The sequence below is a fragment of the Eriocheir sinensis genome, chromosome 11 (assembly GCF_024679095.1).
Source record: "Eriocheir sinensis breed Jianghai 21 chromosome 11, ASM2467909v1, whole genome shotgun sequence".
Classification (NCBI taxonomy): Eukaryota; Metazoa; Arthropoda; class Malacostraca; order Decapoda; family Varunidae; genus Eriocheir; species Eriocheir sinensis.
Window position 1 is genome coordinate 17,318,938 of NC_066519.1, and position 72,089 is coordinate 17,391,026.

Genomic DNA, 72,089 nt, shown 5'->3' on the forward strand with positions numbered 1-72,089 from the left:
GCGAAATGGAGATAAGAGAAGGGAAGGAAAGAGAAATGGAGATAAAAGAAGGGAAGGAAAGAGAAATATAGATAAAAGAAGGGAAGACAAGAGAAATGGAGATAAAAGAAGGGAAGAAAAGAGAAATGGAGATAAAAGAAGAGAAGAAAAGAGAAATGGAGATAAGAGAAGGGAAGAAAAGGAATGTGAAGGAAAAGCAAGGCAAGGCAAATAAGGAAAATAATAAAGGGAAAACGAAGAAAATTAAGGGAAAACGAGAAGAGGGAAGAGAATCAAGGGAAGGAAAGAGATAGGAAAATAAGAGAAAGGGAAGGAAAGGAAAGGGAAGGATACGAAAATCAAAGGACAGGTAGCATGCATGGGAGGATAGGGAAGGGAAGGGAGGAGAAAAGGGCACGGGTGGAGAACCAAACGAATCGGATACAACCAAAACCTGCGTGAATGGGCGGGAACAACAACAACAGCAACACGCTCAAGGGCAAGGCGAAGGACGGGAGCAAGGCAAGGCAAGGCGGATCAAGGCAGCTAGGGCAAGGTTAAAGGGCTATTACACTGGGCAAATTTTCCGTGGATCCTCATTCAAACCACGATTTCCGCTAGCGTGGTTCTCAATTGTTTGTTGTTATTGCTGCTGATGATGATGGTGAGTAATACCGTCGTCCTTTGGTGAAATCTGCAGTAGCCTTGGAAGATCATGGACACGTCAGAAAACCACGGAAATATGAGAACCACGCCAGCGGAAATCGTGGTTTGACTGAAGATCCACGGAAAATTTGCCCAGTGTAATAGCCCCTTAAGACTACCCACATGCTGCCCTGAAGACCACATATCAGCCCTGACTCTAGCGAAACTCTCTCAGGAGGATCAAGTGAAGCTCCGGGGAATAGCATGAGCAAAACGTGTATCCAGTGTAATAACCCCTTAAGAAATTTGCCCAGTGTAATAGCCCCTTTAGGCAAGCACGCACGCACACAGGCAGGCAGGGAGACGGACGAGCGGGCAGGTGGCAAGTTCACCCAGCCGTCAGTGGCCCGTGTTGCACCTCTACGCGGAACAGCCCGGGCCGCGGCGCCAAGTAGGCAAGGCTCCAAATCGGTCATCGCCACGACCAACACGAGGGAGTTCGCGGAAGGCTAAGAGTGGCACGAGAGGGTGACGGGCAAGGACAAGGACGGGGAGACGCGGCGACACGGACAGCCAGATGCAGAGATGAGATAATAAACAAAAATAAAACAAACTGATAGAGTGACATTGAGACCGAGACGAGTGCAGGGAGGTATAGAAATGACATGATACAGCAATAGAACGATGATTAATAACGGACAAGGATGAAAAGACATAGTTATAAGGAGAGACAGATGTAGGAATGAGACAAGAAACAAGAATAACATGGAAGAAATCGGAAAGAGGGACAATGAGACAGAAATAAGGCCAAGAATATGTAGACATGGCAATACTGCAACAGAGAACGAGGAGACATGTTGATAGAGACAGCCAGATGTAGCAATGAGATAATGGACAAGAAAATCATGAAACAAATCTGGAAGTGACATGGTGACGGAAGTGAGGACATGGATGTATGAAAATGGCAATGCTACAACAGACAACGAAGAGACATGTTGATATAGATGTTGATATTGCTGTAGAGATGATATACTAGACAAGAATACCATGAAACAAATTGGGAAGCGTGACATGCAGAAAGAATTAAAGAGAGGGATATGTAGAAACGGCGATACTTTTTTTTTTTTACAACAAAGGAGACGGCTATATAACTACAACAACTACAACAAGTTCAACAGCTACAACAGACAGGGGCTCGGATATATGGTGATAGGGACAGCCCGATGTAGAATGATATAATAGACAAGTATACCATAAAAACATCAGGAAGAGTAACATATGGCGAGTGAGTGACGGAGACAAAAAAAAAAAAAAAATGACGGGCAGATGTTACAATGAGATCAAACGCAAGAATATCATAAACCAAATCGAGAAGAGTGACATGACACATAGATAAGGATAGGCAGATAGAGAAATTACATAATACAACTAAAAACGAGACGAGGAGAGCAACAGGCATGCAAGAACGGGAAGACTAGGAGATAAAGAAAGCCAGATAAGTAAAACAATATACAAGAATACGAGAAACATGGCTGAGTGTCACAAGGCAAAACTGACGGACAAGGAAAGTGAAAGAATGGCAAGAGGAGGAAGACTTACCCGTCCGCTGCGATTGGCACGGATCTGACTTTCATTGGTAGCCTGGCAACATACACTCCCAAGCCTTTCTCTGCCTCTGTGGTGGGTAGTGTATAGCGTTTCCCATGTGGTATTGGTGTGCTGGATATTCCCTCCCAAGGTACAGGACTTTACATTTTTCTTCATCGAATTGTAGCAGCCTCTTTTTGATCCATTCCTGTAGCTTGGGAATGTCGTCTTGTAGGATATCCGCATCCAAGAGGTTAAGTTGAGATAATGGGACGTGGATGCTGTAGAGACAAACATAAGAAGTGAGCAAGAATAGTATAGATGAGGCTGAGTGGCGCAAGGCAGGGGAGTCTCAGGCAGGAACAGTGGCGTAGAGATGAGACAGTGAGACAAATACTTCACATGAGGCGACAGGAAGGAACACGAAGTCAATACGAGGAATCAGACTAGGAGTAGATGAAGGCGGAGGGAGTGACGAGCAAGAACAGGGAAACACAACGACATGAAGAGCTAGAAAGGAGTTAGTGAGATAGAAATACAACGGGAAGACTAGGAGATAAAGAAAGCCAGATGAGCAAGTAAAATAATATACAAGAATACGAGAAACATGGCTGACGGAACAGAGAAACACAACGACATGAAGAGTTAGAAAGGAGTTAGTGAGGTAGAAATACAATAGATGAGCTGGCAAGAGAAAGGAACTACGAGGTTTTTAGACTCAAATATAGCCTGGCAAACTCATACACACTAATCACATGGAGTAGATGATTGAATTAGTAAATAGAGTGAACCATATATGACTAACTAAACCGATTTTAAGCACGCAAATACAGACACATCCCTTCTCCTATAATTCCTTCCCCCTTCTGTCTCTCTCCGGCATATGACCACAGATGTTGCGCCGACTAAACGAAACTTTCCAACTTTTCCTAAACACACTGAGCAGATGAATAAATAAACCTAGAATGAGCACTGCATGATTAGGTAAAGGGATTCTAAGCAGGCAAACGTCATCATCTGCTCTCACTTGGCACTCCATTCTATAATCTTTCATAGGAGTTGTTCTAAATGCACCTCCCTTTTTCCCTCCCAATTCATTTTCTTCCTTTCTGTATCGTTTTTTCACTTTCTTATCTCCTTTTCATTCCCTTCGCATCTATTTCTCTTTCCCCACTCTCCTTCTGTCTCTTCTACTTTTTTTTTTATTTCCCTCTAAGTCCTTCCCTTTATTCTACCGACAGGAAAAACACAACCTGCTTTCTCTCTTTTTTTTACTTTATTGCTTTCTGTCCCTTTACCCTCCTTTCTGTCCCTTTTCTCTTCTTTTATTCTTTTTCACTCCAATATTCCACCCACATTTAAATCCACCTCCCTCCCTCTCTCTCTCTCCCTCCTCTCTTCCTCCCCTCCCTTAACCGTCTCCTTTCCCTCCTTCAACTTCCTCCTCTACATTTGTCTGGTAATCTTTCACACCGTGTATTCCTCTCTCCCTCCCTCTCCCTTCCCACTCCCTCCTTCCTATCCTCTCCTCCCATTTGCCTCCTTCACCCTTCTCCTCCTCCACTTCTTTCACTCTCAGTATTCCACCCTTGCTTAAAATCCCCTTCGTCTCTCCCTTTTTCTCCTCCTTCAATCTCCTCCTCCACTTCTTTGTATTCGTTTTTGTCCCTTAGCTGCTTTCTGTGTCGTAAAATAAACTGTTCAGCACACGGAGGAAAGTAAGCGAGTCGGCCAGTCAGTCACTCAGCCGACCCACACGCCAGAAAGGGTCGAACCACCGATGCCAGATTGTCGTACTCAGAGCAAAGTATTTACCCGTTTCTGGCGACTAACAATTGCCAAGAAACATCAGGATCTAACTCTTTTAACGATAACTATAAATGAGTTTCGTAATTGGAGCCCAGAAGATAGTTTTGGGGTAGGAAGTCGGGAAATATAAGCGGCTGAGTACAACAATCTAGCAACGTTGGGTTAAACAGAGGAAACAGAGCAAACACCTAAAATACACGATGGAGAGTAAGCGAGTCGGCCAGTCAGTCAGTCATCCAACCGACACGCCAGAAAGGGTCAAACAGAGCAAACACCTAAAATACACGATGGAGAGTAAGAGAGTCGGCCAGTCAGTCAGTCAGCCAACCGACACGCCAGAAAGGGTCAAACAGAGCAAACACCTAAAACACACGATGGAGAGTAAGCGAGGCGGCCAACCAGCTAGACCACACGGCAGAAAGAGTCGGTGTAAATGTTGAACTCATTATGCTAAAACGTTGATGTGGAGTTGTTTCGACAGAATCATTAGTTTGTGATTTATGTGCGGGTTTGCCAATCAGCCAGTTCATTAGTAAGTCAATTACACGAACGCCTCTCCGCCCCTCCCGCCGCTGCGTCCCTCTAGTGGCTGAATACGGAACTACGCCGACTGTAAACGTTTTGTGTGCTTTTATGACAGGATCTGGCAGCCTCTGTTTATCTCTTTTTCCATAATTTACTTTCTGAAGAGCTTTTTTTTTTTTTTTACATAAAAGTGGGCAGCTTAAGGGCCACTCCCTGTTTTGTAAGATCACAGCCTAACGAGCTTTTTTTTTTAGGTTTTTGCCTTTGAGTTATTTCCTTTAATGTCACAAAAGGATTAAAAAGAGGCCCGCCAGCGATGTTCCTGCATATATAGAGAATAATAAAAATAGCCAGAAAAAGGGTCAGATTCAAATAAGCTAATCTAACTTAACCTAACAAACCACAAGAACACCATCAAAGGTCTTTAATATGAAGAAAGAATCAAAGAATATCTCGGGATAGGATTTGTCTGGCTGTGTGTGTGTGTGTGTGTGTGTGTGTGTGTGTGTGTGTGTGTGTGTGTACTCCCGCCGGTGTTTAATATATACTCTTTCTCATCTTAGTATTCATGTATTCATCACGTTTCCATATCACGTTACGCGCTGTCATTCCCACGAAAAAAAAGAATAATTGCCTTCTGTATTTTTGCCCGAAGGAGACTCGTCACACTTCCCCCAGACAAGCGGCATCGTTCAGGCAGTCAGTCTCCCCATAATTCAGCGCGCAATCAAGGTGTGCGCCGCCGTAAAAGTGCGAATACCCGTTTCAATCATCAGGTGGAGAGATTGACGGGGAGTTATTTTAATTAAAGGGATTGGCGAGAGAGAGAGAGAGTGAGAGAGAGAGAGAGAGAGAGAGAGAGAGCGTTCCACATATACCCAGTCTATTATACGCCAGAAAAAATGATGTTTGTTGCAAGAGGACAATATAGACAGTCGAAGCAATAGAATAACAAACTGATTGCCATGACCTATAAACACACACACACACACACACACACACACACACACACACACACACACGCACCTAACGGATATATTTTAGCCTTCTGACGGAGCGGTGACTTTGATAAACTCCTCTCGGCCCAACGCTTGCATAGAAAACGAGATTCACAGTTCACTGGTAAGAGGGATTTTTTTTTTCTCCATCCTCTTCTAGTTCCACAAAAGAATACGTAATGGCTTCCTTTTCCTCGCCTTTCAATCCGTCACATAAATATTTCTCTTCCCCCGTCGGTCACGTGTGATTTTAAACGAAGTGGAATTGATTTTTTTTTTTTTTTTTTTTTTTTTTTTGGTTGGAGCGCAGTTCTTTTTCAGTGTGTTAGTTTTTTTTTTTTTTTTTCGCTTCTGCAGTGTTCTTTTGTCTTTCATTTCTATACATCTTTTTTACCTTCGCCCTCGAGTAAAATTGAGCTCTCCCTCCATCCCTTTTCACTCTTCCTTTCTGTTCCCTTTCCCATTTTTCCCATTCACTTCCTCTCCCTTCATATTCCACATACTCACAAAATGCACCTCCCTTTTTCCCTCCCATTTCATTTGCCTCCTTTCTGTTCCTTTTTCCCTTTCTTATTTCCTTTTCATTCCCTTCGCATCTATCTCTCTTTCCCCAATCTCCTTCTTTCTGTCTCTTTTCCACTTTTTTTTATATTTCCTTTTCAATCCTTCCCTTTATTCTACTTACACGAAAAATACAACCTGCTGTCTCCCTCTTTTACTCTACTGCTTTCTGTTCCTTTTCTCTTCTTTTTTTCTCTTCTTTTTCGCTCCAATATTCCACCCACATTTAAGTCCACCTCCCTCCCTCTCTCTCTCTCCCTCCTTTCTTTCTCCTCTCCCTACACGGTCTCCTTTTCCTCCTTCAACTTCCTCCTCCACATTTGTCTGATAATATCTCACTCCCTGTATTTCATCCACAAGAAAAATCCACTCCCTCCTTCCTTTCCTCTCCTCTCATTTCCCTCCTTCACCCTTCTCCTCCTCCACTTCTTTCACTCTCAGTATTCCACCCTTGCTCAAAATCCCCTCCCTCTCTCTCCCTTTTTCTCCTAACCCAGACTCCCTCCTTCTTTCCCTTCCCTCCTCATTTTCCTCCTTCACCCTCCTGTTCCACCTCGTCGTCTGCCGGGTAATGAGATCATACCCTCCCGCGGCGCAGATTGGAATAGTCTTGACATACAGCGAGGAATTACAGTCCCTAATTAAACTACAGCTTCCCTCTCTTCATTTTGTCCCGCCCGCCGCTTGACAAGGCTCCGGGGAACGCGAACACGGCTGTCAGAGCGGTGATTATTAATTAGTTACCCACCTGCCGTGTCTTACCTGGCTTTTTATTGTTAAGTGCGTTGTCTGTCTGCAGGAGTCTGAATGGAATCTCGTAAGGGGTGCTGGATTCTCTGAAGGGGTGTTGTTGATCCTGTTTTGATGTCCTATTGTTTTGTGAGGTTTTTTTTACCGTTATTGGTATTGTTTGATGTTGGACTCTGGATTGCCTTAGAGGGGTTATTTGAAAGGGTGTTGTTGTTGTTGTTGTGATGTTTGAAAGGTTTGTTTTTGTTATGGTATTGATGTTGGACTCTGATTGTCTTGGAGGGGTTATTTGAAAGGGTGTTGTTGTTGTTGTTGTGATGTTTGAAAGGTTTGGTTTTGTTATGATACTGATGTTGGTTTAGGTGACTTTCGATTTTCTTAAGAGGGTCGACTGAAGCGGTATTGTCCTTGTTATTTTGATGTTTTTATGTTTTAAGAGTAGAATAGTTGATGTTGTTGTTCTCGTTAGTTATTATATTGTTTTTTGTTAGACTGTTGAGTGTTGGTTCTCTTAATTAAGGGAGTTACTTGAATGTGTTGTGGTAATAATATTGTTATGTTGTGTTAAGGGGAGTAGTGTTGTTTTTGTTGTTACGTGTTTATGAGTGACAAGTTAGAAAGGCTTTTAAATCCTCCCCCGAAATTGACCTCTCTTTTTGGCCACTCCTATGTACTCTATTCGGGAGCAGTAAGTAACGGGCTTTTTCATCATTATTGTTTTCTTTTTTTTTTCACGCCCTAGAACTGTCTCCTTTTCTTTAAATAAAAATGAAGAACGTAAGTAGAAAATAACTGAAAATCAACAAGTACAGATCACGTATAGATCCACCTTTTGTCTCCTTTAATCCGTATGTATCTTTATGTATCCTCGTGTACTTATCTTTATTTCCTTGTTCATCCTTTCTTATATCCCTGCGTATCCTTGCTTATTTTTTCTTATATCCTCGTGTGTATCTTTTCCTATTACCTTTTCATTCATTTCCATCGCTTTTCCCACTTCGACATCTATTTCTCGGTTCCAGCAACGTTTTTTTTTTCATCCCTTGCTAATCTTTTCTTATATTTGTTTGTATATATTCTCCCATTAACTTCTCATTCATTTCCATCGCTTTTCCCACTTCGACATTTTTTTCGCTCGGTTTTGGTAACTTTTATCTTCATCCCTTGGTAATCTTTTCTTATAACCGTTTGTATCTTTTCCACCATTAACTTTTCATTCATTTCCATCGCTTTTCCCACTTCGACATTTTTTCAACTTATTCCTTCATCCCTTGCTTATCTTTTCTCATCGTTTCCGCCATTAACTGTCCATTCATTTCCATCGCTTTTTTCACTTCGGCATTTTTTCAACTTACTCCTTCATCCCTTGCTCATCTTTTCTCATCGTTTCCGCCATTAACCTTCCATTCATTTCCATCGCTTTTTTCACCTCGACATTTTTTTTCTCCCGGTTCCGGTTCAACGTATTTCTTCGTTTTCTCGACGTGGCGATACAAAATTCAGGGCGTCGCCTCGCCTGTAAATGTTTCAGGCGAGTCAAGTGCCCTGCCGGATCGCCTGAGATATGCAGTGGCCTTCTATGACCGTTTTTTTAGACACAGAGAAGTTCCCTCGTGCGATCTTTGTAAGTGGAGGAGGTGAGGATGAAGGGGAACGACGCCTTCTCTTCGTCTTCTTTGCCTCTTTACTTTCCTCTCTTCTGCTTCTTCTATTCACTCTCCTTTACCTCCATACTTTCCTATTTTTTTTGCACTTTTTTTCTTTTGTCTCATCTTTCTCTCTTTTTCTGCACTTTTTTTTTTTTTGTCTCTATACTCCCCTCTTCTTTTCCTTTCCCTATTCTTCACTTTTGTTTTGTTTTTGTCTTTATGCTTCCCTCTTCTTTGCCTCTCCATTTCTCGCTCTCACTTGTCTCTGCAGTTCCTCTTTCTTTTCCCTCTCTCTTTTTCCTCCCTCTTTTCCCTCCTTACTCCCTTTTCTTTTCTCTCTACATTTCCTTTTGTCTCTTCATTTACCTTCTTTTTTTCCTTTACACTTTCCTTCTCTTCTTCCCCTTCCACATTTTCCTTTATTTTGCATTCACATTTCCCTCTTTGTCTCCACACTTCCCTATCCTTTGCGGCTGTCCTTCCCTCCCTTTCCCTTCTCTCTCTTCTATCTCCTCACTCCCTATCTTTTGCCCTTTTACTTCCCTCCTTTTCCTCTCTTTTACCTCAACTCTTCCCTCTCCGTTGCCTCCTCACCGTCCTTTCCTTCCTCCCCGTTCAGGATATAAAGCATTGATGTTTGATGGTTTTATTTTTATGGCAAAGGAGGTTGACCAAGAGCTAACAGAAAAAAACTCCTATGGTGCTTCTATAGAGAGATTTGGATACGTAAAAAACAGGAGAATCAAGTTAATGTCCAGAGGCGTCTTGATGGTGGTCTCTTGAAAGTTTTTGTGACATAATAAAGTGGACGTTATTTAAGTTATTACCGTTTATAGAGGGAGTGAATCAGCTTACCCGCTACGGACGTGTCTGTTTACCTGCTTTAATTGTAACTTATTCACGACGCACCTGGGAGCGCCGCGTAAAGTAAACTCATCTCTATCATAATTCACAGAAAATTCACTAGTTCTGCCACGCACGGACGCGATTCACTCCCCAGCTCCTATTTGCGCGAGGATATATTCACGGTACATTTTCGCATTAAATATAAATTCTAATATTTTGCCTGATGCAGTTTTAATATGCGTGATAAATATCTCACGGCGGTCTTTTCCACTCTAAACCTTGAGGAAAAATAAATAAAAATGATGAATGAGATTATCAGGAAATCGTAATTGCTTCCCTCAAACGTTGGAAATATTCCATCAACGAGGTCGTGATGGCGATGGTGATGGTGGTGGGGATGGTGGTGGTGATGATGATAGTTGTTGTGTACGTAGTTGGTGTTGGTAGCAGTGATGGTGGTGATGGAGGTGAAAATAGCAGTGACAGTAGTGGAGGAAATGGAGGTTTAACATATAGATAGCCATGGTGATAGTGGTGATGATGGTGTTGGCGAAGGTAGTGACGGTAGCAGGAATGGTGTACGTAGTTGGAGGTGATCGTAGTGGTGTAAGAGCTAGCAAGGAAGGGTGAGAAAGGAGTGGTGGTGGTGGAAGATAATAGAGTAAGGAACAGTCGCTTTCGCACCTGTGTAAAATCAATCAAGAGGGCAAGGTGTGATAGGGGAGCTCAGGTAAGGGACGGACAGGTGAGAGGGAGGAGTGAAAGGAAAATGAGAAAGTAAAAGTACGAGGCGATATAAAGGGCGAGGTGTAACATGTAAATCAAGGTAAAAATGTAAAAATGTAAAAGATAAAAAGAAGAAAAGGAAAAGTGTGAGAAAATCTTAATTGAAGGAAGAGAAAGGAAGGAGCGAGTGAAAATAAGGAAGAGGGGAAAGCCAGTGCGATTAGGATTAAGGAGGATAAAAATTGAACCAGGAAGAGAGAAAAAAACGAGGAAGTAAGGGAAAGTGAAAGTAGCTGAGGGGAGGGAAAGAAAAGTTAGGAAACGAAAACGGAGGAAAAGTAAAAAAAAAAAAATAAAGTTTGAGCATAAAAGTAAAAATAAAAGTATGATAAAGTAACACACACACACACACACACACACACACACACACACACACACACACACACACACACACACACACACACACACACACACACACACACACACACACATATATCATTTAGTAGTCTGGCCAGGAATCACTCAATCCCTAATCAGCTTTGTCCGTCGTCCGCGAGGTGGCGTGAGGGAAAACTTTCTTTCGCCCTTGTTATTCTTTTCCTCCAATCCCTGGCAGCTTACTGGAGTCTTTTTCCCCTCTTTCTTCCGCCTTGTTTTGTCTTCCTTTTCCCCCAATATCTTCTTTCCTCTTTCAGTGTTTATTTTTTTATGATTTACTTACTCTCATCTTTCCTCTTTCTCTTCTTTTCTCCTTCAGTCTTTATTTATTTCTGATTTTCTTATCCTCATCTTTCCTCTCTCCCTTCTTTCCTCTTTCAATTTTTTTTCTGATTTTCTTACTCGCATCTTTCCTCTCTCCCTTCTCTTTTGCTTCAATCTTTATTCTTTTTTATTTCCTTACTCTCATCTTTCCTCTCCCCCTCCTTTCCTCTTTTAGTTTTTTTTCTGAGTTTCTTACCCTCATCTTTCCTCTCACTCTTCTCTTTTGTTTCAATCTTTATTCTTTTTTTTATTTCCTTACTCATCTCTCCTCTTTCCCTTCTTTTCTCTTTGTCTTTTTTTCTGATTTTCTACCTTTTCTATTTTCTCTCCTTTTTTTCTTTCCAGTTTTCTTCACGCATTACATTTTTTCTTTTTTTTGCTCTTCTTTCTCTACGACTTTTTTTATTCATCTTTTTTTTTTTTTCCTTGAACTCTTGAGACGAAACCTTAACAACGAAAGCGCAAATAATCACAGCGTTTTTTGATTTTGAAACAATTTGAAGCTCTTGGCCTTGAAACATTTTAATAACAACTGACATAAAGAGATAGTTTGAAAATACATCTATTATTTATTATTTTCTTTATTCTTTATTTTTTCTTTAACTCCGAGACGATAAATTAACAAAGAAAGCACAAAAATTCACAGCGTTCACACATTTTGCAACGATTTTTAGCTCGTGACCTTAAACCAACAGCTAACAAAAAAAATGGGAGATTGAAAATACATCTTCACTCTCTTTCTTGACGTTTGCGACGAAAATTATTAACAAAGATTTACAGCGTTTATAGATTTCCCAAAGATCTGAGCCACCCGACCTTGAAACATAAACAAGTTACATTAAGAAAAAAATAAAGTGCCTCAAAATTTCACGTTCACTTTTCCGCGCGTTATTTGCCGCGCGTAATGAAGCACCTCCAGAGAGCAACTAATAAAAGGATCTGAAGACGCTCCCCAAGACTCTCGATCCGATGAAGAGGCGCTCGAACTCGCTTTGCACAAGGACTGAAGGATCTCTCGCGCGTCTTGTCCCTTCTTTTTCTCGTTCTGACGCATTTTCATTTGCGTCCTACGTCTCGCAAGCAGGAACGAGAGGTGTTTTTTTTTCAGTTAGTGTGTGCGTCCTTGCTACATATTACTCTATTTTGTCTATGCTTTTACGTTCTTCTTCCGAGTAAATATAGAAGGTTTCCTCAAAGCTGCTAAAAGGTCGTGGGAAATTTGGATACAGTCTTTTACCTTGTATTCGTGTATAGTGTATTCAAGCAGGTATACGGGAATAGAAATTAAAGAAAGTGTTGGTAGAGGAACTAAAACGACCCAGAACAGATATGGTAACGAGAGTAAAGGAAAACGAATCGTGGTGTAGATATATTTAAAGGAAGGTGGATAGACCAAGTGTGGGGGGTGATGGGGGGGGGGGTGGACGGATAATACTAGAAGAAATGGGGTGAAACTGTGCTTAATAGTGTGATAATGGAGACAAAGGCTAGCTGAGTAAATGTTAATAGGAACACACTGAAGATAAATAGTAGTGAGAATCTGATAAATGGGAAACAGAAGGTGTAGAAAGCAAGGTGTAATGGGGAAAGGTGTCATTAATAGCAGGTATACAGGTAGAGAAATACACCTGTGATGAGACTATATTAAAGGTAAAGTCAGGTGAGGACGCGGGTAATAGGTTCCAAAGGTGAGCTGATGGCTGGGATGATGTGATTAATGGCAGGTGTGGCGCGCAGGTGTGGCTCCGGAAGGCAGGTACGAGGAATTGGTGTGGCTGCGGGCGACAGGGTGGGGTGCAGGGGTGTGGCTGGGTCTGACACGGCTTCCAGCATTCTCACCTTCTCTGTTATCCCGGTGCGACAACCAATTAGGACCAGGTGACAGGAGAGTAATTAGTGCCGCCGTGAGAAGTCGCCCAGATACCCAGGTGAGGCGCAGGTGAAAAGGGAAGGTGTGCCGGGATGGGGTGCAATGGAGAGTGTTATACTTGGTTTCTTCTTCTTCTCCTCTTCCTCATTTTCCTTCTCCTTTTCTTCCTGTTCTCTTATCTTTCATACTTCTACGCATTTCTGCTTCGACTCCCACTTTCCTTCTCTTTCTCCTTTCCTCCTCCTCCTCCTCCTCCTCGTCTTTCTCGTTCTCATCCTCGTCCTCCTCCTCCTCTTTCTCCTGCTTCTCTTTCTCCTTCTGCTTCTAACTTCCTTCCCTTCTTCCTCCTCCTCTTCCTTCTGTTCCTATTCCTACTCCTACTCACCCTTTCTTCTCTTCTTCCTTCTTCTCCTCCTCCGTCTCCACCACCTCCTCCTCCTCCTCTTCCTTCTGCACCAGTCTCTAAGATTTTCTGATGTGCCTGACATTACTTCGAGGCTCAGTTGGTATGCCTGACGCCCTGTTTAACTTCTTTAGGCAGTAAGAGGATGCAGACCGTGACAAGGGGAGGAATATATCGTAATGGCTTGTGTAGATTTCTTAAGGAGTCCAGTACTGCATGGAATATTACTTTAGGTACATACCCAACGGAGGAGATAACAGACAGTGAATGCGTAAATGATTTCCTTGTTTTTGTACCCAAGAGAAAATGAAGACAGAGCAAGACAGCGAAACATTTGAAGGTAGCAATATGATTAGTAAAAAGTAAATAAGTAATAAATAAGTAGTAGTAAATGCTGGTAAATCGAAGGAAATAGTAATGAGTAAAGAGTAAAAAGGTAGTGAGATAAGAAGAGAGAGGGAAACATTTTTTTTTTCAAGGAGAATGTTAAGTCATGTTTTCTTTTAGTGCCCTTTAAGCGGTTTTTTGTGCCCTTTGAGCGGTAAATTCTGCACACGTGTCGCATATCTTACACGTGTCTCCTTTTTTCCTTACATGGTGTTAGACGGTACTGGAAAAAGACGTCTTCTGCCAGGCTTCGCGGTGTGGCAGGCGGAGGTTCGAGCCGTATTCAGGTCGTGATTATTCCGCTGACAAGGAGCGGTTACTCTGCGCCGTTGAGGAAGGAGATGGGGCGTATGGTGTGTGGATATCCCGTCATTACCCAGATATCGACTATAATGACCCTTGCTCTGTTCTGAAGGTTGCTTGCTGGCGATTGTGAGTCCAGCACGTGATGAGGTAGTGGTGAGTTAGCGCCCCCTACCCCCCCCACCCCACCCCACACACACACACCACCACCACCACCACCACACACACACACACACCACCACCACCACCACCACCACACACACGTAGCACACAACCTGATACACACCCGTTATTGCCGCGTCTCTTTCTCCTCTTTCTTGATATTTTCTGAGCCTGGAAACTCCTCGTCGCCTCGCGGGATCGCTTTATTATATTTGACGTAAGAGCCTTTTCATCCCCGCGGCAATTTCCTCAGAGCCGTGATGCATTATTTTTGTTGTTTTTATTGTTTATTTTATTATTATTTTTTGTCGTCGTGAGTTAGTTTTGCATTACCAGAAGGAGAGTAATCGTATCTGCCTTTTACGTCATGACATTGGACCTTTTTTTGCTCTAATATGTTCCAGTCTTTTGTTTTTGTCTTCGTATATTAGTTTGCCATAACCAGAAAGATTGTAAATATATATACCTTTTATTACCAGAAGGAGAGTAATCGTATCTGCCTTTTACGTCATAACATTGGACCTTTTTTTGCTCTAATATTTCCAGTCTTTTCTTTTTGTCTTCGTGTATTAGTTTGCCATAATCAGAAAGATGGCAAATATATCTACCTTTTATTACCAGAAGGAGAGTAATCGTATCTGCCTTTTACTGTCATAACATTGGACATTTTTTGCTCTAATATGTTCCAGTCTTTTCTTTTTGTCTTCATGTATTAGTTTGCCATAATCAGAAAGATGGCAAATATATCTACCTTTTATTATGATTTGTGGCTTGGGTTGAAGTCATGATATAGAACCGTTTTGGCTTTCCTATCTTTCACTCTCATTTTTGTCTTTGTGAATTAGTTTTGCATAACCAGAAAGAGAATAAATATGCACTTTTATGATGATTTGTGTCCTGTATTGAAATTATATTAAACAACCTTTCTGGCTTCTTCTATTCCTCAGTCATATATCATCACAGTGTATCAATTTTGCCCAACCAGAGAGAGAATGGAGATACTATTGACATCACAGAGCCGTTTTTCCTCATATCTAGCATTCTATCCTTCTTCACTCCCTTTATTTTTTTGCATTGTAGTTATCCTAAAGAAAAAAATAATAATGTAGAAATAGAGGATAATATATAGAGAGGATGAAAAGCTAACACTCTTTCCTTCATTTTCTTTCCTCCTTATCTTATCTCATCTTATCTGAAAGGGGTGAATTGAAGGGTAAGAAAAAGAAAACAATATAGGGGAAACTAAGGGTAAAAAGAGGAAAGGGAGAGAAAGAGGATGACTTGAGAAGACGAAGAATAGTGAAGAAAAGAAAACACTAAAGGGGAGAAGACGAAGAGTAGTGAAGAAAAGAAAACAATAAAGGGGAAACTGAGGGTGAAAAGAGGAAAGGGAGAGATAAAGGATAACTGGAGAAGACGAAGAAAAGTGAAGAAAAGAAAACAATAAAGGGAAAAGTTAGAGTGAAAAAAGGAAAGGGAGAGAAAGAGGATGACTTGAGAAGACGAAGAATAGTGAAGAAAAGAAAACAAGAAATAGGAAACTGAGGGTGAAAAGAGGAAAGGGAGAGAAAGAGGATAACTGGAGTAGACAAAGAGTAGTGAATAGGTAGACTAGAAAATAGGAAAGAAGGGATAGACGGAGGGATAGAAGAAAAAGGGAGAAAACATGGAAAGCTAAAAACAAATGAGAAGGGAAACAGTAAAGGGAAAAAAATTATCTATGGTTTAAAATGAAACAACCCTTTGCACTTTTATTCGTCTTCCTCCTCTTCCTCTTCCTCCTCTCCCTTTTAACTTTTTTTCTTCATTTCCGTTTCATTTCACATTCACGCGTTTTCATTTCCCCGTCACATAGTTTCATCTTTCATCTCTTGACCTTGGTTTTCAGGTTATTCTTCTATTTTCCTCTTTTTTCTAGTATTTTCCACTTCATTTAAAATCTTGGTAACTATTTCCACTTCCTTTTTTTTTATTTCTTTAACTTTTTTTCTCTCCTGTTGCATTCCATTTTTTTTCTTTTATTTTTTTTCTCTTGTGATTTTTTTCTTCATTTTTTTTCCCTTCCCATGTTTTTTTTTTTATATTTCTTTAACTTTTTCTCTCCTGTTGCATTCCTTTTTTTTCTTTTATATATGTTTCTCGTGATTTTTTCCTAGTTTCTTTTCTCCCTTGCCATGTCTTTTATGCTATTCATTAACTTTCATCCTTTCTTCTGTATATTATCATCCATTTCTACATTACTTTTTTATCCTCCCTCCTCACTTTCTGCCCTCCTTATCTTAATTTTCTCTAATCAGCCTCCCATTCTTTTTTTTCTCGCTTTCCACCTTCTTTTTTCATCTCTATTGTGTATTTTTTTCTAATTTTTCCATTTATTCCTATTTTCTAGTTCCTTTTTCACTTCATTATTCCATCTTTTTCATCCTCCCTGCTTCTCTTCTCGCGTTCTCCGGCTTTATGATTTTCTTTTTATCGTATATATGATCTTGTCATTCAGTCTTTTTCCTTTTCCTTTTTCATGTATTTTAGTATCGCTTGTTTTATTCTTCCTCTTCTATTTCCTTTTTCTCTTTCCCTCCCTTCTCTGCTTCTTCCTCTAGCTTCGTCCTACATCGTTTATTTTCTATTATCCTTTCCATTCACCTCCTTCTCTTTACCCTATTTCCTCGTCTCCCTCTTCGCTACACTTCCTTTTCCCTTGTCATCACTTTCTCTATTGTTTCCTCGTTTAGTTTCTCTCTCCATTGTTCATTTTCTCATATTTCCATTTTGCTCTTCTCCCTTTTCCCCTATTTCCTCGTCTCCCTCTTCGCTACACTTCCTTTTCCCTTGTCATCACTTCCTCTATTGTTTCCTCGTTTAGTTTCTCTCTCCATTGTTCATTTTCTCATATTTCCATTTAGCTCTTCTCCCTTTTCCCCTATTTCCTCGTCTCCCTCTTCATTCCATTCCTACTCTTCCTTTTCCTATGTCATTCTTCTTTTCCCTCCCTTGCCGCTCCCTTCTCCCTTCTCTTCTTCTCCCTTCTCCCTTGTTTCCTCGTCTCCCTTTTCACGCCACTCCTACTCTTCCTTTTCCTATGTCATCCTCCCTTTCCCTCCCTTGCCTCTCCCCGCCCTCAGTCTCGCCCTATATTGTCTCCCTCCTAAAAGGCATTCCCCCTTTTCCTGTTGTCATTCATTCTTTTACCAATTCCCTAATCCTTTACTGTTCCGAATCTTTATTTTCGGCTCCACTGACGCCTGCTGGAGTGAGGGGAAGGAAGGGAAGGGAGAGAAGGGAAGAGGAGGAGGAGGAGACAGACCGACAGACACAGTGGAAAAAGACAGCTCAAAGGTCTTTTCACGTAATTGCCAACAGGATATTTATACGTGAACTCGTGTGATGCAGAGAGAAAATTTAGCGTTGAGGGAAGAGGAAGGGAAAAGGATTAAATATGTTGGCTTTCTTTCCGAGTGTTCTTTGGAGGGCAGCGTCCAGGAAACAGGGAGGTTGTTATTGCAGGTTAAGGCAGCTTTTGACGGGTATGCGGGGCGCGGATGGACTCAGGTAAAGGTGTATTGCTCCTGTGTGACAATTTTCCAGCTCACTGTGAAATTGGTCGCCGCTGAGGGATGGGTGAAGGCGGGGAAAGAGAGAGTGGGAAGTTAAGAGACGGATGGTGAAAGATAGAGATAGAAATAGACTGAGAAAAGGGGGCAGTAGGAGAGGCAGATACGAAATAGTGAGATAAAGTGGAGAGTTTAAGATGACATAGAAACGGAGAGACAGAGAAAAAAGAAAAGAAAACAGTTATAGAGGTAGAGAAGAAGGGAGAGAAAGAGAGAGTAGAGAGGCAGATAAGGACAGAGAGAAACAGAGAGACAGAGAAAGAAAGAAAAGAAAACAGTTATAGAGGTAGAGAAGAAGGGAGAGAAAGAGAGAGTAGAGAGGCAGATAAGGACAGAGAGAAACAGAGAGACAGAGAAAGAAAGAAAAGAAAACAGTTATTGAGTTAAAGAAGAAGGAAGAGAAAGAGAGAGAGTAGAGAGGCAGATAAGGACAGAGGGAAACAAAGATAAAAGAATGCAGTTATGAAGGCTGAGGAAGAGTAGAGAGTTAGTTAAAAGATAAATGGGAACAGATATAAACTGAAAAACAGAGATAAAGAATAGGAAGCAATTGTAGATACAGAGAAAACTAGAAAGAGGAAAAGAAACCGCTATACGTAATATGCTTTTACAGGAACAGAAAACAGAACAGGAATAGAAAGATAAAGTGAAGAGTAGAGAAACAGAAGACAAAGAGAGGCAGGCAGTTTAAAGATTGATATAGAGAATGAGATTGATGTAGAGATAGAGATAGAAAAAGAGCATTGAAGACAGTTATATCAAGAAAGAGAACGGCTATAGACACAGACAGAAAGACATACGCAAAGAAAAAGAGACAGACAGACATTGAGATAAGAGAAAGCGTAAAAGTAGAGGAGATAGAAAAAAAACAGCTGTGCAGACAAAGAGGCAGACTGACAGATCCATTATACCGCTGTTGTTTCTCCTTTTCCCTCCTTCCTTCTTCCCCTCCTTTCCTTCCCCTTTCCTCCTTTCGCCCCCTCCCTCCCTCTTCCTTCCTCCTCCTCCCCCACCACATACTTGCCTCAGGAAACGTTGGTATGAGTTAGTGTCGAGCAACTCTCTCTCTCTCTCTCTCTCTCTCTCTCTCTCTCTCTCTCTCTCTCTCTCTCGCTCTCTATATCTCTCTCTCTCTCTTTTATTTTCGTTCTTTTCCTTCAATCCGCTTATTTTCCTCCTTTCCTTTGCCTCCTATTTTCTCAGACTCTCCTCCGTCTCTTCTCTTTTCTTTTTATTGTTTTCCATCTTATCTCACTTCATCTCCGTTTCTTCCTCCTTTCCATTTATACATCAATCCTCCTTTTTCCTTTTCCACATTTTCCTCTTTCCATCCATATATCCAACAGTCCTTTCTTTTCTCTGTCTCAATCTATCCATTCTCCTATCCCTCGCTACTCTTTACCTGTCATTCCATCCATCCTACTCTTCCTTTTTCCCCGTCACCCTCGCCACCTGTCCCTCGCCTAACGCTCTTTCCCGGCGCTAAGCAGAGAGTTAAGTCGACGCTTCTACCCTAAAGATACCCGGCGCGCATCTCCAGTCCCGCCGGTTCGTGACTTGAAGGAAAATGGCAAGTCGCGGCGGCATTTGGAAGGTGGTCGCTGGCTGGTGCTTGCTGGAATGCCTGAGTCTGCAGAATCTTTCCTTGGGGTCTCGTGAAGGTGAAGGGGGTGAAGGTGGTGGCCCTGAGACGCTCCTTCCTTAACACTGCCTGGCTGGGTGTCGGAAGGAACTGTCTCAGCCCTCGACGGCTTTCACAGGAGGTCTTTATTTGGGGTTTTCTTCTTTCCTGCTGCTGTTGGTGATGGATTTCCTGGCCTTTCCCCGCTGTGATTCCTCCTCCTCCTGCTTCTCCTTAACATTTTTGGACATGAGCTTTGGAATGGAATGGTTCAAGTCGAGGTTTGTAGGTGGAGGTACTTTCTTTTGAGTGGTAAAATTAAAACCGGTAAAGGAAATGCAAGGAAGAGAAGTAGGAAGGCGAGGTTGGAGGAATGATAAAACTGAGAAGAAGTGAAGTAGTAAAAACAGAAGTAGGAAACGTAACACAAGGAGGAGGAGTAAGAAGGGGACATTAGGAGTAGAAGAGAGAAGAGCTTGAGCTAGAGGAGAAGTAAGGAAAGTAGTGCAAGGATTATGATTAAAAGGGAAATGTTAGGAAGTAAAAGTGGAAGGAATAAAAACTTGAGCTGCGGTAGTATTAATAAAGTACCCTAAGGACGAGCAGACAGACAATGTTGGGAATTATCATCAAGAGGAGGAGGAAGAGAAGGGCTGAAGGACCGGGTTTAACTGGCTCCTGAGTCCTACACGCCCAAGTCCCGTGATGTGCCATTTAAGTTGTGACAAGTTAGAAGGCAGAAAGTTCGCCAGACGGACAGCCAGACAGACCAATAGGCAGACAGAGGAAGGGGGAGCGGGAAGGACAGAGAAACGAGTAGCTAAACAGACGTGAAGACACACAAGTAGGAGGTAAAAAACAGACAACAGACAGATCAGTAGGCAAAGAGAAGGGAGAGGAGAGGAGGAGGAGAGGAAGGGAGAGATAGAAAGGCATAGAAAATAGTAGGTAATCAAACAGACATACAGACACTCGAATAGGAGGCAGAGAACAGACAACAGAGATAAAGAAAAAGGGCAAAAAGAAGGGAGAGGAGAGGAGGAGGAGAGGAAGGGAGAGATAAAAAAAAGGCATAGAAAAGACTCGCTAATCAGACAGACATATAGACACTCGAATAATAGGAAGACAGCAACATAGAAGAGAGAACAGACAGTAGCAAAGAATAACAGACAGAGCAACATTGAGCTACAGAGACATAGAAACAGGAGGCTAGACAGATATATACGAACGCTATAGTAGATATACAGACAGAAAACCAACCTTATTCAGACAGATACGTAGCAGGAAGAACAGACACCTAGACAGACTAACAGACAGGCAGTGAGTAGCGGACTTATTTTTCACATTTGTTTCCTTTTTTATGCCCTTGAACTGACTCCTTTGCTGTAAAAAAAAAAAAAAAAGTTAATAGAGAGTTTGAAGGACATAAGGAACAAATGGCCAAACAGACAGACATTGAGACACTTAACATAAAAATAACATTCTGTTATATTATTCATAACAAAGCAGAGAGGACAGTTAACTTCACATATGGATACAAAAACAACCTTTCTTGATTATCCTTCGTATTCTTTACATTCACACACAATATTTATGCTTCCCCCAAAAAAGAGGAAAACAGAAGAAAACAGAAAAGAAAACGAAAAGAAAGAAAGGAAACTAACACTCGAAAGATACTTACCACAAAAGCAGTAAAAGAGCAAAGGAAAGAGAAAAAGCGAAAGGAAAAGAGAGAGAGAGAGAGCGTAAACGAGAGAGAGAGAGAGAAAAAATAAAGAGAAAAACTAACACAAAAAATACTTAACACGAAAGCAGCAAAAAAAGACCAAAGGGGAGAGAAAGAAAGAAAACGAATGAACTTAAGCGAGAGAGAGAGAAAGAGGGAGAGAGAGAGAGAGAAAGAGAAGGAGGGAGAGAAGAGACCTCCCTTACCATCACATAAATCTCGAGGCCAGGAGAAGGAGGAGGAGGAGGAGGAGGAGGAGGAGGAGGAGGAGGAGGAGGCTGGGAAGATTACCTCATTATCTCATTTTGGAGTCTCAAGGTGGTAGCGTGGCGGGAGAGAGAGAGAGAGATAGAGAGAGAGATTGAGAGTGAGAGAGAGAGAGAGAGAGAGAGCGTTGTTGGCTAAGTTTCAGAATTCCTAATATTTGCTCGTTGTCCAGGAGAGGAAGGAAGAGAAAGAGATATGAAGGGAAGGAAGGAGGAGAGAGAGAGAGAGAGAGAGAGAGAGAGAGAGAGAGAGAGAGAGAGAGAGAGAGAGAGAGAGAGAGAGAGAGAGAGATAAAAAAGAGGAAAACGAAAAGGGAAAGTATAAAGCGAACACTGAGAAACGATGAGGCAATAGAGAAAGAGATAGAGAGAGAAAGAGGGAAGAAGGAAAAACATCGGAAATAAAATAAATGTATAAATCGAAGAGTTAATAACAGGGTGAGTTTTTAGACCAAAGAAAGACAGAACAAAAAGGGGAAAGAGAAAACATTAGATTACTAAAAACTCGATTCTTTTTTAATTACCTCGTTGGACAGAAAGGCAAAAAAAAAAAGGTGAAAACATACATTAAATACATAACTACATGATTTTTTCTTTATATAACTATTTGACTGTAAGAAGAGACAGAACGAATTATGGAAAAGGGAGAAAAAATACATACTAATTTTATCTCACACAGCAAATAGCACTGACTCGATATTTTTCACCTTAAGAAAATAAAGTAAAGGTACAATTTATCTATAACCTATTACGTGATTGTCTTTATTTATTTGTTTTCTAATTGTATATGGTTTTACTTTAATTGATGTTTGTGTTTGTGTACTTAATATAACCATCTCTACTTCATTTTCTCATTATCTTACCAGCTTTTGTTTCCAGTTTGTGTGAATGTGTGTTAGTGTGTGAGTATATACCACAGTCCCATCGGAGGAGAAGCAATTGCCTTTATCATATTCTCTTCCAAGCTTTATTACCCGCTACTCCAGTTCCCTTGTGTGAGAATATAACACACAAATCCATTAAAAAAAAAAATCGTCCCTCTGTGCTTTTCTCTGTGTCTAAACCCTCTGCACCGAACAGCATAACGCACTTAACACTGTACTGCCTCAAGCGACACATGCGCTAATTATTTCCCGAGCCCGTCACACTTTTTTTCTTCCTCTCCGCGAGTCATCTCTGTTTGCACATGTGAGCAGCGAAGACGAAACGGGCGGAAAATTGCGCAACGAGATGACGAGTATTAGCTGCGGAGAATTGGCTCGGCAGGACTTTTATCACGGGGAATATCACGGCGAGAGAGAGAGAGAGAGAGAGAGAGAGAGAGAGAGAGAGAGAGAGAGAGAGAGAGAGAGAGAGAGAGAGAGAGAGAGAGAGAGAGAGAGAGAGAGAGAGAGAGAGAGAGAGAGAGAGAGAGAGAGAGAGAGAGAGAAGAAAAAAAGAGAAGAGAAAGGAGAAGAGAAGAGAGAAGAGAAGAGAAGAGAGAAGAGAAGAGAAGAGAGAAGAGAAGAGAGAAGAGAAAGAGAGAGAGAGAGAGAGAGAGAGAGAGAGAGAGAGAGAGAGAGAGAGAGAGAGAGAGAGAGAGAGAGAGAGAGAGAGAGCAATGCGGGCGATGTTAGAAAAGGAAAACTGAAAATGCTAGAAGTAAATTTGCTTGATGGAATTGAACTCAACGAACAGCAGATACAACCAAGACTGAAAATAGATTAACACACGCACATAAGAAAATACACGAGTAGTTAAAAGAAAAAAAGGAAAATATAAGAAAGCAACATCGAAATAAATGCTTGATGGAATTGAAATCGACAAACTACCAGCACAAACAATAGAGCAAATAGACTGACACATTGGCATATTAAAAAAAAAGACGAAATAGAAGATACAGGAAAAGGAAAACAGGAAATAAGAAAGCAGAACCGGAAAATGAATTACCTTGACGGAATTGAACGAAACTCTGCCTGAAAGAAAACGAAGAACGAGACACAGAAAAACAAACATAAGAGAACGAGGGAAGAAGAAGAAAACCGATATAAGAACAAGGAAGAAGAAAGTACAACCGGAAAATGAATTACCTTGACGGAATTGAACGAAACTCTGCCTGAAAGAAAACGAAGAACGAGACACAGAAAAACAAACATAAGAGAACGAGGGAAGAAGAAGAAAACCGATATAAGAATAAGGAAGAAGAAAGTACAACCGGAAAATTAAATACCTTGACGGAATTGAAGGAAACACTGAATGAAAGAAAACGAAAAATGAAACACAGAAAAACAAACATAAGAGAACGAGGGAAGAAGAAGAAAACCGATATAAGAACAAGGAAGAAGAAAGTACAACCGGAAAATTAATTACCTTGACGGAATTGAACGAAACTCAGACTGAAATAAAACGAGAACGAGACAAGACGAGACGGGAGACGGCTCACATATACAAAATAATGAGAACACAAAAATAGAAAAAATAAATACGTATACAGAAAGGAGTACAAAGAAACAGGAAGACAGAGAAAACAAAAAAAAAGAGACACTAAAAGAAGCAGAATCGAAAACCACTCTTGTAGGAACCGAAGCCAAACACACACACACACACACACACACACACACACACACACACACACACACACACACACACACACACACACAGTCACCAAACCAGCCAAGACAATGGAACGCTAAACAGATAGACACGAGATCAAACAAGTCGCTGAGTAAAAACAGAACTGACAAACAATAATAGATTTGAGAGCCGGGACAAAGGACTGAAGGAATGGGTAACACTTTTATATAATTGTAAAGGAGCGATACATAGCACAAAGATGATGATGATGATGATGATGATGATGATGATGATGGTGATGGTGATGAAGAAAATATGAATCAGGCAGGCTATATAGTGAGAGAGAGAGAGAGAGAGAGAGAGAGATTGTTGAAGCTGCATTTGTTACTATGTGTATATCTCTCAGAAGATGGAGCAGTAGGAGGAAGAAGAGAAAAAGATTAACTAGAGTGATGACAGCAAAAGTAGATAGCATTTTAATAGAGAAACGAAGACAGGGAATATAAGAGAGAGAAAGAAAGGAAGAGGGGGAAAAGGAGAACATTGATAGAGAAAAATGAGAGAGAGATATAGGAGAGAGCAAAACAGAAGGAGAGGGAAGGAATAAGAGGAAATAGTAGAAAGAAGAATGAGTAACAGAGAAACAAAGGAGAGAAAAAGAGCTGAGGAAAGAGACGGAGAGTAACAGAGGGAGAAGTGAAGGAATAAAAGGAAATAGAAGAAAGAAAAAAGAGGAACAGAGAAAAAGATTTGAAGAAAGAGATGGAAAGTAACAGAGGGAGAGGGAAGGGATAAGAGGAAATAGAAGGGATGGGTGTGGCAGAGAGGAGAAGGGAGGGCGAAAGGGAGAGAAAGGGGGAGGCAACTTGGCTCCCTCCTCGCGTGTAGGGGAGTGTGTGTGTTTATATATAGACAGACAGACATGATCCCACTGCCCTCGCCATACCCAGACGTCTGTTTCCCCCCACTCCCTTCCCCTCCCTTCCCCTCCCCTTTCCCCTCCTCTCGCACCCTCCCCTTCTCCTTCCTTCCCTTACTTCTCCCTTCCCTTCTCTTCCCTCTCTTTGCAGTGCCAGGCTTTCTCTCTCTCTCTCTCTCTCTCTCTCTCTCTCTCTCTCTCTCTCTCTCTCTCCTGCGCTCGCACTCACACACATACTCCCTCACCTCACACACACACACACACACACACGCACACACACACACACATAAACAAACGGAGGAAAGAAAGTTTTAAAGATTGTGAAATGAAAAGTTGCTAAATTCGTCCCGACTAGAAGAAGACGAGGAAAATGGGACGTAGGAGAGAGATGAGGAGAAGGAGGAGGAGGAGGAGGAGGAAGAAAACATCCCTGTGGTGAGACGAAGATAATTAAGTCGCCTTGTTTGTTCTCGGAATTGGACTGTCTTGATTTCCCGGCCTGAGAGAGAGAGAGAGAGAGAGAGAGAGAGAGAGAGAGAGAGAGAGAAAATGATCCTTAGTTTATTTTTCCTTTTACTATTTCTGTATTTCCTGTTTTGGTTTTGTCTTCTTCCTTTTCCTCCTCCTCCTCCTCCTCCTTTTAACTACCTAATTGGAAAAGTAAGATAATTGTTTCCTCAACTTCGACGTGTGACTCTCTCTCTCTCTCTCTCTCTCTCTCTCTCTCTCTCTCTGCTCCATTTTATATTATTTCTACCATTCACTTTTATTTTCCTCCATTCCAGGTAAGACATGAGGCAATTAAGAAGCTCAGGTGAGGTGCCGATGGACAGGTGATCAGGAAGCCGCCGTGAGTAACTTTCTCTTTTATTTTCTGATTTTCTTCATTTTTTTTTTTACATTTATTTCATTATTTTTCTCGGATTTTCTTTTTTTATGTGTTAGACTCTGTAGTTGTTTGGTTTGGTTGTTTGTGTCTAAAGGTTTGGGGTACGTAGAGAGAGAGAGAGAGACGGAGGTGCATCGTATCTAATTTTAGTATAAGTGTCCGTTTGTTTATTTGTGTGTGTGTGTGTGTGTGTGTGTGTGTGTGTGTGTGTGTGTGTGTGTGTGTGTGTGTGTGTGTAGCTATTCCTGGGTACAAAAAAATAACAATAAAAAATAATGATGATAATAATAATAATAATAATAATAATAATAATAATAATAATAATAATAACAATAATAATAATAATAATAATAATAACAATAATAATAATAATAATAATAATAATAATAATAATAATAATAATGATTCAGGTCGTAACGAGGTCATTAAAGACGATCTACTGAATCCGCAGCGTTGCAAACTTTACAATTGAATTTTACTAAGGATTAAAACAGATCGTGGAAATAAATATGTATAAACAATATTTAGGCGTCGCTTACTAACCACAGATCAGAAAAAGAGAAGTTAAAAGGCGAGAAAAAGTTAAAATTTTGCCAATAGTTCTTTTTTTTTTGTTTAGTTTCCAAAAATCGATTCAAAGCAAGAGTGGAATCATAAAATTGTTAAAAAGTGAGAAAAAGGTTCATATTTTGCCGGTTGTTCCTATTTCTTATTTTTTTTATTAATGTGCACCAATGAATTCAGTGCAAGAACTTCACACAAATCATAAAAAAATGTTGACTGGTAAAATAAATGTGTATATCTTGATCTCATTTCCTTCTTTCTGGTGAAATCGCGTTAATCTATTCGAGGTTACAAAGGAATTCGTCTCAGATAAAAAAAAGGACAAGTTAAAAAATGAAAAAGTGTATACATTTTGGTTATTTTGCACGGATCGTTTTAGAGCTATAAAGGAATACATCTCAGAACATAAAAAAAAAAAAAAAACGTATTAAAAGGAGAGAAAAAGTTTTGTATTTTAACTTTATATCATGAAACAAATTTAGTGTATCAAGCCACCTCTCCACCCGAAATTGGCCCCTTTTTGGACACTCTACTTTTGTGTGTTGTGGAAGCGGTGAGTAGCGGGCTTTTTTTTTAATACACTCTTTTTGTTGCCCTTGAGCCGTCTCCTTTGTTGTAAAAAAGAAAAAAAAGGGAGAAAAGTGTATATTTTTTTCTCGTACTTCCCTTTTTCTGGTTATTTCGCGGCGATCGATTTCAAACCACCGCGGAGTATTTGTCAGGCTCGCGTCGGCAGGGCTTGTGATGCATGGCGCGGATTGCTCCATATTTCACTGGCCAGGTGTAATACAGGTGACAGCGCATCGGTCTTAAATCACAGGTAATATCTCTGTGCTTCATTACCGGGATGGGATTCGCCACACACAAACATACACACACACGTACATAAACACACATACTGTCTATCTGTCTATATCTATTTATGTATCTGCCTATCGATCGTTTCAGTTATCTATCTATCTATTCTGTCTGTATCTTTCTCGTTAGCATTTTTTTACACAAACCTACACAAACACAGACTATCTATCTATCTATCTATCTATCTATCTGCCTGTCTGTCTGTCTATCTATCTATTTATATATGTCTATCTATCATTCTAATTGTCTGTCTTTTTTTGTATATTACTTTTTCTACCTAAATTTTTCTCGCTTGCATTTTTCATCCCTTGTAGAACTACCACCGACAACAAAAGTAACAACAACAACAACAACAACAACAACAACAACAACACTACCACCACCACCAACAACAACACCATTACCACCTCCACCAACCTCTCTTCCTCACCAAACAGCCAAAAACTTCAGCACTCTTATTGCATTCTCTTTCTTAACAATCACATGAGAAAAAAAAAAACCTTCCCCCCCCCCCCTCCTTGAACCCTTGATCGCCTCAAACGCATTCTCTCTAAAAAATAAAGGAAGCAAAGGAAACAGATAAAGAAGAAAGGGGGAAACAGACCCAATCGAGTACTGCCCAAAAAGGTGGTCTTCCCCTCCTCAAAATTCTCCTTTCCCCCGTGTTCAAGTAAATAGTGTAGTCTCCCTTCCTCGCTCACCCAATAGAGGTGCTAAAAATAAATGAAAAACAAATAAAAGAGTTCTCCCTCGTCTCTACTTTTTATTCCCTGTTTATTTTTTCTTCTTCATCTCATTCTTTTTCCCTCCACTCCTCCTCCCCCACCTCATCTCATTTCTTTTTTTTTCCTTCTTTGTTTTACTCCTCCTCCTCCTCCTCCTCCCTCTACTTTGCGTTTTTTTTCCTTCCTCTAAAAGTATGTTGCTCTTTTTTTCTCTTTTTCCTCTTCTTCCTTTCTTGCTCACCTTACATCCTCCCGTTTTTTTTTTCGTTTTCCTCTTCTTTCCTCTTCCTTCCATTCGTTTTTTCTTTCTTTTTCTATAATTTTCCTCTGTTGCCTTCATTATCACCCTCTTTACATTCTCCCTTTGCACCATCAATCTCTCCCTTTTATTCTTTTTCTCCTCTTCTCCCTTCTTCATCACATTCTATCCACCCTCCTCTTTATTCTCTCTTCTAAACCCATTGTCTTATTTTCTTTTTTTTTCTTTTTTCTTCTCCTTTCAACTTTCACTGCGGAGGAATGTACTCGCTTTTCTTTTTTTAACTTTTTTTCTGCCACACACCTTTTCACGCGGTAATCAATTTCACACACACACACACACACACACACACACACACACACACACACACACACACACATCTACTTCTACTCTCTTTCTCCTTCTCTCTAACTCCCTCCCTCCCTTCCTCTCCCTTCCTTCTCCTTCTTCCTCCCTTCACTTAGATCAAAATTCTGCTCCATTACACGAGTTACCCCATACACACACAACTACTACTACTACTACTACTACTACTACTACTACTACTACTACTACTACTACTACCACTACTACTTGTACTCTCTCTCTCTCTCTCTCTCTCTCTCTCTCTCTCTCTCTCTCTCTCTCTCTCTCTCTCTCTCTCTCTCTCTCTCTCTCTCCTCTCTCCCCCCTCAGGTCAAAATTCCACCCCATTAGACGAGTTAACTCCAGCAAGTAATCAGATAACTCGGTAAGGAGCTAAAATATGCCTTAACTTATGTAATTGCAAGTTTTCCTTCCTTTTTTTTCACCTTTCCTTCGTAAATAATTTTCCTTAACTTGGAGGCGCGACTTTAAAGTGGAGGTACTTATTTCTTTTCCGGAGGAGGAGGAGGAGGAAGAGGAGGAGGAGGAGGAGGAAGAGGTTAAGAGGACGTTTATTAAAAGTGACCATTAGTGTCACCTTACGAGAAACGAGCTCCTGAAGGCAACAGCAGAAGGGACAGTAGTAGTAGTAGTAGTAGTAGTAGTAGTAGGAGTAATAGTAGTAGAAGGAGAGAGAATTACGCCAGGAGTAGATTTGGTCTCTCTTCGTCTCTCCTTTCTTTCTCATTCTCTCTCTCTCTTCCTCTTTCTCTCTCACGCACGCCTCTTAAGGAAATTATAAGGAAAAGCAGCTTAACTGAAACCAATCTTCCTCGTTTTCTTTTTTAATGTGTTTGTGTTTGTGTTTTCTTCAGCGCTAAATGATAAGGATTTTTTTTTGTGTGTGTGTGTGTGTGTGTGTAAACTGTAATATATATTTGTAAACGATTGTAAACTTAGAAAAATGTCAAAGTAATTGTAAACTTCGAAAAACGTGATGATAATTGTTAATTTTGAAAGGAAACTTTTTTTAATAAACGAAAAAAATAATGTGTAATTGCAGAAAAGGTAAAATTTGCTGATTGAAAAAAACACGGAATGAGTTTCAAATCATTTCAACCTTCAAACTATCAAACAAATTAAGTGGAAGAAGCGATGAATTAAGATTGTTTCGCTGCATTACCTGGATACGTCATTACCCGAATATTGAGTGGAAATATAAAACACAAAGTCAAGAGATGCTAAATTAAAGTAAAACTCGTTTGTTATATACGTCAAATAGTTTCGTTTCACCTTCTGTCTTTGTAGGAACAGGATTGGATAGAGAGAGAATTGGAAAAAGTAAAAGTGAATAGAGAGAGGTTGCGAAGAATAGAGTTAGAAAGAGAAGGAGGTTGGTTTGAAAAGGGGTAGGATAGAGAGACTGATAAATATAGAAGTGAAAAGAGAGAGGTTGGGAAGAATAGAGTTGGATAGAGAAAGAGGGTAAGAAAAGTGTTGGACAGAGAAAGAGATTGGAAAAAATAGAAGTGAATAGAGAGGTTGGGAAGAAAAGGGTTGGATAGAGAAAGAGGTTGGGAAGAAAAGGCTTGGATAGAGAAAGAGGGGAAGAATAGAGTTGGATAGAGAAGGAGGGTAAGAAAAGTGTTGGACAGAGAAAGAGATTGGAAAAAATAGAAGTGAATAGAGAGGTTGGGAAGAAAAGGGTTGGATAGTGAAAGAGGTTGGGAAGAAAAGGCTTGGATAGAGAAAGAGGGGAAGAATAGAGTTGGATAGAGGATGAGATTGGTAAGAAAAGAGATCGATAGAGAAAGAAGTTGAAAAGAAAGGGGTTGAATACAGAAAGAGGTTGGTAAAATACTCCTGTCTCTGAACTAAAAAAAAGCAGCATATATTTTCTTTTTTTGATTCTTTATTTTTTGTCATATTCTCTAGTTTATTTTCTTCTCTCCCTTATTCTTTTAAGGTTTCGTTTTGCATTTTCTTTATTCCTTATTATGTTTCCTCTCCCGGCTCAACATTTTATATATATTTTGCTGTTCTTGTTCTTGCTTATCCGTTTATAATCTCTAATCTTTTTTGTATATTCTTTTGTTTATTCTTTTGCTTCATTTCCTCCTTACCATTACTATTTTTTTTTTCATTTTTATAAGCATACATTTCTTTCCTGTTCCATTTCATCTTTCAGCTCAACCTTATAATTTGTTGTGGTCAAACTATCACTAGGCTCATAAAACTACCCATGGAAATACTAACACAACCTCTACGAAAGCCTTATAATATCTTTTGTTAAACTATCACTGGGTTCACAAAACTACCCATAGAAGTACTAACACAACCTCTACGAAAGCCTTATAATATCTTTTGTCAAACTATCATTAGGCTCATAAAACTACCTATGGAAATACTAACACAACCTCTACAAAAGCCTTATAATATTTTTTTTTGTCAAACTATCACTAGGCTCATAAAACTACCCATGGAAATACTAACACAACCACTATGAAAGTCTTATAATATCTTTTTGTCAAATTATCACTAGGCTCATAAAACTACAAACACAACCTCTACCAAAGCCTTATTTTTTGTCAGACTATCACTAGGCTTATAAAACTACCCATGGAAACACCCACATACAACATCTACGAAAGCCTTGTCAAAATTAGGTGTGTAATCCCTGAAATGTTGGAGAGTATGGGATTGAGACTCCTTCACACACCTCTCTCCCTACTTCTTCAACGCTTTACCCCAAGTTAGGTTGATCCACCGCACTGTTACCATGCCGACCCACCCTAAAAGTTGCCAGGCGCCTTATTACGGGGACTTAAGGCCGATCACGTAGCTAAAGGGTTCTGGCGGCGGCGTGTGGGGAGGCGAAGGGGCGAAGGAGGCGGCGGGGAAAAAGATCTCGTTGGACTGAAGCGAAGTTTGTTAAGGAGGTGAAGAAGAGTTTAGGAAGGATACGGTAGGATAGAAAATGAGGCTGGGAAGAATAGGGTTGAGTACAGAGAAAGGTTGGGAAGAATGTAGTTGAATAGAAAAATAGGTTGGTAAGAACAGGATGAAATAGATAGGCTGGGAAGGATAGACTTGAGTAGAGAAAGAGGTTGGGAAGAATAGAGTTGAATAGAAAAATAGGCTGGTAAGAATAGGGTGAAATTGATAGGTTGAGAAGGATAGGCTTGAATAGAAATAGAGGTTGGTATGAATAGAGTGGAATAGAGAAAGGGGTTGGTGAAAATAAGGTTGAATAGAGGCATAGAGGTTGCAAGAAAGGCTTTATTTTGATGGGAAGGAAAATAGAATGCAGCTGTAGTAGATATCATAAAGTCTGTGTATATTAATTTACTAGTTGCTAAGAAAACGGTTGCTAAAAATAGAGTGGAAACAGAGAAAAGGACTGGTAAAAATAAGGTTGAATAGAGATATAGAGGTTGCAAGCAGGGGTTTATTTTGATGGGAAGGAAAATAAAGTGCAGTTGTAGTTGATACCAAAAAGTCTGTGTATATTAACTTACTAGTGAATGAGACTAATGTTAGGTCAGGAAATAAATAAGTAAAAGATTATTGAAGAAAACACGAAAATGATGGTGAGGTATTAGAGAGAAGAAAAGTCAACTATGATGTTAATATAAGTCTAAATCACTGTAATTAAGCTTAGGATTAATGATAAAGAGGTCGGTAAATATAATAAGTGCAACTCTCATTTTCTTTCAGTTATTTTCATTTATCGTTTCTTAATCATTGTATGTTGTTTCTTTTCTTTAATATCTCTCTCTCTCTCTCTCTCTCTCTCTCTCTCTCTCATATTTATATTTATCTCTCATTATTTTCTTCCCCAACTTTGCTATTTTGTATTTGCTCGTTTCATTTCCTTTTCTTCTTTCTCTCCTAACACATTTTCATCTTTATTTCCTTAATCTGACTTTCTTTCCTTCCTTCTCTCTCTCTCCCTTTATTAATCCTTATTGCTTTTCTTCCTCAAATTTGCTTTCTCTATAGTTTCGTCTTATTTCCCTTTCTCTCTCAAAACATTTTCATCTTATTTCCTTTCTCTTCCTTTACTTTCCCTTTCCTTCTCTCTCCCTTTATTAATCCTTCATTCTTTTCTTCCTCAAATTTGCTCTCTCTGCAGTTTCGTCTTATTTCCCTTTCTTTTCTAACACATTTTCATCTTATTTTCTTTCTCTTCCTTTACTTATCCTTTCCTTTCCACTCTCTCTCCTTTAGCCCGCGTGTCCTCTTCCCTGCTTTCTCTTCCCCTTCTTCCTCCTTTATCATTCTATGTTACTTTGCGTCCATGTTTCTTCTCCCTTCCAACTCCTCCTCCTCTTCCTCTTCCTCCTCCTCCCCCTACTCCTCCCCCGGAAATATATGCTCTGATTTAAAGGGAGAAACCGGAAGACTTCTTAGGCGTCTGGGGTGTTAATTATATCTGAGGGAGGAAGGGAGGCAAGAAGAAAGGGAAGGGAAGAGGAGGGAGGAGAAGGGAGGAAGGGAAGGGAAGGTAGGTGAGAAGAGAAACGGGAAAGGAAGAGAGAAGGAAGGGAGAAGAGGACAAAAGTATGAAAGAAGAGAATGAAGAGAGATGAAATGAGCAGGGAAAATGCAGTGAAAGAAGGAAATAAGAAAAGAAAGAAGATTAAAGGAGTAAAACAGAGAAGATAGATGTGAAAATAAAAGGAAAAAAGAAAGGAGGAATGCACGGGATAGATGAAGGATGGAATGGAATGGAACGAAGCAAAACTGAAAATTATGAGTAACTAGGAAATAAGAAGGAAAGACAATAAACATGTAAGAGAAAGTGAAAAAAAAATGCATGAGTAGGAAAGAATGATGTTAGATTTTGTGATGGTATTTAAGTTGGGTTATTTTTGTGGTTGTTTTCTGTTTATTTATTATTTACTAGCTATTAAATAAGAAGGAAAGACAAGAAACATGTAAGAGAAAGAGGAAAAAAATACGTGACTAGGAAAGAATGACGTTAGATTTTGTGATGGTATTTAAGTTGGGCTATTTTTTGTGGTTTTATGTTTATTTATTATTTACTAGCTTGGTTTCTCTCTCCCCTTTCCTGTTCTATGTCTATTTATTCTTTTTTCCTCTCCTTCCTGTCCTCCCATTTTCTCCCCTTTCCTATTTTTCCTTAGTGCAACTTTCTTAAAACAACTCTCCTGTCTTTTAAAGGGGACACTTAGGAAGGCGAGGGGGAGGAGAGGGAGGGGTAAAGGAGGGTCTTGAAAGGGGGCGAGTTAAAAATGCTTCCACCCTTTCAGAAAAGTTTTGCTTCATGAAAGTGAAGGAAGGAAAAAAGAAACTGCCCTCATAACCATATCCTTCCATTCTGTTCATTTCCCTTCCATTTTATTCCATTCCATTCAATTTCCTTCCCTTTCCTTCTTTTGTCTTTCCTAAAATTTTCCTTCCATTTTATTCCATTCCATTCAATTTCCTTCCCTTTCCTTCTTTTGTCTTTCCTAAAATTTTCCTTCCATTTTATTCCATTCCATTCAATTTCCTTCCTTTTCTTTATTTGTCTTCCCTTCCCCTAAAATTTTCCTTCCATTTTATTCCGTTCCATTCAATTTCCTTCCCTTTCCTTCTTTTGTCTTCCCTTCCCCTAAAATTGTCCTTCCATTTTATTCCATTCCATTCAATTGCCTTCCTTTTCCTTCTTTTGTCTTCCCTTCCCCTAAAATTTTCCTTCCATTTTATTCCATTCCATTCAATTTCATTCCCTTTCCTTCTTTTGTCTTTCCTAAAATTTTCCTTCCATTTTATTCCATTCCATTCAATTTCCTTCCCTTTCCTTCTTTTGTCTTCCCTAAAATTTTCCTTCCATTTTATTCCGTTCCATTCAATTTCCTTCCCTTTCCTTCTTTTGTCTTCCCTTCCCCTGAAATTTTTCTTCCATTTTATTCCATTCCAATCAATTTCCTTCCTTTTCCTTCTTTTGTCTTCCCTTCCCCTAAAATTTTCCTTCCATTTTATTCCATTCTATTCAATTTCCTTCCTTTTCCTTATTTTGTCTTCCCTAAAATTTTCCTTCCATTATATTCTGTTCTATTCAATTTCCTTCCTTTTCCTTCTTTTGTCTTCCCTTCCTTTCCCTTCCTCTAAAATTTGTCTTCCATTTTATTCCATTCCATTCAATTTCCTTCCCTCTCCTTCTTTTGTCTTCCCTTCCTCTCCTTTCCCTTCCCATTCTTTATTACCCATTATCTTCCATCTTCCATTATTTTCCCTTCACCATCTTTTTCATCTTCTATTACTTTTCCTTCCCTTCTCTTCCCTTTCCTTTCTTTCCCTTTTCTTAAAGCCAAATCCATCCCCCTTTTTTCCCTTTCCATCCCTGTACCATCACTTATCTTCCCCTTTCTTCCTTTTTCCCTTTTTATCCCTTTTTATCTTTCCCCTAACTTTCTGAACATCACTTTCTTCTTTTCCATCATTATCTCATTCCTTGCTCTTTTTCCTCCTTTTCCATCTTCCTTTTCTCATGTGTCCTTTTCCTCCGTTTCTTCGACTTTCTTTCCTTCCTTCGTCCGAACTTTTCTTTCTTCCCATTGAGATATTTTCCGCCTGACTTGAAAACTAGTCTCTCTCAACCTCCATGCGTGTTGCCTCCGCCTGTAAGAGAGAGAGAGAGAGGGAGAGGGAGAGGGAGAGTTATTGTCAATGTTATTTGCCTTCCTTTTATTTCTCTATTTGCTTTTGTTTATGTTAGTGTCTCCCTTCCGTTCCTGAGTGAGGCATCAAAGAGGGAACATCAGCATCCCATCTCCCGCTCATCTCTGCAGTATCTCACGCCAAACACTGCACTCAGAGGAGACAACATACGAAATCTTCTTCCTCCTCCTCCTCCTCCTCCTCCTCCTCCTCCTCCTCCTCCTCCGCTTCCTCTTCTCAATCCTCTTCCTCCTCCCCCTTCTTCAACTCTTTATCTTCATCCTCCTCTCCTCTACCTATCTTACTCTTTTCTGTTCAAAGTTTTTCCTCTTCATTCTTCTTATTTCCTATTCGTTCATTATCACGCCTCCTCCTCCTCCTCCTCCTCTTCCTTCTCCTCTATCTTCTATCTTCCTCTTCTCTATCTCTTCTACTCCTTTTTTTACCCTTTCCCTCTTCTTTCTCTTTATCTCCAAGCCATTCCTTATCCCACCTCTCCTTCTCCTTCTCCTCCTCCTATTCCTCATTTTCTTTCTTCATCCTCCTCTTCCTTATCCTCTTATACTCCTTACTTTACTTACCTTTCACTATTCATCCTTTCCTTTATCTCTAACCCATTCCTTATGACACCTCTCCTTCTTCTTCTTCTCCTACTCTTCCTCCTTTTCTTTCTTCTCCTCCTCCTCCTTCTACTCTTTTCTTCATTCCTCTCTCTCTTTTATACTTCTCCCTGTTCTAATCTTTTTTCTTTTTAGTTGTCTTTATCTCCAACCCGTTCCTTATCACACCTCTCTCTCCTCCTCCTCCTTTTACTCCTTTTCTTTCTTCCTCCTCCTTCTCCTCCTCCTCCTCCTCCTCTCTTACTCCTTTCTGTTCTAACTCTCTCCTATAACTCTAACTCTTTTAATCTTTCCCTTTACCTTTTCCCCATTCCTTATCACACCTTTCCGCCTCCCCCTCTTCCTACTCTTCCCCCTCCTCCTCCTCCTCCTCCTCCTCTTCGCCTGGCCTCGTCACCTGCCTCACACAGGAAGTGGCACCCTGCAGACTGCTAAAAAGACTCGTTCCAATTTTTTTTTCTTTGCCCTCCCGCCCACGACCGCTCACTCTTATTAAAGGTCCACTCTTTTAGGATATATAAAGCGCGTCTCAGAATAGGCGACCCTGAGAATATGTGGACGATATAATAAAGAAGTTAAGTGTCCCCGGAGAAGAAAGACACGTAGGAAAATAATAAAGGAAAAATGTGACGTTTTGAAAATTGGGGGGAAAGATAAGAAGGGGTAAAAAATGGAAAAGAAAGGGAAAGATTCGTGATGGTATAGGCATGGGAAGGGAAAAGAGGAGGTACGATGATTGTGGGGGTAAGTGAAGGGAAGTTGATGGGAAGGAAGAAGAGGGGAAAGGGATGAGGTTAGGGAAACGAGATTGTGGGAGTAGAGTTGTTAAGGAAAGGGAAAAGGAAGGGGGCAGGTAACGGATATAGGTAAAGAATGTTGTAGATGTAGATGATGGGAAAGCTGTTAAGGAAAAGGAGACAGGGAACGGATTAAGGGAAAGGAGATTGTAGATGTAGATGATGAGAATGATGTTAAGGAAAAGGAAAAGGAAGGGGGAAGAGAACGGATTAAAGGAAAGGAGATTGTAGATTTAGATGATGGGAAAGATAAGAAAGGGAAAAGAAGGGGGAAGAGAACGGATTAAGGGAAAGGAGATTGTAGATGTAGATGATGAGAATGATGTTAGGGAAAAGGAAAAGGAAGGGGGCAGGGAACGGATTAAAGGAAAGGAGATTGTAGATGTAGATAACGGGAATGATGTTATGGAAAGGGAAAAGGAATGGGAAAGGGAAAGGGTTAGGGGAGGAGAGGTTGTAGGAGTCAGTTAGGGGAAAGGTTTTGGAGAAGAGTTAAAGTGAATAAACGCTGGAAAAATTAAGGAAAGGAAAAAGGAAGGGGAAACTGAAAGAACAAAAAGAGTATAGGATTTTCAAAAGTATCAAAATGCCCCAGTAGTAAAGAAATAACAATTCAAACAACATATAACAAAAAATTCAAAAGGACAAAAATGGGGCGGCAAAGGTGTCCCCGGCGCGGCTCCAGCGTTAACAAATTATCGTACACAGCCACTCAGCACATCGTATTTTTCGGTTTTTGACTCACAGCGTTAGGAAACAAACACCAACAAGTAACGCTTTTAACGATAACTTTAACTAGAATCGCGTTACCTGTGTGCCTACGAAAGTTTTGGGCCCTGGAACTGATGAATGCGATGTTTTGAGTACGATAATATGGTAACGCTGCGCGGCTCCCTGACTGGCCGGCGTGAGTGTGACAGGTCCCCGCGGTGCCTCATACGTGGCCCTTCACTCGGGGCGTCACTTGCATTCCCTGCCAATGCCATTCGTGAGGCAGCGTGATGGAAGAGGAGGAGGAGAAGGAGGAGGGGGGGTGGCAGATAGCGAAGAAAAAATAGAAATAAAAGGAAAAATGAGAGGAAAGTAAGAGACGAAAGGAGGAGAAAAGTAAAAGAAGTATTGAGTATAACTTTTGCTAGGAAGAGAATATCCATGTCCCTCTAGGCCTTCTGTGTGTGTGTGTGTGTGTGTGTGTGTGTGTGTGTGTGTGTGTGTGTGGGTGTGTGTGTGTGTGTGTGTCAGTTTCTTTTTAGCTCTTCCTTCATTTTACTTTCAATTTCTTTCTTTAGGTCGACTCAAGGTAAAGGTTAATTAATAGAACCTTACCTGTATTATCACTCCTCAGGTATGCTTACATTATTGTGTTGTAAGATGCTGATGATGATAGACTTAGAAGATAGGTAGAAGGATATCTCTCCCTCTTTCTTCCTCTTCTTTTTTTTCCTCTCTGCTTCTTACTTAAATCTTCACCCTATCACCTTTTCCTTTCTTCTTCTCCTCCTTTGCCTCTTCCTTCTTTCACATTGATGCTGATAGATTTAGAAGAAGATGGGTTGAAGGATATCTCTCCCTCTTTCTTCCTCTTCTCCCTTTTTTTTCCTCTCTGCTTCTTACTTAAATCTTCACCCTATCACCTTTTCCTTTCTTCTTCTTCTCCTTGCTTCTTCCTTCTTTCAGACTGATGCTGATAGATTTAGAAGATAGGTAGATGGATCTCTCTCCCTCTTCTCCCTTACCCCCCTCTTCTCATCTCTACTTCCTATCTAAATACTCACCCCATCCCCTTCTTCCTTTTTCTGCCTTCTCTCCCTCCCGTTGCCTCTTCCTCCCCCTCTTCTACTTCCTCCCTTCTTTCCGGTCTGACTTGTTAAAAGCTTTCTCTCCCTCCGCCGCAGTGAGAGAGAGAGAGAGAGAGAGAGAGAGGGAGAGAGGGAGAGAGAAAGTTACCCTCTTCTGAAGTGAAAGAAAATGGAGGTGTTGAAGTAGTGTAAGTCTTTCCTCACCCACTCCACCTCCACCTCCACCTCCTCCTCCTCCTCCTCCTACTCGTCCTCCTCCTCCTCCTCCTAGACACAGCAAATCCGCGGCGTCGCTCTAATGGAATTTTAAACACCAGTCAATCGAGGCCCTGGATTTAGGATTTCAGGACAGGAAACTCTGCCATCAAAAACCCAGCCAGGTCTCGGGCGCCGATGCATACCAAGCGTGGCGGGTCGAGGGGCGAAGGGGCGGGAAAAATCTGTGCTTATCAGGGCCTAGGGGAGAGAAGGGAGGGGGGAAGGAGTGAAGAAAAGGGAGGTGAGAACGAAGGGTGAGGTTTGAGTCAAGGGAAGGCAGGGAGGATGAAGGGAGTGAAAGAAAGAAAGGAAGAAAGCTGAGGAGAGAGGAAGGGAGGGGGAAAGGAGTGAAGAAAAGGGAGGTGAGAGCGAAAGGTGAGAAGGTTTGACTCGAGAGAAGGCAGGAAAGATGGAGAGAGTGAAAGAAGGAAAGGAGAAAGTGAGGATAGGAGGGAGAGGAGGTAAGAAAAGGGAGAAAAAGGAGGGGGAAAGGGGAAATGTGGAAGGGTAGGATGGAGGATATGAGAGTATGACGCAAGGCAAAGAAAGGAGTGAAGGAAAGGGGGGGAGGTAGGAAGAAAAAATGAGTACGATGAATAGTGAAAGGGTATGACACGTACGGAAGAAGGAAGGGTGGAGGGAGAGATGGAAGGAAAAGTAATTGTGAAGAAGGAAAGGGAAGTAAAGAGGACAAAACTGAGGGCAGGAAAAAGGGTGAATCTGATGGCAAAGAAATAACAGAAGAAAGAAAAAATATATAAAACAACAAGAAGGAGCAGGAAAAAAAAATATAAGAAAAAACATAGATATAAAAAAAACTAACGACAAAAATGTGAAAAACAATAACAAAATAAAAAAAAGGAGTAAATCACAAGAAACACCCAGAGACAGACAGACAGACAGACACACAGGCAGACATCAGGATCCCCCGAGATTAGAAATTTTCTGGTTAAAAAAGCGGCGAAGGTAATTGTCAATTTTCCATTTACGGAAGACGCGACGAAGGGGAGGCGGAAGACGACGCGTTCGGGACGAGTTGATTTCCTTCCATCTGGTTATTGGCGATTAATTTCCGGCGGCGAAGTACCTCTCTCTCTCTCTCTCTCTCTCTCTCTCTCTCTTTTAAAGGTAAGCAATTAAGTCGCTCAGAGAGAGAGAGAGAGAGAGAGAGAGAGAGAGAGAGAGAGAGAGAGAGAGACGAAGAGAAAATTATTTGCTTCCTCTTTATATTGTGCTTATCTTTTCCTCCTCCTCCTCCTCCTTCTCCTCCTCCTCCTCCTCCACCTCCTCCTCCTCCATTGCTGTCTATACGTCTTCTTCATCGGTATATGTTGATTCGCCCACCAGCTGACAAGGAGGAGGAGGAGGAGGAGGTGGAGGAGGGAGGAGGGAGATAGGGAAAGAGGAAAGACGGGAGGAAGATGTAATTGACGTAAACTTGAAGATAGAAGGAAAGATCGATGGAGGAAGGAGGGAAAACTTTATATTTGGTTGGTACACACACACGCACGCACACATGCACGCAATAGCTACCACTACTACTTCTACTACTACTACGACTACTACTACTTCTACTTTTACTACTACTAATTCTACCACCCAAACCCTTAATGTCAACACCTCAAACTTTTTTCTCGCTCGCTCGTTTGCAAATGTTTTCCCAAAATTACTTCAGTCGCAGCGAAAATTGTTGAAGGAGAAAGTGCCGGTGACATTTGAAGGAGCAGATTTGGAAGTTTAGACCAAGCAACCTGCCCCCGTGTTCTTCAGTTAGTCAGTCAGCCCGTCAGTCAGTCAGCAAACCTCTCGACACTATCGCCATCCAGTCTTCCATCCAGCCATTCAGTCAGTTATTCATCCAATCATCCATTCCTTTAGCCAGTCAGTCATCCTTCCAGTCAGTCAGTCAAACAGTTACCCACTAAGCCACCAATATAAAAACGCAGACTTACATTCTACCAGTCACCCAGTCAGTAAGGTACCCGGTCTACCATCACCTATTCAGTTAGTCAGTCAATACAGCTACTTACAGTCATTCAGATCAGTTAACCAGTCAGCCAGTCATTCAGTCAGTTTGCCAGAAGCATAACCACACAACCAATCATTCAGACATATTACACGATCGTACATTCAGCCAGCCAATTAGCAAGTCAGTCAGTCAGTTACCCCGAAAAACGCACACACCACCAATCAGTCATTCACACATTTAGTCCTCCAGTTAGTCAGTCAATCAGCTAGCAAGGAAGTTAGTCAGTCAACCAGCCAGTCAGTCAATCAGCCAAAACAACAACCACACAACTAACCATTCTATCAAACTTCACAGTCACACACTCAGCCACTCAGTCAGCCAGTCAGTCAGTCAGTCAGCCAGCCAGTCAGCGAGCCAACAAGCCGGCAAGTGACCCTTCCTCTCTCTGTGAATATCATTTCGACAAAGTTGGGCGAACAAAAAGCGCCTTCAAGGGTTGAGACTCGGGGCGGCGAACACTAACGTGATTACAAACTCTGCTCAAATATGCTCCAAGAGAAAAAGTTAGGCGCTGGTCAGTCGCAGGAGAGGGGGAGAGGGAGAGAGGGAGAGGAAGTGGGATGGGGAGCGAGAGGGAAGTGAGGCGTTGAGGAGTGTAAAAAAAAACTCTGGAAGGGCGGATGAGATTGTCACGAGCAGTTTGTTTGTCTATCTAATGAGAGGGAGAAACTGACTCTCTCTCTCTCTCTCTCTCTCTCTCAAAATTCGTTACTTGTATTATTTCTTTTACCTCCATTTTTATGATGGGGGGGGGTTTCTGTTATTTACGTTTTTTATCTTAATTATTAATTTCTCTTCCTTTTTTTTTTTACTTTTTTTTTCATTTTATCTTTCTTTGTTTTGTATTTACATATTCTACCTTTATTTTCTCTTTTTTGTTACTTGCATTTTTTTTCTTCATTTTATCTTCCTTTTTCCTTTCTTTCTTTCTTTTCTTCCTTTTACTCTTCATCTCTTTTTTTTTTCATGCAATTCCAAAGTCCTAAATCCATAGCTGTGTTTACATTACAAATTACCACACATCCACGAATGCCACGATTACCAAAGACCACAGTTATCTTACCTGGGAATAATTAACCTGTTATTAAACTCTACCTGGAAGCAGACCAAATGAGATGCAGGTATATCCACGTTAAGTACAATCAGAGCAGGAAACAGAGAGATGAGGAAGGGAAATCGAAGTGGTGAACTATTTTATACTGATGGAATGGGCAGATATAGGAGAAGGAGGGAAGGTGAAAGGGAGGACTGAATCGCCTATACGTTAATGTCATAAAGAATTTAGATCTATTGTAATGGTTTCCTGTAAAGGGGAGAATGATTGCTCTAAGGGGGATAGGAGTTTGATGTGCTTGGATTCAGTACACTAAAAAATAAATTGAATCGTCTTATTGTGTGTACTTAAATCTTGGCTTCAGTGAGAGGGAAGAGATGGAGTTATAGAGAAAAAACAAACTGCCCCATCTATCATGCTTACCCTCACACTTTGAAACTTCCCTGCCCCTTTCTGCCCACTCAAACTTCCCTGCCCTTCTCTGCCCTCTCAAACTTCCATGCCCTTCTCTGCCTTCTCAAACTTCCATGCCCCTCTCTGCCCACTCTCAAACTTCCCTGCCCCTTTCTGCCCACTCAAACTTCCCTGCCCTTCTCTGCCCTCTCAAACTTCCATGCCCTTCTCTGCCTTCTCAAACTTCCATGCCCCTCTCTGCCCACTCTCAAACTTCCCTGCCCTCTCTGCCCACTCAAACTTCCCTGCCCTTCTCTGCCCTCTCAAACTTCCATGCCCCTCTCTGCCCACTCTCAAACTTCCCTGCCCTCTCTGCCCACTCAAACTTCCCTGCCTTCTCTGCCCACTCTCAAACTTCCCTGCCCTCTCTGCCCACTCAAACTTCCCTGCCCTGCTCTGCCCTCTCAAACTTCCCTGCCTTCTCTGCCCACTCTCAAACTTCCCTGCCCTCTCTGCCCACTCAAACTTCCCTGCCCTTCTCTGCCCTCTCAAACTTCCATGCCCCTCTCTGCCCACTCTCAAACTTCCCTGCCCTCTCTGCCCCTCTCAAATCTCCCTGCCCCACACTACCAACTCTCCCTGCCCCTCTCTGCCCACTCTCAAACTTCCCTCCCCCTGTTTTCTTTTCCAAGATTTTCCGTTCAACTTCTACTTCGTCCATGCCCCCCTGCCCTGCCAGAGTCCCCTACCAAGGTTTTCTCCTTTCTTAACTCCCCTGCGAAGCTTAGTCTTATTCACAATTCCTATCAAAAATCTTTCTTTCTGCTTAAAATGTCCAGTCTTCCAAATGTCTTCCTCTCCCTCCTCCTCCTCCTCCTCCTTTGCCTATCCTTGTCATGCTTCCCTCTTCTCTTTTTCCTCCACTGCTTCGTCTTACATTGCTCTTCCCTTCCTTACAATACCATGTTTTACCATCACTTCCTCTTCCTCCTCCCCTGCCAAGCATTAGTATACCCCCTTCCTCCCCTTCTTCCTCCCCTGGCGAACCTTGCAATACCCTCCTCCTCCCTAGTGTGTGTACATTGCTTTTTCCTTCCTTCCAATACTAAATTTTACCATCACTTCCTCTTCCTCCTCCCCTGCCAAGCATTAGTATACCATCCTCCTTCCCTTCATCCTCCCCTGCCGAACCTTGCAATACCCCCCCCCCCCTTCCCCTGGCGAGGTAAACAACTGGTTCCTCCTCTTGCTCAGCTTCAACCCATAAATTCTTGCGCTTTTGTTTTGATAGTGAAAATACGGCATTTATAGGGCGTCGTCTCATCTTAGGAGCGATGAATATAGATTGAGGGAATTTGCATATTATTGACTTTGCAGTTTAATGTTATGGGAAAGCCCTGGTCCTCCTCTTCCTCCTCCTCCTCCTATTACTCCTCCTCCGCCTCCTCCTATTTCCATATTTTGCATTATTGAACTTATTACAATTTCGCGTTAGAATAGAAAGTGCAGCATTATGGGTGGTTTTTTTTTTTTTGTTTGTTTGTTTGTTTGTTTGTTTTGGTGTTAATTCGTTTCCTTGTTTGGTGTTTTATATACTTTGTTGCTTCGGTCCATCAGCGTTGTGGGGGTGGGTGAGGGCGGGTTTGTGTGTGTGTGTGTGTGTGTGTGTGTGTGTGTGTGTGTGTGTGTGTGTGTGTGTGTGTGTGTGTGATGTTTTTTTTTTTTTTGCAAGGGCGATAATGTGTGTTTGGAAATGCGAGAGCGGTAGAGAGACAGACAGACAGACATATAGACAGAAAGAAAGACAGACATACAATCAAACAGAGATAAACACACCTTCTCCAGGACCTACTCTTTCCTCACTATCCTCCTCTCTTCCTCCTCCTCCTCCTCCTCCTCCTCCTCCTCCTCCTCCTCCTCCTCCTCTTCCTCTTCCTCCTCTTCACTAATCCTCCACAGCCTCGCGTCGGACAATCCCTATTACGGTCCTAAAATTCTTTCCTCTTTTATTTCCTCTTTTTTCCTCTTTCTTCCTCTTTCCTCTGTTTTCCTCCTTTTTCCTCTTTTCCCTCTTTTTTCCTCATTTTCCTCTTTTTCCTCCCATTTTATCCCTTTTTCTTGGTTTTAATCGTCATCTTTGCTTTTTTTTTTCCTTCCTTTTGGTTTTAGTTCATTTCTTTTTTTTTCCCATTTTATCCCTTTTTCTTGGTTTTAATCGTCATCTTTGCTTTTTTTTTTCCTTCCTGTTGGTTTTAGTTCATTTCATTTTTTTTTTGTATCAGGAACTCGTTTTACATTAATCTATCTACCCATCTGTTTGTATGTTTGTCCGTCTGTTTGTGTGCCTCTTTACTTCTCTCTACTCTACCTCTGTATGTACGATTGTGTGTATGTATGTATGTATGTGTGTGTGTTTGTGTATGTATCTGTGTGTATCTATGTATGAGTCTTGGGTTACTTCAAGTCCGCTAATGCTCCAGTTTGCAAATTCATTCACCCATTCATTTATATTTCACAAGAGTAATTAACTTATTATCATCATCATCATTATCCAAAAGAAAAAAGAAAATCGTACAAACTCAACGAAGCAAAGAAGACGAAAAATAAAACAAGAAAAAAAATCAGGAAAACAAACTCACACTACAGCACCAGATTCCACGTCAGCAAACAAACAGTAGAGGAGAGAAAGGAGACACAAACACACCTAGTAGACAAGAGAGAGGAGACACCAACACAGCCAAAAAGAAAAGAAAAAAGTAACATCCAGCGCGGGACATTTGGTGCCTCCGCGGGGTGTGTTTGCTGGGACGCCGCTCCGGAAGATTTGCAGGGACGCGGGCAGTAACATCACGCCGGGCAGAAGCAGTAACCGTAGTAGCACCGGCAGTAGTAGCAGTAAAAGCAGTAGTAATAGTAGTAATAGTAGTAGTAGGAGGAGGAGCAGGAGTAGTAGTGGTGAGGTTTTTTTTTCTTTTCTCTCGTTTTTCTTGCTGTTTTTGCTATGATAGTGATCGGAATAGTAGTCTTAGTAGTAGTAGTAGTAGTAGTAGTAGGAATAGTAACAGTAGTAGTAGTAGGAGGAGGAGTGACAGTTTTTTTTTTCTTTTCTCTCATTTTTCTAGTTGTTTTTTGCTGTGATAGTAATAGTAATAGTAGACTTAGTAGTAATAGTAGCAATTGTAGAGTGTTAGCGATAGTAGTAGTTGTAGGAGACATAATAGTAGCAGTTTTTGTATTATTATTTTTTTTCTTGTTTTATTATTGTATTAGTGATGGCAATAACAGTACTCGTCATAATAGATATAGCAACGGTAGAAGAATTATTAGTTGCTGTTAGAGAGACGTCCAGCAGAGTGCAACAGGTGGACACTAGCATAGTTTAAAAGCAGGTAAATAGAAGGCTGATATTGTGTTTACCTGGCTCCTACCTCACCCTACGTATACCTTCGAGGAAAAGTGTCACAACGTAAGATTCAACACACGAAAATATTGACGTTAGAGAAGGAGCGAAGGAAGGTCAGCTGCTGGGAGGAAACACGACACCAATACGTGAATTTCAGCGCGCCAGACTCCAAAATAGTTAAAATAATAAATACCAGAATCGTGAGAGAGGCAGCCAGCTAGATAGACATGCATGCGACGACCCTGAACTCGCTAAAAAAAAGAGCACACTAAAAGGTGATGAATGAGCCGCTGTGTCGAGGGTCAGGGCCAGACTGTAATGGACGAGCGAGGAATTGAGAAAATATACTTCATGCCGTCCGGTGACATGTTGAATACGGATGCGAACTTTGTGGAGAGTTTTGTTGAAAATGTAGAAGGAAAGAACAAACTATATGAAACTCCGTCCACAGGGAAACAAACAGACAGACCTATATAGACAGACAAAGAGACATAAATAACAGACAGTCAGGAAACTAAACGAGTACAGAAAAACGGAGATAGTTAAATGTCAACTTTGAAAGGCAAATTTTGTTTGTAATGGAGAAATAATGAAGGAACAATACACCGCGCCGTCTAGATAGAGACAGACATATACATACTAACAGACAGGAAGACAGACAGGAAGACAGACAGACCAAGAAAAAGAGAGGTGTTTATAATGGAGAGAAAGAACGAAGTAAACGCCAATTCGTATAGAGAGACAGACAAACAGACAGATATATAGACAGGGAAATAGACAGACAAAGAAGAGACACAGAAAAAGAGATGGATGTCAACTTTGAGACGCGAGGTTCGTTTATATAGAGGAATGAAGAAGGAACTAACAGGGTAGGTACGTTCATTTAGAAGAAGACGAAGAAGAAGAAGAAGAGAGAGAGAAGGGGGAAAAGTTAACACCAGAGGAGAAAGTCAGAGCTAGACAGGCAGACAGTTAAACAAACGGAGACAGACAGATAGGTAAATGTCAACTTTGAGACGCGAGTTCGGCGGAATTTTGCGAAACGTTGTGTCCGGGAAATGAACGATGCTGCCGATGCAAAATAGATGAGACTCCCGCTCCTCCACCCCCCCCCGACGGCCGCCCTTCCGGTGCCGGCAAATTCGATACACGTTTTGTTCAGCTCGAAAAGAAAAAAAATACCCCCCCCCTCAAAAAAAAAAAAAAGAAGACAGGGCCACACATGTATTTTGTCGGATGCTGGTGCTGTTTTTTCTCCATAGCGACGACCTGGCAACGAGAAAAAGAAAATTATATTGTTCATGAAATTGGGCTGTAGCAAAAAAAGAGAGAGAGAGAGAGAATAAAAAAAAAGTATTACCCGTGTGGCAGTTCGGTAAATGTTGAAAAGTTGTATTGTCGAGGAAAAGAAAAAAAAATGCATATAAAAGGGTGAGTTAAATGAGAGAATATCCAAACGATGATTAAATAAAGAATGAAAGTATATAAAAGATGATAGCGAATTGGACAAGAAGGAAGGTGAGATAATTATACGGGTGGAGAATAGAGGGAAATATGCAAGAACGGAGAGAAAGAAGGAGAGAAAAAGGGAGGAAGAAAGTGAGATGAAGGAAGGAAAGAAAAAAGGGAGGAAGAAAGTGAAATGGAGGAAGAAGGAAAGAAAAAGGGAGGCAGAAATTGAGATGGAGGAAGAAGGAAAGAAAAAGGGAGGCAGAAAGTGAGATGGAGGAAGAAGGAAAGAAAAAGGGAGGCAGAAAGTGAGATGGAGGAAGGAAAGAAAAAAGGGAGGCAGAAATTGAGATGGAGGAAGAAGGAAAGAAAAAGGGAGGCAGAAAGTGAGATGGAGGAAATAGGAAAGAAGGTGAAGAAATGAAAGGAAAGGAGGGAGGAGGAAAAGGGAGATTATGAAAAGTAAAAGAAGAACGAGAAGAAAGGAAGGAAAGGAGAAAGAGGAGGAGATCGTATTCCCAGCCTCCTCCTCCTTTTCTTTGACCCTTCCTTTCCTTTTTTCTTTATTCCTATTTTCCTCCCACTATCCCTTTTTCGTTACCTTCTTTCTCATTATCCCATATTCCCTCTTTCCTTTCTTCCTTTGTTTCCATCCATTTCCCTTCGTTTCCTATCGCCTTTCCTTCTCTCTTTCCCTCCTCCTCATTTTCCTTTCAATCTCTCTTCCTCCATTATTCCTTACACAAACTCCTCTCCTTTCCTTTCCTTTCAATTCTTTTCCTTTCTGTTCCTATACTTTCTTCTCCATCCTTTTTTTCTATCGTTTCTTCCTTTCTTTCAATATTCCTTTCCTTTCTTCTCCATCCTTTTTTTCTATCGTTTCTTCCTTTCTTTCAATATTCCTTTCCTTTCTTCTCCATCCTTTCTTTTCTTTCATTTATTTTTCTTTCCTTTCTTTCCCGCTCTTCTACTCTCTTTCCCTTCCTTTCTCCCCCCTCACCCCCCCCCCCCACACACACAAACTTTCAACCACTCCACACAAACCTAGTCCAGACTCTCTCTCCTTCCCTCTCTCCAACGTTCCCGCGGCTTCCGTTCCCTCACTCGTTCCCCTCCTCCTCCACCTCCTCCTCCAGTCTATTGTTCCCGGGGCCACCATCCTTAACACTATCAGATCAGAGCGTCAGTAGAAATGTCACCGTATTCTGCAGGGAGGCGAGTTTACGTCCACCTCAGTCACGGCGGGGAAAGAAAGAATGGGAGCCGAGAAGAAAGGAGGAGGAAACAACCGGAGAAATGGCAAAGAAGAGAACCATAAGGAGTGTTTGTGATGATGGTGATAATGTGTGTGGGGAGGGGATGAGAGGAGGAGAGAGAGAGAGAGAGGGGGGGGTGAGGGAGAGGGGCGTGTGAGAGAGAGGGGGTGAAAGAGAGAGGGGGTGAAAGAGAAAGGGTGAGAGAGAGATGGGGTGAAAGAGAGAGGGGGTGAAAGAGAGAGGGGGTGAGAGAGAGAGGGTGTGAGAGATTTACATAGATTTACATAGAAAATCAGACCACACAGACCCCATGGTCCAGACTTGGTGGTCTGTCCTTAAGCCTAAGTGATTTTACATTAATCAGAAGACTCCAAAACGTTGCATTTCTACTCTAGTTGATATTAAGTTGAAGGAAGTGACAGTCGAGCTTATTTTTGAAGGAGTCAATCGTGTTACACTGGACCACTGACGGTGGAAGCTTATTCCATTCTCGCACTACAACGTTGGTGAAGAAAAATTTGGTGCAGTCTGAATTTACTTGTCTACATCTGAGTTTTACGCCATTGTTCCTCGTGCGCAAAGTGTCATCGATCATAAACAATGTTGATCTGTCTATATTCGTGAAACCATTAAGTATTTTAAAACATTCGATCAGTTTTCCTCGGAGGCGACGTTTCTCAAGAGAGAACATGTTAAGGGTAGAAAGCCTTTCTTCGTAGGATTTGTTGCGCAAGGAAGGGATCATTTTCGTTGCCCGACGCTGAACACCTTCTAATTTAGCAATATCCTTTGCATGGTGGGGAGACCAAAACTGTACCGTATATTCCAAGTGGGGTCTGACTATACTGTTGTTGAGAGTGAGTATTACATCTTTATTCTTGAATATAAAGTTTCTTTTATTGATGCCCAACATTCTGTTCGGTTTATTTGCTGACTCGATGCATTGCTGTGAGAATTTGAGGTTTGACGCGATTTTGACCCCAAGTCTTTGACGCATTGAACGCTTTTGAGTTTAACGCCGCGCATTTCGTATTCGAACTTCTTATTCCTCGTTCCAACTTGAAGGACCTGGCACTTGTCTACGTTAAAGGCATCTCCCATCTATCCGACCGTTGAAATTTTGTGCAAATCCTCTTGGAGGCTTTGCCTGTCTTCGTCAGTGAGAACCGAGTTGCCAATCTTTGTGTCGTCTGCAAATTTACTAATGCGGTTATTGAGTCCAACATCCACGTCGTTGATGTAAATAATGAAGAGCACTGGGCCAAGGACCGAGCCCTGAGGGACGCCACTAGTGACAGGCGCCCACTCTGAGTTAAATCCGTCGATCACTACTCTTTGTTGTCTGTTGCTCAACCAATTCGCGATCCATTGGTTTACTTGACCGTCAATACCTATTTGCTTTAATTTGTAAAGTAATTTATGATGTGGGACTTTATCAAACGCTTTCTGGAAATCAAGATAGACTACGTCCAGTGATTTGGTTACGTCATAAACAGTGAAGAGGTCGTTATAAAGGTTAATAGGTTTGATAGGCAGGATCTTTTGTTTCGGAAGCCATGTTGTGAGTCCCCAATCAATGAGTGGCTTTCAAGGTAATTCACAATTTTCAAGTAGCTTACCTACAACCGAAGTTAGACTAATGGGCCTGTAATTACCTGGTACTTTTTTGTCTCCTTTCTTGAAAATCGGTGTCACGTTAGCCTTTTTCCAATCTGAAGGACGATGCCTTGTCGCAAGGACATATTGAATACGGTTGTGAGGGAGGAGAGTATTTCGCTCTTTGTTTCTTTCAGCAGAGTTGGATATACTTTGTCAGGTCCAGGACTTTTATTTGTTTTAAGTGAATGGAGAGCTTTAAGGACTTCATCGGTTGTTATTTCAAAATTAGGCAATGCATGCTCGAGATTTACAATAGTACTGGTGTTGGTGGTAGCGAGAGGAAGACTGTTAGTATTAAACACCGAGGAAAAGTAATTGTTTAAGAGGTTTGCAATGTGTTGGCTGTCAGTCACTAGTGCACCGTCGCTGTTTGTTAAAGGTCCAATACCACTTTTGATCGCCTTTCTGTTGTTTATGTAACTGAAGAAAGATTTCGGATTATTTTTACAGTTGGCTGCAATATTTTCTTCGTATCTACGCTTTGCCTGACCTACTAGTCTTTTTACTCGTCGTCTGGCATCATTATAAAGTCTAATGTTTTCGGGCGTGCTTTGTTCTTTCTTTAACCTGTAAAACAATTTTCTCTCATTGACTGATTGTTTAATTTCGCTATTAAACCACGGTGGGCTTTTATTAGTGTTAATTCGCTTCTCGCACAAGGGGACGAATGTGTTCTGCTGAGTGAGTAAATGATCTGTAAAGTTTAGCCAGGCTTCCTCTACGTTGCCGTCATCTGATAGTTGTATTTCTGTTAGTTTTTGTCGGATTTCTACGAAGTTAGCTCTTTTGAAATTGGGCACCTTTACTTTATTTTCAGTCACTGATGATTGAGCTTTAATGTCGACGCGCACTAATTTATGATCGCAAGAACCGAGGTGTTCTCCTACCGTGACACTACTGACTAGGTTATCTTGGGTTGTTATAACAAGGTCGAGTATATTATTTTGTCGAGTTGGCTCAGAAACCATTTGGCTTAGATAATTTTCTTCTAGAAATTCGATCATTCTATGTGACTCGCCTTCTGTACCTGACAGTGTCGCCCAGTCGATATGGGGGAGGTTAAAGTCTCCTAATATCAGTGAGTCGCTGTTATTAAGTGACTGCCTTAAGACGCTGTACATTTCAAGGTCGTCATCGCGTGATTGCCCGGGAGGTCTGTAGGTGACAGATATATTTAAGTTGACTTTTGCAATGTTTACTCGCACGCACAAATGTTCAACGTTACTGTTTCCCGGTGTTTTGTCAGTGGGTTGCAAATAGCTTTTGACATAAAGGGCGACGCCACCGCCTCTACGGTTTACACGATCTTTGTTGAAGAGTCTGTAGCCATCTATGTTGTATTCGGAACTTAAATCAATATTTGTGGTGTCAATAAATGTTTCGGTTATAGCAATTATGTCAAAATTTTCTGTTAAAGCAAGACATCTCAGTTCATCAAATTTGTTTCTTAGGCTACGCGCATTGAAACTAAGGATTTTTAAGTTATCTAGAGGCTTGGTAATAGGGGTGGTGGTACTTGCGGGATCACGGTTACGGGTTTGTTGTGATGCACGGCGAGAGAGAGAGGGAGTGAAAGAGAAAGGGTGAGAGAGAGAGGGGGTGAAAGAGAGAGGGGGTGAAAGAGGGAGGGGGTGAAAGAGAGAGGGTGTGAGAGAGAGAGGGGCGTGTGATAGAATGGGGGTGAAAGAGAAAGGGGGTGAAAGAGAGAGAGAGAGAGAGAGAGAGAGAGAGAGAGAGAGAGAAAAACAACTTATGAATAGTGAAATAAAGAAAGAATGAGAAAGAAGGAACGAAAGAAAGAGAGGCTGAAAGAAAGAGAACCTAAAAGAAAGAAAGAAAGAAACAATGAAATAAGGAAAGTGATAGACAGAAAGAATGACACACAGAAAGAAAGAAAGAAAGAAAGAAAGGATTTAATTAGATATGTTGCAAATGAGAAAAAGAAATAAATGATTAAATGACGATCAGGAAAGAAACTCAAGATAACGAAAAACTGAATGAAAGAGAGAGAGAGAAAGAGAAGCAATAAAAGAAGCTAAAAATAATAAGTAAAAAAAAGTTGGATAAAGAAAATAAAAAATGCAGATACAAGGGAAATATTAAAAAGGAAGAGATTACGAGTGATGAAAAGGAAACAAACGATGAAAGGCAACGAGGGGAAAAAATGAGAAAGGTAAAGAAAGAGAAGAAAGAGAGAGGAAGAAAGGAAAGAAAAGGGAGGAGGGAAAAAGGAAGATCATATCACTTGGATGAATTATGCTAATGATTTTGGTCTGGGGGGATAATTCTCTCTCTCTCTCTCTCTCTCTCTCTCTCTCTCTCTCTCTCTCTCTCTCTCTCTCTCTCTCTCTCTCTCTTTAAAGAAGAGAGAGAGAGAGAGAGAGAGAGAGAGAGAGAGAGAGAGAGCTGGCCTTGCTTTTTCCCTCTTGTTTGAAGCAAATGATAGACACAAGTAATTGCCTCATCGGACCGAAAGAGGAGGAGGAGGAGGAGGAGGAGGAGGAGGAGGAGGAGGAGGAGGAGGAAGAGAAGAAAAATGGGAGGCGAAACTCTTAGTAGCTATCCTCTGTCGAATCGTTTTCCCCCTTCTCCTCCTCCTCCTCCTCCTCCTCCTCCTCCTCTTCCTCCTCCTCCTCTCCATTATCATTGTTGCTCGCTCACTCTGTCTACCGTTTTTTATCCTTTTTATGTTTCTCTTTTATTTTGTGTGCTGTTTTTGTGTGTATTTGGATGATTTGGGCTGTTTTCGTGAGTGACTGTGTATCTATGTATGTATGTATGCCAAAGATACATAAATTCGCATAGCTTGTCAACGGTATTCAGCCCCGGCGCGCCTATATATATTTTTACCATTTTCCGGCGACGATTGAGAGCCGCCGTAAGTCTGCGCGGGGACAGAGGCTCCGGTGCTGTGCTACTACCTGTGTTTGGAGGCTCAGGTGTGTTTATGTGCGGGTGTTTTGAGCTCGAGACGCGGACTGGAGGTGGACTTGTGCAGAAGGAGGAGGTGAAGGAGAAAGAGGAGCAGGAGCAGGAGGCAATGAATAGAGTAAGATGTTTAAGATTTTGAAATACAGAAAACGAAGGAAAAGTGAAATGAAACAAAGACGAGAAGGAGGAGGAGAAGGAGCAGGAGCAGAAGGCAGTAAGTAAGAGGAGGATGTTTAAGATTTATAAATACAGAAAACTAAGGAAAAGTGAAATGAAACTAGGTAAATAGGAGGAGGAGAAGGAGCAGGAGTAGAAGGCATTAAGAGGAAGATGTTGAAGATTTAGAAATACAGAATACTAAGGAAAAGTTAATGAAACTAGGTAAATAGGAGGACGAGAAGGAGGAGGAGGAGGAGAAGTAGGAGAAGGAGGAACGTGTTTAAGATTTAGAAATACAGAAAACGAAGAAAAAAAGTAAATGAAACTTGGTTAAAAGGAGGACGAGAAGGAGGAGCAAAAGGAAAAAGAGAAGAAGGAGGAAGTAATAAAGAGAATGATGATTAGGATTTAGTAGAAGAGTAAAATGAGAAAAAAAGTGATACTAGAAGAAGAAGAATACGAAGAAAAAGAAGAAGAAGAAAAAGAACAAGAAGAAGAAGAAGAGGAGGAGGCAATAAATAGCAAGAGAAATGTTTAGGAAAGTCGAACAGAAAAATGAGGAAAGGTAAAATAAAACTAGCAGAACAAGTGGAGGAGGAAGAGGAGGAGGGGAAGAAAAAGAAGAGGAGGGGAGGGAGAATAGAAGAGGCTGATGAGAGCTAACAAGAGGCAGGTATCGAGGGGCAGCCAGGTAACGAGAGTTCATTAGGTAGTGCAGGTAACCTTCACCTAATGACGTGTGTGTGTGTGTGTGTGTGTGTGTGTGTGTGTGTGTGTGATAACTAACTACTACTACTGCTATTACTATTATTTCCACCCTTACTACTACTACTACTACTACTACTACTACTACTACTACTACCATCATCATCATCATCATCTAAATACATTTCTTCACTTAATTTTTCCTTCCTCTCTACTTCCTCTCTCCCTCCCTCTTCTTTCATCTTTTTTTTTTTTTGTTCCACTCTTTCATCTCTTTCTCTAATTCATATTATTTTTAACTCATTCCTCATTACTACTACTACTACTGTTACTACTACTTCCTCTCTTACCACTAGTATTGCGACTACTACCATCATCATTATTATTATTATCATTATCATCATCTGAATTCACTCCCTCATCTTGTTTTTCCTTCCTCTCCACCTCCCTCCTCCCTCCCTCTCTCTCCTCCCTGCCTTATCCTCCCTGCTCCATATACCTTCGATTTTCACCCTCCCTGGTCTCCGTGCACTCCTTCCTCTCCCTTCCTTCCTCCCTTGCAGGCTCCTCACACACTGCCCATAATCCTTAGCGTTCCTTTTCCATCCCATTCTTCGCCTTTTACTCCTCTTTCTCTTCCTTAACCCTGTAGACGGCGTGAAGGGGAGACGGATGATCACAGGTTGATAATACCATAAATAAAAAAGAATCAGAATGTACTGGACACGGTTTTGATGCTATTGGTATTTGTTATTCTGTTATTTGATATAGAGCAATTTGAAATATGCTAGAAGAAGAGGGAACTGTGTGAATTACAGGAAGGATACTTGATTCATCGGGTAAAAACAATATTAGACAGCAATTTCATGTGTTTTATAACCGAGAGAAGGATTTTTTTGTGTTATTCTGTTATTTGATGTAGAGCAATTTGAAATGTACTAGAATAAGAGGGAACTGTGTGAATTATAGGAAGGATACTTGACTCATATGGATAAACAATATTAGACAGCAATTTCACACATGTGTTTTATGACCAAGAGAAGGAAAAACGAATCGTATGCAACACACAAGCACCCCAAAACATTACACTCGACCAGGAAAAAAAAAAAGAGAAATATTCCGTACTAATTCCCGGATCGACTTTAAAATCCCGGTATTATGCAGTTTACCTTTAATTATGAAGAGGCGGCTATCTCTTTAAATATGCGTACGGGATCCCTTTAATATTAGAGCGCGCGGGGCATTTTACGCTCGCATAATGAAGGCGGTAAAGATTCAAGTCGTGGCTAAGGCAGGAAGAGGGAAAAGCGCAACGGGGGAGAGGCAAATGATGTGAAATTGATGTGCGTCGTTGTTGTAGAGGTTGTTTAAATGTGAAATGGGTGTGTTTTGCTGATGTAGAAATTGATGATATGAAATGCAAATGTCCCGTTGTTGTAGAGGTTGTTTAAATGCGAAATGGGTGTGTGTTGCTGATGTTGAAATTGATGATGTGAAATGCAAATGTCCCGTTGTTGTAGAGGTTGTTTAAATGTGAAATGGAGGTGTCCCGTTGGTATAGAGTTTGACAGAATATGAAATAGAGGTGTCTCGTTGCTGTAGAAGGTGACAAAATTGAATGGATGTGTCTTGTTTTTGTAGAAGTTATCGATATGAAGAGAATTTGTTTTTTGGTATAGCTATTTTTTTTTTAATGTATGGGTTTTTGCAATTAACTGATGTGAGTTTAGGTATATATATATTTTTTTATGTGTGTTTTCGTCCTTCCTTTGTAAATTAATAAGCGAGATAAAAGGAAATATATTCATTTTGAAGGTTTACTTATCGAAATGTGGAACGAGAGAGAGGGGAAAAAATTAGTAGTTAAAGAAAGAAAAATAAAAAGATGACAAAAAAATGAAAAATTAAAGAAAAAGAGAAAGGAAAGAACGGGTTGAAAATATAAATTAATAAGCGGAGTAATCATGAAAGCTAAAAATATAGAAAAGAAGAACGAAAGGTAAAAATATGGAATTCGAGAAAGGTGAAGAAAAAGAGAAGCAAGGAAAAAAGTAAACAATAATAGAAAAATGAGAGAAATGCTGAAATAGAGGAATTAAAGAAAAGTAGAAAAAAGATGATCAATGAAAAAATATATAAAAAGAAGAGATGAATGCAAGAAGAGTAAAAATATAGAGAATTGGAAGAAAGACAAAAATCCTCCCATCCCTTCCTTCCACCAACCACCATTCCGTGTTCGTCTCTCTCAGCCTTGTCAACGGGGCACAAAATCACTATTCTTCAGGACTACCTAATGACTCCTGACCTGTTCTGACCCTTTTTGACCTCTAGCGAGTCCGTTTCTTGACCCTTTATCATTTTGTTGACTCATTTTCCCTCTTGTCTCTCTAGTCATTATTATTAGTTTTTTTTTTATATTACATTAAATCCCAAGCTTTCCTTAATCAGTTTACTCCAATCTATATTTATTCTACCGTTTTCATCACTTATACTCATTTCCTTCACCATTTCATCTATTTATACTGCTTCCTCTATCAGTCCTGTCCATATGTCGTTCTTCCATCCTATTCTTTTCATCGTATATTTATTCCTGCCTGATAATGTACCGTCTTATGGCTTATCTGTTTGTTCTTTCTCTATTCATTCATTCATCACTTATTACCCTTTACTGCACTCCGTCTCATTTCATTCAACGTTACCCCTTTCCTGTTCATCCCTCCCCATCTCAAACCTCCACCTTTCAGTTCAACCTGTCACTTTCCACTCCATTCCATCTTCTTTCATTCCACTCCGTCTTTCTCCTATCCTATCCATATTTCAACCTTGTCTCATACCACTCCCCTCTATTCCGCTTCTACCCGTCTATCCCCACCCCCACCCAGCCTCTACCTGTCAGAATGGATTATAAGAAGATTCACAAATGGAAGTATCTCTCCATCAATGTTTTATGACCTTACTTAGCATCATTCTTGTTAATATTATAGCGACTGGCACGCGAGATATGGAAGCGATGGGTCTACCTGTATTGACTTCTCCTTACCTGTCTGTGCACGCTCCACCTGTGTTCCCATAGCAGGTAAAGGTGGGAAGAGGAGGAGGAGGAGGAGGAGGTGAAGTAGTGATGTGGGAGATTGAGGGATATGAGGTATTTTTCGTTTGTTTATTTTTTACGTCTTTTTAGAATTGTGTTATTTGTTTTTTCTCTGTTTTTGTTTTGTTTTCTTTCTCTTCCTCATTTTCTTCCTCGGGTTTGTTTGTTTGTTTTTTGCTTCTTTTTTGGGATTGTGTTATTTGGGTTTTTTTTTTCTCTGTTTTTGTTTTGTTTTCTTTCTCTTCCTCATTTTCTTCTTCATTTTTTTTCTCTTCGTGGTTTTGTTTCCTTTTTCTCTAGTTTTTTTTCTTTTTCCCGCGTCTTTTATTATTCTCTTCCTCAACCTTCTCTTTATCTCCCTTCTCTTCCTCCTTTACTTTACAAATTAAAGCAAATAGGTATTGACGGTCAAGTAAACCAATGGATCGCGAATTGGTTGAGCAACAGACAACAAAGAGTAGTGATTGACGGATTTAACTCAGAGTGGGCGCCTGTCACTAGTGGCGTCCCTCAGGGCTCGGTCCTTGGCCTCTTCATTATTTACATCAACGACGTGGATGTTGGACTCAATAACCGCATTAGTAAATTTGCAGACGACACAAAGATTGGCAACTCGGTTCTCACTGACGAAGACAGGCAAAGCCTCCAAGAGGATTTGCACAAAATTTCAGCTTGGTCGGATAGATGGGAGATGCCCTTTAACGTAGACAAGTGCCAGGTCCTTCAAGTTGGAACGAGGAATAAGAAGTTCGAATACGAAATGCGCGGCGTTAAACTCAAAAGCGTTCAATGCGTCAAAGACTTGGGGGTCAAAATCGCGTCAAACCTCAAATTCTCACAGCAATGCATCGATGCAGCAAATAAAGCGAACAGAATGTTGGGCTTCATTAAAAGAAACTTTGTATTCAAGAATAAAGATGTAATACTCCCGCTCTACAACAGTTTAGTCAGACCCCACTTGGAATATGCGGTACAGTTTTGGTCTCCCCACCATGCAAAGGCTATTGCTAAATTAGAAGGTGTTCAGCGTCGGGCAACGAAAATGATCCCTTCCTTGCGCAACAAATCCTACGAAGAAAGGCTTTCTACCCTTAACATGTTCTCTCTTGAGAAACGTCGCCTCCGAGGAAAACTGATCGAATGTTTTAAAATACTTAATGGTTTCACGAATGTAGACAGATCAACATTGTTTATGATCGATGACACTTTGCGCACGAGGAACAATGGCGTAAAACTCAGATGTAGACAAGTAAATTCAGACTGCACCAAATTTTTCTTCACCAACGTTGTAGTGCGAGAATGGAATAAGCTTCCACCGTCAGTGGTCCAGTGTAACACGATTGACTCCTTCAAAAATAAGCTCGACCGTCACTTCCTTCAACTTAATATCAACTAGAGTAGAAATGCAACGTTTTGGAGTCTTCTGATTAATGTAAAATCACTTAGGTTTAAGGACAGACCACCAAGTCTGGACCATGGGGTCTGTGTGGTCTGATTTTCTATGTAAATCTATGTAAATCCTTCTTTCTTCTCATCTTTAACCTCATTCTTATTCTCCTCCTAATCCTCCTCCTAATCTTCATCTTTCTTTTACTATTCCTCCTCCTCCTCCTCCTCCTCCTCCTCCTCCTCCTCCTCCTCCTCCTCCTCCTCCTTCGCTGATGTCTCTCTCCCCGTCGCTGTGGTTAATGTGGTTGTTGTTGTTGTTGTTGTTGTCACCGGCGGTAATGGTATGGCCGCATTGTGGGGATTTACGCTGTTTACCGTTTGTCTTCTCTCCACAGCTCTCCTCCTCCTACCTCTCGTTGTCTTCGTCTTTGTCTTCTTTCGTTTTCTTCTCCTGTCTTCCTTTCGCTTCCCGCTTGTTTTCATCCTTTTATGCATTGTTCTTTTTCTTGTTTTTTCTTCGTTATCTCATCATGCTTTTTATTGTCTTCTTTTGTCTTCCTTCTGTCTTCATTTTCCTGTTTTTCTTCGTCTGTTGTTTGTATGTTTGTGTGTCTTTTTTCTTTCTTCTACTTTGTTCCTTCTCTTTTCATTTCGTCTTTGTCTTCCTCCGTTGTCTTCTTGTCTTCTTTTATTTCGTTCTCATGCGCATTGTTCCTTATTCTTCTTTTGTCTCTCTCGTCGTGTGTTTGTTTGTCTGTGTTTATTTTTGTCCTTGTTTTTCTTCATTATCTCCTTTTATTGTGTTGTCTTCCATTGTCCTCAGCCTCTTTTGATCCTCATATTCTTCTTTTCTTTATCTCGTTTATCTTTGAATGTTTCGTGTTCATCTCTTTCCTTATCCTCTTTTATCTCTTCTCGTTTTATTTCTCTTCTCTCGTTTTCTTCCTCCTCTTTTTTTTCACTTATTTCTATTCTTATCTCCGTTTATTTTTGTGTCTTTGCATTTCTGAGTTGGTATCTTTTCCTATCTTCATCCTTATCCTTTTGCCATTTTCTTCTCCTCCGTTCTTTATTTCTTCTTCTTTCTTCTATTCTTTCTTCTTTTTGTTATTTATCTCTATAGTTGTGTTTGTCTTCATCATCTAGTGTTCTCTCCCTTTCCTTTTCTTCTTTCTTCTTCTCTGCTTTGTATTCTTATTATTCTCATTTTTAGCTGTCTTTCTTCCTATCCCTGTCTTCCTGTTTCTCACCCTCCTTCCTTCCCTCCTTTTTCTGTTCCATATTCTTTCCTACATTTTCTCTTCTCTTTGTTATATTATTTTTTTCCTCCGTTTTTCTGTTTCCTAATAGTTCTCAGTATTTTTTTCTTCCTCCTCCTCCTCCTCCTCCTCCTGCTCCTCGTCTTTCCTTCCCTTTCTTTCTTTATTCATTTTACTCCTCTCATATTTTCTCGTATCTTGTCCTCTTTCGTTACCTCTTGTCTTTTTCTTTTTTTTCTTTTTCCTCTTTTTATTATTATTTGTTTTATTTCCCCTTGGCATTCTTCTCTGTTTCCTCATTTTCTTTTTCTTCCTCCTCCTCTTCTTCCTTGTTTATTTCACCTCCTCCTCCTCCTCCTCCTTCTCTTAAAATTTTTCATCCATCGCATTTTCCCAAACACTCTTCTCTCCTTCCTCCTCCACCTCCTCCACCTCTTCCTCTTCCTCTTCCTCTTCTCATATATCATCGTATGTTTCAGAATCTTCCACCTCCTCGCCCTCCTCCTCCTCTTCCTCTTCTTCACACCCTCTGTCCTTTTTGCTTCTCTTCCTTTTTTCTATAATAAACATAATAATAATAATATAGTAGTAGTAGTAGTAGTAGTAGTAGTAGTAGTAATAGCAATAGACGAAGAAGAAAAGAAGAAAATTAAAAAGGAAATTAAAAAAAGAATGAAAAAGAATATTAAAAAGAAACTGAAGTAGAGAAAAGAGAAGGAGAAGAAGGAAAATAAGAAAAGAAGGAATAGGAGACGGAAAAGAAAAGGAAAAGGAAATGGAGAACAACAACAAGAAGAACTAGAAGAACAAGAAGAAGAAAAATAGTAGTAGCAGTAGTAGATACGTAAAATATAAATAGTAGAATAGAAGAAGAAAAGAAAAGAGAAGAGAAACTAATAGAAAAAAAGTTATGTCAATAGAAAAATCAGAAATCAAAATCCTGCCTAACCTTTACTCTTTTCAAACTTCAAACTTCAATTCCTACAAGGCAAAGCTCTCCATTTAGCTTAATAACCCAAGGAAGGACTCATACCTCATTCATCCTCTTCCGCATATCTTAGAACCCTCACCTGCCCGCCCGCTCACCTTCACGTGTAATTAGCGCTTAAATAATTACGCCTTAATGATTTTCTGCTCACCGGGAGATTAGGAAAAAAAAAGAAGGATTAGGTTTGAATATGTGAAGGTAATTTAAGGATAGAAAAGTTAGGTCATGGATTATATATGGATGCGTTTCTTTATATGTTTTTTTTTTTTTCTTGTATAGTTTGTTAATTAGTTTGCTAGTTTTTTTTTTTTTGTGTGTGTGTGTGCGTCTGTGTGTGTGTGTGTGTGTGTGTGTGTGTGTGTGTGTGTGTGTGTGTGTGTGTACGTTTTGGGCGTGTGACATTAGCGAGATATTCATGGATGAGCGTGACTGGTTGTGTGTGTGTGTGTGTGTGTGTGTGTGTGTGTGTGTGTGTGTGTCTTCCGTGGTCTCATCGATTTCGGTCTCGCGCGCGTGTGTGTGTGTGTGTGTGTGTGTGTGTGTGTGTGTGTGTGTGTGTGTGTGTGTGTGTGTGTCTTCCGTGGTCTCATCGATTTCGGTCTCGCGCGTGTGTGTGTGTGTGTGTGTGTGTGTGTGTGTGTGTGTGTGTGTGTGTGTGTGTGTGTGTGTTGCCTTCTCCTTCCCTCCCTGTCTCCCTCCTCCTCTCCCTCTTCCTCCTCGTCCTCCTCCTCCTCCTCCTCCTCCTCCTCCTCCTTCTTCCTTGTTGCGTGCCTTTTGAGAAGAGATTTTGGCGTGACTGTGTGTGCGTGATTTGGTGTCCTTTTCCTCCTCTTTTTTTTTTCATTTGTTTCCTTTTTCTTTTACAATTGTCCGTTTAATATTTGCCTTTGTTTTGCTTACTGCCGTTACTATTATATTGCTTTCTTATCTAATTGTCCTTTTTTTCTATATTATCTTTCTTTTTTTCATTTTATCTCTATTTTTATGGTATCCTTTTTTTCGTGTCTCTTCTTTAATATTTTCTCTTCTCTGCTCCGTTTTCTGTGTCTTCTCCTATATTTCTTTTGTCCTGGATTTACTGGATTTCGTATTTCGCTGCGTTGTTTTGATTCTTTAAAGTCCAGCGTTCCTAATTTATGCTATTCCAAGACTTTTTTGTGTGAATTAATTGTGTACTTCGTGTGTGTGTGTGTGTGTGTGTTTTATTATGAATGTGTTTTGCGGGATTGTTTTCTTCCTTTTGTCTCTATGCTCGGCTCTCCTTTACTCCTTTGTTTAATTTTTTTTATATGAATTAAATATCTACTTTTTTGTGGGTGTTCTGTTATGTATGTGTGTTGTGTAGGCTGTTTTTCCTCTTTTCTTTCTACTATGTCATGTTCTGGTTATCTCTCCTGCCTGCCTTTTTTATATATGAATTAAATATCTACTAATTTTTTGTGTGTTCCATTATGTGTGAAGGGCTTTTTTTCTTCCTCACCTTCTCCTATGATACGTTTTGGTTCGCTTTCCTGCTGGCTTTCTTTTTTATATGAATTAATTACATACTTATTTTTTTAAGTGTGTGGGGGGGCTGCTGTTTATGTATGTTTCAGTGGGTTCAGCTATTCTGGTTTTCTTCATTTTAATATTACTGTGTGCGGCTTGACGTTCTCTCTCTTTCGTCTGTTCTAATATTATGCGGCTCCAATTTTCTTTTTAGTATGAGTAAGAAATGTAAGAATGTGTGTATGTGTATGTGTGTGTATGTGTGTGTTGCTATGTATGTGTTGTTGTGTTGGAACGGATGTCTATTCCTTATTTTTTCTGCCATGGTAAGTTACGTTGCTCTGATGTTTCTCTTTTTCACTCTTTTCTCTCTCTCTCTCTCTCTCTCTCTCTCTCTCTCTCTCTCTCTCTCTCTCTCTCTCTCTCTCTCTCTCTCTCTCTCTCTCTCTCTCTCTCTCTCTCTCTCTCTCTCTCTCTCTCTCTCTCTCTCTCTCTCTCTCTCTCCAGTGTTATGGTGCTCTAAATCTCTCTTTATATGATTTTAAAAAGTTTTGTGTTTAATGTGTTGCCGTGTGTGTTGTTTACGATAGCCTTGTGTTTCTTATTTATCTTACTACGCTGTGTTGCTTTCCTTTTTTTTTTTTCTTTTTCTTTTTCGCTTCAGTGTGTTCCCACTTTTCAATAATTGGGTTTGTGTTTCGCGCGCGCGCGCGTGTGTGTGTGTGTGTGTGTGTGTGTGTGTGTGTGTTGCTTACGCTAGATTTTGTTTATTTATTTTGCTTCTACGCTGTGTTAGTTTGCTTTCTCTTTCTCTCTATCCAGTGTTTCTTCTTTTCAATAATAGTGTTTCGCGTGTTACTATTTGTGTTGTTTAGGTTAGATTTGTTTTTCTTCTCCTACGTTGTGTTCCTTTGCTTCTCTCTCTCTCTCTCTCTCTCTCTCTCTCTCTCTCTCTCTCTCTCTCTCTCTCTCTCTCTCTCTCTCTCTCTCTCTCTCTCTCTCTCTCTCTCTCTCTCTCTCTCTCTCTCTCTCTCTCTCTCTCTCTCTCCACTGTTTCCTCTTTTCAATAATATGTTTTGTGTTTCATCTGATAGTGTGTGTGTGTGTGTGTGTGTGTGGGTGTGCTTACTATAGCCTTTCTTATTCATATTTTCCTACTACGCTGAATTTTGCTTTCTCTCTCTTTCTCTCAACCTCCACTATTCCCTCCTTTCAATAACGTATCTTGTATTATGTGTTTCTCTCTGTGTTGCTTACCATGGCTTTGTTTTCCTTATTTCCCTTCTACGATGTGTTATTTTACTTCTTATGTGTCTGCCTCGCTCTAGTGTATTCCCTCGCTTCAGTAATATATCGAGGTTGATGTGTTTTCTTAATTTCTCCTGCCTTGCTTTGCTCTGCTTCCTCACTCTCGCCGTCTCTCAACCACTCCCTCTTTTCAGTAATATACCTTGTGTTTTCTGTGTTAATCTGTGTATGTGTGTGTGTGTGTGTGTGTGTGTGTGTGTGTGTGTGTGTGTGTGTGTGTGGAGTACAAAAACCCACTATGCTACTCTTACCTTTTTTACTCTCTTTAAAATGCTACTACGTTATGCAGCCCCAGCCTTCTTTTTACCTGAATTAAACATACCTGTGTTATTTTACCGTCCCTCCCCCATCACTTATGTACGGCGGCCCGCTCAGGTAGTCTACTAATTAACATTGCACCTGTACCGCTCTCAAAAAGGTGAACGCTTCCTGACCCAAGATATAATGAGAGAGAGAGAGAGAGAGAGAGAGAGAGAGTAATGTCGACAATTATCCTCGGTCACAATTTTAATTATTCATCAAAATATGTAAATGTCACTAAAGAGCCTAATTAGTTATCCGCCGTGAACCCCTGCTTCCCGTTTTCTGTTGGTCTCGTTTTCTGTTTATATCGTTTTCTTTCTTCTGTTGTTTCTCTTTGTTTTTATCTTCATTTCTTTTTACCCTTAGTTTTTTTTTCTCATCTTTTCCTTATTTCTTTGTCTTTAGTTTCCTTTTTTTTCGTTTTATCTTATTTTTTCCTCATTTTTTCTCCTTTAGATTTCCTGTTATTTTCGTTTCTCTTATTTTTTCCTCATATATTTTCTCATTTACTTTTCCTGTTATTTTCGTTTTTTCCTTTTTTTATTTATCTTTCCTCTTTATATTGGGGTTTGAAAAAAAAGAAAAAGATTTAACTGTATATATATTTTCTCCTTTTTTTATTTATATTTTTCCTTTTTTCTTTTAAGTTTTTATATATCATTCACGTTTTAGGATCGAAAATGGAAAATAATCTAACTATACAATTTTTCCCCATTTTTCTTCTCTATTTTCCTCTTATCTTTAAAGTTCTTAAGACTCGAAAAAAACACAAGTAGGAAAAAACATCCATATTTCATACCTTTCTTAATTAATTCTCTCACTTATTAGACATTCGGGAAGAAGATAAAGATAAAGAAAGAATATACAATTTTTCCCCATTTTTCTTCTCTATTTTCCTCTTATCTTCGAAGTTCTTAGACTCGGAAAACACACAAGTAGGAAAAAACATCCATATTTCATACCTTTCTTAATTAATTCTCTCACTTATTAGACATTCGGGAAGAAGATAAAGATAAAGAAAGAATATACAATTTTTCCCCATTTTTCTTCTCTATTTTCCTCTTATCTTCGAAGTTCTTAGACTCGGAAAACACACAAGTAGGAAAAAACATCCATATTTCATACCTTTCTTAATTAATTCTCTCACTTATTAGACAGGCGGGAAGAAGGTAAAGATAAAGAAAGAAAAAAGAAGTAAGAGTCATAAAACATTCTACCTCACATACTTTTCCCCGTAACCAGAATCCTATATTTTTTTCCTTAACCTTCTTACCTGTTTTTCCATATTTTTTCCATTTACTCCTTGAAGTCATAAAGAAGAACAAAAATAAGGTTAAGAGATCACGTGGTTGTTGTTCTCCTGGCGATCTGCAACGGCGAGGAAGACGAGGAGGAGGAGGAGGAGGAGGAGGAGGAGGAGGAGGTGAAGAGGAGGAGGAGGAGGGGTTAATTAAAAAATACTCTGAAGGCAAAGTAATAAAGGAAAAGAATATAACAAAACAAAAAGAAATTAAACGAGATAAAAAGAAAAAAGTAGAGGACGAAGAGAAAGAAAGATGAAGAGAGAGAGAAAAAGGAGAAAGAAAAAGGGAAGAGGGAGGGAGATAAGCTAAGGAAAGGGAGGAGAGAAGGGGAGCCAGGTCAGGGGAGGGAGAGGGGAAGGAGAGAGAAAATAGGATAGGAGGATACGGAAGACGAGGTGCACAGTTAATTAGGAGAGTAGGAGAGGGGAGGGAGAGAGCCAGGTAAGGTAGGGAAGGGTAATTGGGGGAGAGCAGTGAGTGGTACAGGTTAGTGGGTAGGAAGGTGACGTAAACTAATTAGGTAAGTAAGAAGGTTAATTAAGTAGGTAGGAAGGCAGGTAGGTAAATAAACAGGTAGAGTATGATAGGTCGGTGTATAGGAAAGTAGAGAGTGATATAAGCATGAAAGGTGACGTAGACTAATTAGGTGAAGGTTAATTAAGTGGTAAATAAACAGGTAGAGAGTGATATAAGCAAGAGAGTAAAGTAGGTAGGAGGCAAGGAAGGTGACGTAGACTAATTAGGTAAGAAGGTTAATTAAGTAGGTAGGAAGGTAGATAGGTAAATAAACAGGTAGATTATGATAGGTCGATAGGTAAGGAGATAGATAGTTCAATAGGAAAATAGAGCAGTGATATAAGTAGGAAAAGTAAGAGAAACTAGGTTAGCAAATAGGGAAAAAGATAAGAAGCTAGGTAAGTAAGGGGGAAGGGAAGGAGGGTAAGGGAGGCAGGTAAAGCGAAGGAAGGTAAGACAAACATTAAGGTAGGGGGAATAAGCCTAAGGTAACATATATAAAGAGGGAGAGAGGGAGAAGAAGGAAGGCAAGTGAAAACGAAAATAGGGTAAGGCTGCTTAGAAAAACGTACATAGAAGGTAAAAACAGTAAAGGTAAACTAAGTAAAGCGAAAGGAAAATATAGGAAGGAAAGTAAAGGGGAAGGGATTGAAAGTAAGAGAGGCAGGTGAGAGGAAAGGAAGGAGGGAAAGAGAGGTAAGAAGGGAGGATGCTGAGAAGGGGAGGAGAGGTGAGGCTGGCTCGTTAGCTCTCCACGTCCCAGTAACGCAGATAATGACGGAATGAACTGTTCCGCCTGACACCCCAGTGGCGAGCAACACACACACGCACACACACACACACACACACACACACACACACACACACACACACACACACGTTACTCTTACACCGTCACTTTCTTATTCCTTTAAAACAATGTACTCAGGTAGATGTCAGTGTCAGAAAGAATATAACCTTAGAGGAATATAAATGGGGAATATACAGGACGAAGAGAAAGAAAGATGAAGAGCGAGAAAACGGAGAAAGAAAAAGGGAAGGGGGAGAGGTAAGCTAAGAAAAGAGAGGAGAGAAGGGGAGTCAGGTCAAGGGAGGGAGGGAGGGAGAGAAAATAGGGTAGATAAAAAGGTACAGGTAAATGGATTTGTTGATGACGATGAGTGAAAAGAAAAGGTTAAAAGAGTAAAAGTGAAGAATATGTTAATGAGAGTTACGATAAAATTTTAAAATGGGTATAAAGGATAGAAAATGAGGTAAAAAATAGTGAATGGGAAAGGAAGAAGTTGACAAATTAAATACAGATGGATGTGAAGAGGAGAAAACTTTAGTAAAATAATGGAGGAGAAATAAGCAGAAGTAGAAATGAAATAGAGAAAAGTTAGAATAGAAAATGAGTGCCTGGGGATTGGGATGGCAAGTTCCTCCCTTCTCCCTTGTTGTTTACGTGCAAAAATAAATCATCAATCAATCAGAATAGAAAATGGGGTGAAAAATAGTGAATGGGAAATTAAGAAGTTGACAAATTAAATACAGATGGATGTGAAGAGGAGAAAACCTTAGTAAAATAATAGAGGAGAAATAAGTAGAAGTAGGAATGAAATATAGAAAAGTTAGAATAGAAAATGAGTGCCTGGGGATTGGGATGGCAAGTTCCTCCCTTCTCCCTTGCTGTTTACGTGCAACTATAAATCATCAATCAATCAGAATAGAAAATGGGGTGAAAAATAGTGAATGGGAAAGTAAGAAGTTGACAAATTAAATACAGATGGATGTGAAGAGGAGAAAACTTTAGTAAAATAATGGAGGAGAAATAAGTCGAAGTAGAAATGAAACAGACAAAAGTTAATAAAATGGAGATAAAGTAACATTGCAGCAAACAATCATAACGGTGAAGCGAAAAGTGAAAGGAGTTTAGCTGAAGGGCGACAGGTGTTGAGTCTCCGCATTTTACACCTGTGCTTGCGTGTGTGTGTGCGTGTGTGCGTGCGTGCAGATCAGACTTACAGCGCGAGGAAGTAATACTAAAAAAAACTGTAGTCACGTCATACTTAATCTCTCTCTCTCTCTCTCTCTCTCTCTCTCTCTCTCTCTCTCTCTCTCTCTCTCTCTCTCTCTCTCTCTCTCTCTCTCTCTCTATCTCTATCTCTCTCCGGTAAATTGGTATTCGTGCACTTCAAAATACTTCCACTTTTACTTTTTTTAACTTTTTTTTTACTCGTTTTTTACTTTCCTTCTACTCTATTTACTCTCGTTTTCTTTTGACTTTTTTTTTTTACACTTCTTTTATACTGTTTCCATTATTTTTTCTTTGATTTTTTTCCCTTTCATTAACTTTCTTTTATTTTGTTTCCCTTCCTTTTCTTTTCATTTATTACTTCCTAGATTTTTTCCCCCTATTCTTTAACTTCATTTCCTAACTGTATTTTTCTTTGATTTTCTTGTGCTGTGTTCCCTTTACTTAAGTTCTCCAAACATTATCTTCTTTACTTTATTTCCTTTTGCTGTACTTTCATTTACTTATCTACTTTATCCCCTCAACATCCTTTTCTACTTCATTCCTTAACTGTATTTCGCTTTGATTTTCTTGTACTATATTTCCTTTGCTTCCATCCTCCTTACTCTATCTCATTTTACTTTATTTCCTTTTGCTGTACTTTCATTTACTTATCTACTTTATCCCCTCTACTTCCTTTTCTACTTCATTCCTTAACTGTATTTCGCTTTGATTTTCTTGTACTGTATTTCCTTTGCTTTCATCCTCCTTACTTTATCTCATTTTACTTTATTTCCTTTGCTGTACTTTCATTTACTTATCTACTTTATCCCCTCTACTTCCTTTCCTACTTTATTCCTTAACTGTATTTCGCTTTGATTTTCTTGTACTATATTTCCTTTGCTTCCATCCTCCTTACTTTATCTCATTTTACTTTATTTCCTTTGTTGTACTTTCATTTACTTATCTACTTTATTCCCTCTACTTCCTTTCCTACTTCATTCCTTAACTGTATTTCGCTTTGATTTTCTTTAATTCTCCATCCATTATCTTTATTTACTTTCCTCTCCTCTATTTGTATTTACTTATTTACTTTATTCCCCATTTATTCTCTATCCTTTCCTTGCTTTACTGACCTCCTTTTTTTCATTTGCTATACTTTATTTTCTTATCCACTACTTTATCTACTCTACTTCCTTTTCTTTACTTGCTTAACGGACTCGATACGGTTCGGTGGCTTGCCTGAGGGACGCGGTAAACAGGCTCAGCACAGACTTGCATGTTATTTGCATCTTTTGCCTTGAAATCCGAGTAATGCGTTTGCCGATAACATGCGAGAATATATTTAGTGGGGTTTTTTTTTTCTACATTTTTTTCTTCATTTTCTCCAATTCAGTTTTTTTTTCGTCTTTTTTTTTTTCTTCGCTGTAGGTTTTTTCATTTTCTTCTTTTGTTTAATTTTTGCTTTGTCTATTTTTTTCGTATTTTTTCTTCGTTGTTATTTTTTTTTATTCCTTTCTAGTTATTTCTTAGTATAGTTTTTCTACGTTCTATTTTTTTCTTCGTTATTTTTCTTCAATATACATTTTTCTTTTCGTTTTACACGTTTTTTCATTTTTGGTCATTGCTATCTGTATACGTTTTTAACAAACATATAAATACATTCAAAATCAGCTTCATTCATACGCATTTACCTCATTTTCCTCACTGCACATATTTTTTTTTTACGAATATACAAGTACAGAGTCATACGGAAAATACATATACATACTCACCTGTATATGTACACTTATTTTTCTCGTGTATGTCTGTTTACAAAGAGAGGCATGCGTTCAATATATCGATTATTTTGTGATTGTTATTTACTTGCTGTTGTCATTTCGGCGCATGTTGTGTTATTCATGAGGTTGTTGTTGTTGTTGTTACTGTTGTTGTTGTTGTTGTTGTTGGTGGTGGTGGTGGTGGTGGCTCGATATTTCTGGGAGAGAGAGAGAGAGAGAGAGAAATGCATTTGTAACGTTATGTATTGGTTAGTTTGCGTGTAACGACCATTCTGTGTGTGTGTGTGTGTGTGTGTGTGGACGTGCCGCGAGGGGGAAATACGTTCCCCTTCCCACGCCTCATCAGTCTCTTTAATGAAGGGACTGATATGGCTGGTAAACACCCCTTCACCCCCTTCCCCCCCTTCTCCCTTCCCCCCCTTCTCTCTCCTCTCATCTTCCTCCTCTTACTCATTTGCCATCCTTTCCATCTCCCTCCATTCTGTTTTTAATATCTTCATTTCCCCATAATTTTCGTTTTTCTCAGTTCTGTTATCCATTTTCTCTTCTTTTCTCATCTTCCATATGCTCCTCTTCCTATTTCTCCTCTTCGTAGCCCTGTTTTATATCATTGCATCCCTCTATTTCCTTCCTTTAATCCCCTTTTCTCCCTCTATATCTTCTCCATTCCCCATATTTTTCTTTCCATTTCCTACTTTCCTCTTTCCTCTTCATTCTCCCTTCAACTCAACTTTGTTTTGATCCTATATTATTTATCTTCTTTCCCTCTCCTGTCCCTCGCTTTCGCTTCTCCTGCACTTGCTTTTCCTCTATTCATCTGTTTCTTTCATCCCTTCAGTTTCCTTCATTCTCTTGTTTTCGTTTCCTCCTCCTCCATATCCTTCATCTCCTCCTATTTCCCTTTCCTCTTACCCCTCATTTTAGTTTTCCTCCTTCTGTCTTCTTTCCTTCCCTTCGCTTCCATTTTTATCCTTTCTTCTCTCCCGCTTCTCTTCTCTACTTTTTTTCACTTGATTATTTTTCTCTTCCCACTGTTTCCTCTTCCTCTTGTCTATATTTCTTTCCTTACCTTATCTCAATCCGTCTGTCTGTCTGCCTGTATGCATGTGTCATTCCGCTATTTTTAAACTGCAGCAATTACTCTCATTCTAAGACTCTCACGCTCACTTTCCCTTTCGTCCTCATTCTGCTGTTTGTACCTTCTCTCTCACTCTCACTCTCCCTCCCACTCACCTCTCTCCCTCTCGCTCTCTCTCTCTCTCTCCTCCGTCTGCCGCACGCTGAGTAATTGGCATCATTTCGCGAGTAATGTGATGCAATTCCGTTTTGTAATATATATTCACGGGCTGGGTAGATTCCGGGTCCCTCAGCAGATATGTCCAATTGCATCATCTTCGCAGCCCGACGCCGAGGGAGAGCCGGGGAGACGCGAGCAAGAGTGTCAGTCGGCGATGATTCTCTTTGGGTTGGTTTGGTTTCTGTTAAGTTGTTTAGATTTGTTGTTGTTGTCCGGAAGCACACTAAGAGGATTTTGTTAATGGAAGGAACGTTATGTAGGGTTAGATTCATTGAAGGAAGGCATGGGAGGGTAAAGCAAGGTAAGGTTAGGTGTTCAGGAAGGTAAGTAAGGTTAGCTTTTTGAAGGTAACGCAAGGAAAGGAAGAGTAAGGTATGTTTAGGGAGGGTTATTTTTAAGGGAATGAAAGAGAAGGTAAGATTAGGTAAGGCTAGCATTTGGGAGAGGAAGATTTCGAATATAAAGATAGGTAAGCTTACGTAGGGTTAGTTAAGGCAGGTTAGTGTAAGGTAAAAATATAAGGTAAGGGGTTAGCTTTTCTTAATTAAGGCAAGGTAGTGTTAGGCAAGAAATATAAGGTAAGGGGTTAGCTCTTGTTAAGGTAAGGCAATCTCATTTTCCTTAATTGCATCATTCCGTTTTCTTCCTGTTCAGCTTCTCCCTACTCCCAATTTTCCTTTTTGTTCCTACTTTTTCTATTATTTATATTTCGCTTACTTTCCATATTTCCTTTTTTCTGTTTTCCCCATTTAGCTCAATCCTTATTTTCCTCTTTGCCTTTATGTTCTCAAAACGAAATTATTGCCTTTCATTAAATAGTTTGTTATCCTTTATAAATTGTTCACCTCCATTCTCTTTTTTTAATGCCTACGCGTGTGTGTGTGTGTGTGTGTGTGTGTGTGTGTGTGTGTGTACTTTTGTAGGGTTCAAACACCTCTCAATATATAAATTCAACTACCTGTGTGTATATCTTTTTTTCCCTCTCGTATTTTAACAGGAATTTGCCGCTTGCATCCACGTTTTACATAGTTTGTCATGGACACGTTTGTTTTTCAGTGTGTTTTTTTATATATATTTTGTTATGTGTACTTTTTTGTTTTGTTTTGTTTGTTTAAGGAAAGAGGGAATGCCGGGAAAAGGGAAAGAAAGAAATGTATTGTAAGAGAGGATGGAAGAGGGAATGGATGAGGAGAGAAGGGAGAGGTAAAAACATTGATGGATGCGTTGAAGGAAGGGAGGAAAAAAAAAGAGAAAGAAAAGAAGTAAAAGAGTGGAAAAAGGGATGACTGAAGAGAGAAGGGAGGGATGAAAAGAAAGTGATGGATGTGAAGATGAACAGAGGGAAAAAAGAGAAAAGAAAGCAAAAGAAAAGTGAGAGGTAGGGAAGGAAGAAAAAAGAGAAAGTAGAAGAGAAAAGAAAAAGGAATAAAGCAGAAGATGGAGGGATGAGAAGAGAATGATGTCTGTGAGTAAGAAGGTAAAGAAGAAGGAGAAGGGAAGGAAGAAGAAAAAGAAAAAGGATAGATAAACGTTAGGAGGAAATTACAGAAGCAAATATATTTCCTCGGCCATTTTTCTATTTCTTTTGATCATTTTTTTTTTATTATTTTCCCAGCTCATTTTTTATTATTTTATTTCTTTAGTGATATCATTTACGAGTCTCAATATATATTTTTTTCATAATTCACTTGCCTTTCTCTTTTTTTTTTTTGCGCTGGTGAATTAACTCATGTTTTAATTACTTTTCGCTTCTGTTACTTATTTTTTTTCAACGGAGGCTTTTCAATTTTCTTTTTTACTTCGTTTAAATACGTCTGTTTGTCTGTTTCTCTGTTTGGTTTTCTGTATAGCTATCTTTGTTTGTCTGTCATTTTGTCTATGTAGGCCTAGCCG